The 72,089-nt window shown below is 40.7% G+C and overlaps 4 protein-coding genes across 17 annotated transcripts; all 4 read left to right on the top strand.

Annotated features, from left to right (window-relative positions):
• The first annotated feature begins 32,455 nt into the window (after positions 1–32,455).
• Positions 32,456–33,511, top strand: LOC141587466 (uncharacterized). Its single transcript, XM_074408949.1, has 2 exons — positions 32,456–32,653; positions 32,798–33,511. The coding sequence occupies exons 1-2, from the start codon at positions 32,456–32,458 to the stop codon at positions 33,509–33,511; spliced, it is 912 nt and encodes a 303-aa protein (XP_074265050.1).
• Positions 33,512–37,831: 4,320 nt separating this feature from the next.
• LOC141587465 (uncharacterized) lies at positions 37,832–38,518 on the top strand. The gene is made up of 2 exons (XM_074408948.1): positions 37,832–38,175; positions 38,227–38,518. Exons 1-2 carry the CDS (start codon positions 37,832–37,834, stop codon positions 38,516–38,518), a joined length of 636 nt encoding a protein of 211 aa, XP_074265049.1.
• Positions 38,519–40,691: 2,173 nt separating this feature from the next.
• LOC141587464 (uncharacterized) lies at positions 40,692–41,425 on the top strand. The gene is made up of 2 exons (XM_074408947.1): positions 40,692–41,102; positions 41,213–41,425. The coding sequence occupies exons 1-2, from the start codon at positions 40,692–40,694 to the stop codon at positions 41,423–41,425; spliced, it is 624 nt and encodes a 207-aa protein (XP_074265048.1).
• Positions 41,426–49,747: 8,322 nt separating this feature from the next.
• LOC141586207 (protein SPIRAL1-like 1) lies at positions 49,748–56,337 on the top strand. Of its 14 annotated transcripts, none has more exons than XM_074407358.1 (7): positions 49,756–50,030; positions 51,704–51,982; positions 53,188–53,673; positions 53,759–53,835; positions 54,989–55,108; positions 55,246–55,370; positions 55,973–56,337. In XM_074407358.1, the coding sequence occupies exons 2-3, from the start codon at positions 51,716–51,718 to the stop codon at positions 53,266–53,268; spliced, it is 348 nt and encodes a 115-aa protein (XP_074263459.1). In that variant the 5' UTR covers positions 49,756–50,030; positions 51,704–51,715; the 3' UTR covers positions 53,269–53,673; positions 53,759–53,835; positions 54,989–55,108; positions 55,246–55,370; positions 55,973–56,337. The 14 variants fall into 14 exon arrangements, with proteins under 14 accessions (XP_074263462.1, XP_074263463.1, XP_074263459.1 ...); XM_074407365.1 differs by having other exon boundaries at positions 49,760–50,030; positions 53,626–53,673; XM_074407361.1 differs by adding an exon at positions 50,623–50,672 and having other exon boundaries at positions 49,748–50,030; positions 54,989–56,337.
• The last annotated feature ends 15,752 nt before the right edge of the window (positions 56,338–72,089 follow it).

Here is a 72,089-nt window from a genome sequence, read left to right as displayed (position 1 = left end):
TCAGCCATGACTGGAATTTCTGGAGAAGTGACTGTCTCAGCTGAAGAAGTAGAGGCAGGAGATGTAGGTGGATCTCCTTCGAATAGAGCGTTCTCGTAGTAGCTTGACAGAGTACTCAACTCTTCCTCTGTCGGTAATACCCTTTGTGATCGTCTCAACTCGCGCAAGGATTTCTCGATCTTAGGATTTAATGGTACTAGTTCACCACCCTGTGACCTGCGCATAAGAAGAAACTACAAAAAGAATATAAGAAAAGTTTAAGGAACGGAAGTCCCTTAAACTAAAGAAAGACTAAATAAAAACAACTAAAAATTAGAACAATTGCCTCCCCGGCAACGGCGCCAAAATTTGATACCCGTCGTTGTGAGTACCAAAAATAAGATTTATAATTTCCTATTAAGACTAACCTAGGCTAGTGGTAACAGGGTCGAACCACAAGGAGGCGAATGTAATTAATAGCTGTCTAATTCTAGTCTAAGGTAACGATTGTGGGGGTTGAATTGATTTGGTCTATAGCTAAGAGTAATAAAAACAGTAAACTAAACAAACAGATGAAATCAAGTATAAAAGGGGTACTAGGATGGTCAGTTCGTTATAGCTTCTGCGGGCAAAGATACTAAACAGTCTAAACCAAACACATGAGGCGGGAAATAAAGAGGTCCTCTCGGTCCACTCTTAACAAATAGCATCTTTCGATCTCGCTATAGGTCCCTAATATCACTAATACTAACTTTCGTCCTGAAAAGTGACTAATAATCTAAACTTTACCTATCTTTCGATCTCAGCACAGTTTAGTCATTTTAATTGGTGATCTAACAACTTTCCCTATCTTTCAATCTAATGGGTCAGTCATAAATTAAGCATCTAACTGGTCGCATGCATTCGATTCGTTAAATACAACATTAAAATCAATTAAAACGAAAGGTAACCTCACGTGGTCAGTCGATCGACCAGGTATAGCAGTCGATCGACTGACACGCGATTTCAGTCCAAATTAGTACTACGCCGCCTACGCTATAACTCCCCTACATCCTAGCACAATTAATTTAGCTACTCATGCTGAGGGTGATAACAACAATAAAACTAGGGCATAAAAGTACTGAATTCATAATTAAAGCGGTAAGATAAATAATTAACATGCAACGATAAAATTGGCTTGGAATCTAACTAGCAATTCTATACTAACAACGAAATAAAAGTGAATCGAAATAAGGCAGAAGGATACCGAGATTGCAGAGGAATGATTAAGAATAAGAACGAAATTCCAATGCTAAAACAATATTCAACCCTAAAAACTCAATGTTACTGTGTAAAACTTAGATAAAAATCGGATCCCTCAAACTGGTGTTCTAAGTTACGTTATATAGCAAACATACGTAACACTTATTATCAAAACCTAAACTCAATGGGCTTGCGCTTCCTCGGTCTTTTAATTCTCGTCTGGGATAGCAGCTTGGTCGATCGACTAAGCGTGGCGGTCGATCGATCGCTCTTCGAAGTGTCTGATAGAGCTTCCTAACCCGCAGTTGGTTGGTCGATCGACGATGATATTGGTCGATCGATCGCTGAGCTGCTACTTGACTTCTATAATCTCGTGGATTTGTCTTTTGGGCTTTGGATTGCGCACCAAGCTCGTTCCTTAAGTGAATACTTCACGTCAATTGCAATGCAGGATACTCGGGGACGGATTTAGCTCGATTTCCGCTGGATTCTTCACATTTCTGCAATAATGTACAAAAACACGAAAGTAGACGAAAATAGGGGAAATGGTAGCTTAAACTACACAAATGAGCTCTGAAATGCGTGTAAAATGAGGTGCAAAACATCATATAAAAGACACGCATCAGCTCCCATGACAGAATTGCTTCGCACTCAACCCCTTAAATATCCTCATCGAGCGGAATAATTATCAATTGCTCGTTTGCTATGCGATGGCTAGCCTCTGAATACAGTTTCCACATCCTCACCGTTCTTACTTTTAGCATGAATTCCTTCCCAGAAAAATTAGTGGAGTTTATACTCCTAACATCTTTCAGTGCGGGGAAATAATGCTTCTCTCTTTGGATGCTACTACCACAAGCCTATACATGTAGATAAATCAAATAATAAAAAATCCAAAGGTAACATATCCTAGTTGGAGTAATAAAAATAAAAGAGTACTTAACTAAATACCTCATCAACCTGCTCTTTCAATGATGAGGCAGTAGTAGGTATGACTGGGGACTTAGGCTTATCCGTCTTTTTTGTCCCCTACACAAAATTTCCATGCTTTTTAGAAATACAGAAAAAATATAAATAAAGGGAGGTTTTTAAAAAAATGGAGAAGTTAATTAAATACCTCATCAAATTGTTGTTTCGACGAGGTAGTTGGCATGTCTGGGGACTTAGGCTTATCCGACTTATCCGGCTTTTTTGTTCCCTACACAAAATTTCCATGCTTTTTAGAAATACAGAAAAAATATAAATAAAGGGAGGTTTTTAAAAAAATGGAGAAGTTAATTAAATACCTCATCAAGTTGTTGTTTCGACGAGGTAGTTGGCATGTCTGGGGACTTAGGTTTATCCTTTTTTGTTACAACTTCAGAAGCATTAGGTACCCGATCTTTCTGAATCTCGTTGACCGATACTTCCTTCTCATGTATTTCCAAGGTAGTAGTGTTCTCGGCCTCTTGACCAATCTGTTGTACCTTACCCCCTTTAATGACATCCTCCATCATCTTCAATTCTTCTTCGGAAGGCTTGCCTCCAGAATTCATCTTTAGTATCACAGATGCCAATAATCAACCAAATGTGCCAAGAATGAAATTTTTCAGCAATTTGTTTAAAACAATAACATGTGAACTTAAATGAAAATAATAGATTAAATGGTACCATGCCAGCCTTCTCAGCCTTAGTCTTCCTTTTCTTCTTTTTCGGGGCAGTTGTCCCATAATATTTTGTGACTCCAACCTGTAACGAGATGCCCCTCAATCGACCTGGATGTTCGGGTCGGCCGATCGCTCTAGCAAGAACGTCATCACGACCATTGGGAGTGAATTTCCCTTCTTCTACCTCCTTCAATATCTTCTCCATAATATATTAAATAAACTTCAAATTATATTTGTGACTAAAATAATAAAGTTAGTAATGAACCCGTCTTAATAAAATAATGCTTACTATGTTGGCCAACACTTCCTGATCATATTTGTCAGACGGCCGGGATTCTTTAGGCGTGTGCCCTTCTTTAAAAGTTACATGCCGATCCTAGTCGGTCACTCCCTTTGCCACCTACACATTAACATGGTAACAGTTATATATATAAATGTGTATCAAGTCCAAGTGTGATTAAAAAAATCAAATAAACAGGGGAATAATGCATGCTACTTACGAGGTTGTCTTCTATCAATCTGTAACCGCCTCGAGAACCATACCATTTCCCCTTCTTGCATGAAATGTTAACACGTTTTCTTTTGCTAACGGCCTTCAAATTATATAAAAGCGCAAGTAGATGAGATAATAAAAAGATTACAGAGAACTCATTAATTAAAAAAATGATAGGTAAATCATTAAAAGGCGAGGATATTTAACCTGAAACTTCTCACTAGTTCGAATCGCTTTCAAAAGATCCCATTGTTCCTGACTGATGGTGGGACACTTGTTTTCCGGTGGGCTCTTACGCATCTCCCCCGTTGCCTTGTCCATATACAACCAATATTTAGCAACGTCACACTTCCACTGCTTTAAGACACTCCCTGCCTTCTGTATTAAATACTTATCATAGCATTCGGCAATATCAAAGGCTTCCTTTATACGATCCAAGTATAACTGCGCCAATTTTGGATTCAAATTCCTAATTTCATCTAAATGGATAGGCACAAACTGTCTTGTGCAACCAACATCCAATCCAAGTGGATAAATGCCCCGCATTTGGATCAGTAGGGAAACCCTTCGCGTTCCATTTTATTTTAAGCGGCTCTTTAGCTGCTATAGCTGCAAGGGCTGCATGGCACTTCGTAGCACCCCTCTCACCAGGCTTATTATCCCCAGGCTTATTATTCTTTTGACTTCTTTTCCGTTTTTCACCCATGATAATCCTAAAACCCAAATATGAATGAAATACGAAATGAACAACATAACAACGTCATGCAAAGTATTATCTAAAACCCTAAAGAGGAATGAAAATTTAAAACAACAGTTTCAGCTTCTACAATCCTAAAACCCTAATAAGAGGAATGAAGTATATGATGCGGGATGATAAAGATAACAAAGAAGACGAAAAACAAACAGATGAAAAACAAAAAAGATGATCTTAAAACCCTAATGACGAAACACAAAAGTGAACATACCTGATGATGATGATGATGATAAAGAGAATAAGCAGGACGATAAGGGAAGGCAACAGAACCTGGGCGTCGGAAACTGGGCGATGACCGGCAACGAGAATGTAGAAAGCGGGGGAGAGAGAATAAACTCAGGATACCAACGGTTGAACTGATGTTGTGTGTGTTTGTGTGGTATGTTGTATGTGTTTGTAAATTAGTTTTTTATTAAGACAAATTATTGACAACGAGTCCTTAAAACAAAACCGTTGTGATATGTTAATAACAATGGGTCAATAAAAGTCAACCGTTGTCATAACTTTATTACAACGGTTAAAATATACCCGTTGTAATATATTTTCACCCAATTTGCGCAAAAATGAAATATGTCTGAAAAAGCAATCACAACGGTAGAAGTAATACACCCGTTGTTGAAAATAATAACAACGGGTAGTGTCACTATAACCATTGTTGATAGTAATAACAACGGGTAATGTCAATGACCGTTGTTGAAAGTATTAACAACGGGTAATGTCAATATAACCGTTGTTATTGTTTAACAATTTTTGTTTTTTAAATTACTGTAATTCCATTACAGTCCAAACCTGTAACAATACATACTGTAACAGCAGAAGCACTATATACTGCAACATTAATCAGCAATTTCAACAACATCATCCACATCTAATAATAAGATCAAGAAAATAAGACAACAACACCAGCATGCATGCATACTGCATATCTACAGGATTTACCATGCCATGCAAATTTGGGAATCTTTAATAATGACCATTGCTTCTATTGGCTTTATAAAGCTACCAAAAGCTAAAGACAACATACATACACTCCACCAACACATCTCAAACTTGCTATAAATTCAGAAAAGAGGCATCTCATTTGGGAATCTTTAACAATTAACATTTCACGTGTCACCATTTTTTCAACCGGCCCCTAATACCTTTTAAAGTCATCCAGTCACTATGACGATTCTTAGGAACGCCAATCAACTCCTCAGGGGAGAGATGAGCGTAACAATATGAAAGAGCTTCGTCTAAAATAGCGCGTTCAGCAATACAACCTTCCGGACGATACCGATTAGATGTATAGTCCTTGTAGACTTTCATCAATCTTTCGAAAGGATACTGGTATCTCAAGTACACGGGCCCAAGGTACAAAATCTCCCTAACCATGTGAATGGTCAGATGAATTATGATAGTGAATAAAGAGGGTGGAAAATACATTTCCAACTGACAAAGAGAGGTTACAACGAGGTCCTGTAATGAATCCGCGTCATCGGGATCGATGACTTTCTCGCATATGGACTGGAAGAAGAGACATAATCTAGTTATAGCATATCTTACCTTTTCAGGTAAAATGGAACGAATAGCTGTGGACAGCGGGCCGCCCACGGGGGCGCTTGGTGAGAAACGGGGACAAGCGTTTGCATTTTGTATGGAGTCGCCACCAATTTTTATGGGAAATTGGAACCGTTCGGATACCTCGTGTCATGTCAAGACACAAAGTAGTGACATGAACACTAAGCAATCGTTACCCTTAGCATTCTATGTCTAGAATGACTCTCGTGGATGCCAATGAACACGGGTGCTCACGGAGATCTGGAGTAAGGGGTGAGGGTATGTATTAGGAAGCTCTTTTGATCGAACACCTAATCCCGCCCGCCTCGATAGCGGCCTCTACTAATGATTAGGGAAGTTATTCGTACTTGATATATCGTCGGCTATATGCATGCAATGCAACATCCAAGTTTTAATCCTAACATGTGAGAATTAATACTAAGTCGGTTGACACGTAATTAGCATACAATTGGGTCGAAGTTGGATTTAATGTTCATTTACATGTGAAGACAAGCAATAAAAGAAATACAACAAAAAGAAATACAATAATAAAAATTACAATAATAGAAAATTACATTAATTACAACGGATTAGATGATTTATGTCGAAAACACCCTTAAAACGGATAATTTGAGAAAAAGGAATAAAAGAAATAAAAGAAATAAATAAATGAATTAACGAATAGAAACCAGGTGATATTACGAATATTAGTTAAATAATTACGTAGGCTAAATAAACTAGGTCAAAGCAGAAAGGAGTTCGGGACGAACTCAACTGAACAGCGCGCAAGCAGAGCGCCCTGAAGAGGCGCAGATTCTTTGCGTCATTCTGTTCCCAAGGGGTGAGTTCTCGGGCCGTGAAGCCGAATCGCAAACTGTTAATGTTAATTGTTAATTTTAAGGATTGATTGATGATATTACTCGGATGAAAGTGATTGATAGGATTATTTACATATGAAGGGGTCATAAAAGCAGTAAAACATGGGTGAGACGGAATTAAACGGATTAATTACATGAAGGGACGATGTTAATGAATGAGATCAATAAACAACTAAACAAACTAATTAATTGATTAGTCTAAACATGATGAATATGACGAATATACGACAAACATGTGAAAATGATATCAATGACGAATCCCAGAAACCCAATATGAACAAATTGAATCTCTGAAATTCGGGTTTGAATTTAATGACGAAAACCCGTAAATATGGATTATTTAGGATTTAAGTCGGACTTATGATGATTAAAACAAGTTAATTAATGATGATGAATATAATACATGTGAATTATCAGTGACGATTATATCAAAGAATTAATGGATAAACAAATAACAAAGCGAATTGCAGAGGACGAGGAAGAAGAAAAGAAGCAGGAACTGCGGCAGCCTCACGAAGAGGCGCAGCAGGAACTGCGCTCCTTCGAAGAGGCGCAGCAGTTGCTGCGTCTTTTCTCGACGTCTGTCTACTGGAAATCCGCAAAAACAGGTTTTTAAAGACGGTTTTAGAAATCGGTTTTAATTAGATGTTTTCGACATAAATCTTACAACGATGAATACAAAAAGTAAAATACAATAAATAAAGAGAATTATACACCCTCAGACTTACATGTTGACGGAACGAGATGAACTAAGATATCGACTAGTGAATGCTCGACGCGAATGCAATGAAAGAGTGCCCTCGTAAGAGGAAAACGATTAATTAATTTAAGTTGATTGAGTGTAGTTGGTCAAATTGGTCGGTCATGCAACGGAGAGGCTGGTACCCAGAAAGATCCGAGCTTACGTGGTCGGAAGTCCAAGCACGTAGGCGCCAATTAGTAAGAACGAAGTCTAGAATGCAAAGGGAGAAGAGAAGGGCGGACACTCGCGTGAGAAATATGAGGAACGAAAGCTCCTATTTATACTAATCACACGGAGGAATAGGGTTTCGGAGACTCTTTGGAAGTGAATCTCGGAAAGATATAAAAAAGATACGTAAATCATGCAAAGAAGGGCCTGGGAAGAGGCGCAGCGAGCCATCGCGTCCCTTGGAAGAGGCGCAAAGACTGCTGCGTCTATTCCCGTGAGGTTTCCTCCTCGTGAAGAAAGATTTCCGTGTTTGAGTTATGGTAGGACGGAAATAATTCGATTATCTTTTGAATATTACGGGATATTATTTGCCAAAAGATAAAATTTGTGAAATATGGAATAGAAATATCCGGAACATTCCAACATTCTCGACTCGAGATTTAACACTATCGAAAAATGGAGACGGTTTTTGACCCGGACTCGAATGTACTCTAATTATCGCCAAAACGACCGTATCCGGACGTAGATGACAACTAAGAGGTTGACATTAATATTTGAGCAAACACTTGACGATAATCTTACGAACTGTCACAAATCGTTCCGCGAATCAAACATGCGGCCCAATCATCACCGGGTGGTTTGCGGGAGGTGCAGAAACGACGTGTCTACAGAGCCCCCACTTTGACTGAGGCTTGGACAAGGCGAAAGTCAAAGTATAGCCATCAGGTCAATCGAAGATTACAACCTGACGACTATGGCGACGCGAGGCGGCTCAAGGGGTCTGAGCCAAGGACCTATCGTCGGGAACATTTTAGAGTCTGTCGACTATCGGGGAGGGTCGTTTAAAGTCCATTAGACTACGTAAGGAAGCTCGCCAGCCATAAGAAGAGACCATACCTGAAACTTCTTTCTCGAGATGCTTTCGGAGGTGCGTAGGAGCTAAGGTTGAGCGTGGGAGCTAAGGGTAAGACCTAAAAGATAAGTAAGGATTGTGCTAGGGTGTGGGGCCCTAAAGGAAAGCATCGTCGGGAAGGAGGCCAAATATGAGTTCAACCTAAGGGTAGCTAAGGTTTGGGCATAGGAACTTCTGGAGAACGACACCCTGTCGAACTCCGCGGGGAAACATAAAATATAGTGAAAGCAGCAGGACGTCGGTAGAAACTGCTGGGGAATCCACTTGCGTTGGTCTCAAGCGAACTCTGGCAAAACTTGAGGTTGAATCTGCTTGCGTCGGTCTCAAGCGAACTCTTGTTGGGGAATATATCGACGACTAGGAACATCTTGATCGTCATGGGAAAAACTTCGAGTGAGCAGTACTGCAAAATACTACTGCGCCGGACAAAATAAATTGAGCAATACTGCAAAATACTGCTGCGCCGGATAAAATGAATTTGGACAATACTGCAAAATACTGTCGCGTAGGATAAAACGTGGGCCAGAACGAAAGAAAATCGTCGAAACGGACCAAAAGAATACAATAGCGTTGAAGAAGAGGCGCACCAAAGATGGGCCCACAAATAACGAACCCATAACGAATTTTTGAAAATTCGTATGGAGGGAACGTGAGGAAGAGGCGCAGCAAGAGCTGCGTCCCGTGGAAGAGGCGCAGCACCTGCTGCGTCTTTTCCCCAATTTGGCAATTTCCGCGTAAAAACGCGAAATCAGAAGGTTTATTTTCATTATTTCGAAACACATTTCCTTCAATTTCTCTCTCAAACCTTCACCATTTCCGTCGAGGTTGGATTCAAAAGCTTGCTTGAAATATGACTAATCGAGGTATGTGTCTTAATCTTGCATTAATCATCTACATTTGTCGAATTTTGAGCCGCGAATTCTAGGGTTTTCAACCCATTTGATCGAAAATTTGGGGCTTTTCCCCCAAATGGATTTGTTTTGCCAAATTGATGCTAGAAATGCATAGTAGGTAATGTTAGGAACATAACCATGTATTTGCTTTGAATTTTCATCGAGTTTTGAGCCCTTGAGCGAATTTTGAGACGGTTTTACAGCTGAACCGTAAATTGCTTCGAAAATAGCCTTAGGATTACCCATTGGCGACGAAATTTGATATTTGGGACCCTTGGATGATGGGTAAACTTTCTGCCATCTCGACATTTTGGTTTGTGACAACTTTTTCAGGGCACCTTTCTAGGGCATAACCGCCGTTATAACGAAATGCTGCCGAATTTTCGACTCGAACCCGGAACTAGGCTTTGACTTGGACTTGACTTTGACCCAATTTATCACATGAGCGATTGTATTGGCGGGAATATGGCCAAAGATGGCCAGAAAGGGCGGTTTTCAGGGCTTTGGAGGCTCGAAAACTCCTTAATCAAAGGCTTGTCGTCACGTGACGCGGCCTGAATTCACTTTAACGTTGCAGGTGATGAGGCTTCTACTTCTGGGAGGACTCCCATGGAGATAGACGTTGCTACTGTTGAGGAGGCTTTAGAGCAGGCTTTCACCGACGCGGTGATGGCCACTGGAGACGAGGCACACGAGGAAGCGGAGGAGGAGGAGGCTCCGAGACGGGCCAACGTCCAAAGTAGGAGGTCGTCACCGAGGGGAGCTCTGCGTGGCCGAGACCAGGGAGAGTAGGCACCTTGTGTGGGCTGCAGAGGGTCACCTGTCCTACAGGACGGTGAAGAGCTTGGTAAATAAGAATTTACTACTCATTACCTATTCTCTTTCATTCTTTTTGTCCAAATTTCTTGCAAATTTCCATTCAAAACTAAAGATAGCTTTGTTTCCAATCATAATAGGAGGCCGGAACATCAGGTCGTTCTCGGGTTACACGACAAACGATGGAGCACTACGAGCGGGGTGTCGGCGGAGGAGAGGGCCATGATCGAGCGCGGAGCGTTGGTCCTCCGGTTCGTGTCCGGAGGGATATCGTGAAGAGGAAGTTGCGGGCCAACCTTAGCCTGGTCCGCGCTTTCTTGGATCGATTCTGGGATACGACTTCCATGTTTCACCTACCTTTTGGTGAGGTGGGAGTCACTCCGGAGGATTACGGCATGATTTCCGGTCCGCGGCGGGGACCGAGGAGATGGTGTGGCCGGAGACCGGCATGAGAGCGGATTCGGCCGAGGCGAGGAGGTTGATCGGTCGGAACTTGTCGCCGAAGGCCGTTGCGATCTTCGGCTTGGTACCCGCACCTATGTCCGAGACTACTTTGCGGGGAAGACCCCGGTGTCGGTGACGATCGATGGGAGGGAGACTGCTCCTCCTCCTTGTACAGCTGAGCAGAGGGCTCGTCTGTGGCTTTGGTGGTTCTTGTCTTCGATTTACCTCGGAGACAAGGGCGAGAGGCTATCGACGAAGCTTCTTCCCTTTCTTTCTGACCTGAGCTCCCTAGGGCGTTGGGACCGGGTCATCGCTGGTTTGCGGTCCTCATCCGCTTCATGAGGGCCATGGTTCGTCCGGAGTTGATGGAGAAGGGGACTTCTCCTGGCGCTGTCGGACCTGGACTACTGTTGGAGGTATGAACCTTCCAAAGCAAATTCCTTTCTTTATTGAAATACGAAAGATCGTCATTGATTATTTTGTTTTACAGGCATGGGTGTACTCTTACTTCCCGAGTCTCGCGCCGAAGAGGACAGAGCCGCTGGAGAAGGCCTATCCCGTGGTGAGGGATTGGGTGATGTGTCGGACGAAGAGCAAGCGCTCTTCTCACAATGTCTACCGGCGGGATGTGAACGCCCTTCAGCTGAGTAGCGTGAGTATCCCACTCGTATTTACATCTCTTATACTTTGCTTTCACTTGACCGTAGGAATGATCTTTGCCTTTATATTGTCGCAGTGGGTGCCTAGACCTTGGGCGGAGTATGCTGGAGCGCCTCCTTTTGTTGCTGAGGTCCTTCGACCTAGGAGCCCGAGCCGGCTGCTGTTGTGGACGTCGATGGGTCCTGTGTGGTATCTGGGCGAGCGTTTGGCTCGTCAGTGCTCTCGAGGCGCGTTGACGGTTCCCATTGATCCTCCGAGGACGATGTTCAGGGAGCCTACTGAGGCTGAGAGGGAGGCGGACCTGGCTGGTGCTAGTGGCGACGACCTTCTTCTGCCTGGCGAGGACTACTCAGCGTTCCTTTACGGGAGGTTGGCGTACTGGCCAGTAGTGGTGAGTATCCTTTATTTTTCTTGATTTGATTTCGAGAATTACGATGAAAGATCATCGGTTGATGAGAGCTATTTGTCTTTGCAGGAGGTCGAGGCGGCGGGCGTCGAGCCCCTAGTGTACCCCGAGACTCTTGAGTACACTGACGCGACTGGGAGGACGACGATCTCCGAGTTGCGTGACTTTGACGTAGCTGTGACGGATGCTGGCCTAGACGACTGGCAGCATCTGATTCGGAGGGTGAGCCTCCAGCTTATATACCCTTCGTGTAAGAACACATTTGATTGAATTTGTTCACTTTACTGAGAATTCTTTTGAAATGCAGGTCGCGCCATCTCGGTTTGTGGCACTATGGAGGGTGGCCAACCGGCTACGAGCTACCGCCGTCGAGGCACTCGTCGGTGGTCGAGATCGTCAGGTACGAACCTCGTTTGCTTTCTTTCGATTTTTGATTTTCAGTTTTGTTTGAGTTGATTGACATGAGCCAATTTCTTATTTGCAGGGTGACCGCGAGCTGGAGCGAGAGTTGGCCCAGTCTCGGGAGGAGACGGCTCGCTTGTCGAGGGAGCTCGAGTTTCGGGATGCCGAGATTGCTGCTCTTATGGCGAGGGTTGCTGAGTTGGAGGGTGCCCAGCAGTAGTTCTGCGTAGTTTTGTAGACTTGTACATTTGGACATTTGATTTTGAACATTTTTGGACTCGTTTGGGGCGCAAGCCCCCAGTTTGCTTGGACTTTGGATTTGGTTGGGCAAGCCCCTGGTTGCTTGTACATTTGTATATATGATGGCCTGAGTGCCTTTGCTGCTGGGTTGTGTCGCTTGTACCTGCAGGTTAGTTCTTGAACAGGTTTGGTAGACAACGGTTTACGCCGTCATGCTGCCGAAATTCACATGGAAATCACGCAAAACATACATTTTATACACATAAGGTCTTAATTAGCGCAAAAAGAGACTCAAAGGATACAAAAATGCAAAAAATGCAAAAATTTGCAAAAATTTTGACGGAAATGACCGGACGGTAGGGAGGGTTACCCCTAAAAAAAAGAAAAAGAGAAATCTATAAGTGTAGAAATGAAAATGTTGAAATTTGTTAAAAAAAATGAAAACAAAAGAAAATGAATTCCTAAAAAAATGAAATTAGAATGAAATGAAATTTATTTCCTATGTTGCCACAGTCTCTTATGTTGCCAGGAGGAGAGCCTTTGGCTTCTGTTTGCTGCATGTGTATGTCTTTCATGGACACGTTGATGAAGATTTGCGGGGTGATCCCCGTCTTTTGGGTCTTATTGAGCAAATGGAGTCACGCAGAGCCCACTTGCTTGTGTTTAGGGAGATTATCTTGGGTTTGGATAATAGGAAATCCAACCGCGATCTTCCACTTTCGGGAGTCCCGTCATCCTACGGTAAGACACCTCTTTTTTTTTTTTTTTTTTCGTTTTTTTTTTTTTTTTTTTTTTTTTTTTTTTTTTTTTTTTTTTTTTTTTTTTTTTTTTTTTTTTTGTGTCTAATGCCTGCTTTTGGTAGGTTTGGCTTATGGAACGGCTCCGATCGCCGAGCCCCCAGCTTCATGCACTTTCCTATCACTCCCGTATGATTGCGATGAGGACGCGGTTAATACATGGTGGACTTCACTCGGGTTTGTGACTATTGGAAGAACAAGCTGAAGAATGATGATGGCCCGTTGATTAGGTGGGTCGTAACATGGTGGCACCTCAAGTCTGTTACTGGGGTGTCTTCTTTGGATCCCACTAGGTCCGTGCGTATTCCGGGATTGGAGTTCATGGTATGCATCTTTCCGAAAAGATTGATGAGGCAAGTCGGGCCAAGGCACCATCCCGAGGCTTGATACCGTTCCAGATCGGATCGCCGTAGCGCTTACCACCGAGGGCCGAAGAGAGTGGGCTATCAAATGGGCCCAAAGGAACATGTGGTTCTTGAGCTTCTCCGGCCAATGCTTTGTGGGTGTCGATTCCTATCCGAGGTGGAGAAAGGCCGCAACTTCGGAAGAACGCGAGAGATCGAGGAAACGCGAGCCTGTTGACTACAAGGTGCGCGAGGGAGAGAAAGAGAAGGAGAAGCATCTCGACGAAGGAGAAGAAGAAGCTGGATTTCAGTCATTCATCCTTCAAGAAATCAAAGACTACTCCCCGTTACGGAAGTGGTGGTCGGCAAGAATGGAAGAGTCAGGCCTCGAGAAAGACCGTTGGTGATTAGGTCTGAAGTGGTGCAAGAGCGCCCGGCCCGAGGTCGTGACAAGAAGTATGACAAGAATGACAAGGGCAAAGGGAAGATGGAAGAATAGCCCGAGTCTTTATTTATTATTTGAGTATTATTATTGTTGTTGTAATAAAAAGGAGGGATTTTTAGAATCCTAGCCTATTCTATTTATTATGTATCGTATTATTATTATTAGAAAATGAATGGAATAAAAAAAGGTTAAATGGTTATGAAACCGTTGTGATTTTCTTTTATTTATTCTTGTCGAATTTCAGATGCAATGCAAATGTCCTTCTATTTACATTTTAGGTATAATGGGTTGAATCCCGTGAAGGATTGCCTACGTATTCACTTAGAAAGCGAAATCAAACCCTTGCGCGTAGTTCGAGTAAATGTAAAAGAATAATTGTTCGAAGCAAGAGCTTGTAATGAACATAGAAAATAAGCATGAGCTTTTGCTTGTTCTCAAGGTGCGAATTTAGTTTATCTGACGATATGAGGATGACAATCTTGTCAAAATGCAAGAGCATAGTGACACTTAGCTTATTTCAGCTTGGCCAGGGCCGTTTATTTAGTGCCACAAGAGCGACACATGGGTTTACGCGAGGCGCGTTTTTGTCCTATTCTAGGCATAATATCGTTTCAGTTGGTCAAGGTTTGTGGGGTTCGAAAGCTCATTCCCGTCTAGGTCTGTGATCCTAACCGCACCCCCTGGGAGTATGGATTTGACTAGATATGGTCCTGCCCAATTAGGTTTGAATTTTCCCCTTGGGTCGACAGGTAAAAGAGCTCTAACCGATTTGAGTACTAAGTCTCCTTTTTTGATGTTTCTTGGCCTAACTCTTTTGTTGAAAGCTCGTTTGATACGTGCTTGATATGTTTGGACATTGTGTAAGGCGCGTAGCCTACGTTCATCCAGGAGGATGAGTTCTTCATATCTATCCCTCTTCCAATCGGCTTCAGGGATTTGGCTTTCGAGTAGAATACGCAAGGATGGTATTTCTAGCTCGACTGGTTGTACGGCCTCCATGCCGTAGGTCAAATAGAAAGGAGTAGCCCCAGTGGGTGTCCTAACTGATGTACGATATCCCCATAAAGCAAAGGGTATCTTGCTTGGCCAATCTCTGTAGTTGTCAGTCATTTTCTTGAGAATTGTGACAACGTTCTTGTTTGCCGCCTCTACCGCGCCGTTAGTCTGTGGTCTATAGGGCGAAGAGTGGTGATGCTTAATCTTATATTTGGCTAGCAATTGCTCGGTTTCGGCTTGGAAGTGTGACCCGTTATCACTGATGATCTCATGTGGGCAACCATATCGACAGATGATGTTGTTTTGTATGAATTTTGCCACATTTTTAGCCGTAAGAGCAGTGTAGGAAGCCGCTTCTACCCATTTGGTGAAATAGTCAATCGCTACTAGAATGAAACAAAGTGACCTCCTGTTCCTACCGGGGTTATCTTCCGATTATGTCAATTCCCCATGCGGAAAATGGCCAAGGAGATGTCATCGTGTATAGCAACGAAGGAGGGACGTGTTGTACATTCCCGAAGATTTGACAATTGTGGCAATGTCTCACGTATTTGATGCAATCAGATTCCATGGTGGTCCAATAATACCCTAAACGTGTGATTTTCTTTGCCATCATGGGCCCGCTCATGTGAGGACCGCATTCTCCGTCGTGGACTTCTTCCATCACCTTTCGTGCCTGTGAATGATCAAGGCAACGTAGGACTACACCAAGAGGTGTTCTTTTGTATAATTCTCCTTGCATGAGGATGTATTGGGAAGCTAATAGGCGTATAGCACGTTGTCCCCTTTTGTCCATATCTGGTGGATAGGTACCATTGAGCTTGAAATTCAGGATCGCTTGGAACCAGGGTTCCTGCGCGATTTCTTCTTCATCGGTGATTTGATGGACATAAGTTTTTGCCCGATCGCGTTCAATACACAAAGGCATTTCTACCATGTGGTCCGCATATTTATCAAAGATGCAAGTTTCGCAAGAGCGTCTGCAAATTGATTTTCCTCTCGAGGTAGGTGTAAGTAGGTTACGTGATCGAAGAATTGAGCCACTTGGTCTATTCTAGCTTGATAGGGTGCGAGGCTTTCACTTCGGATTTTCCAAGATCCTGTAACTTGATTGATGATCAGTGATGAATCCCCATGTACTCGGAGGTTTTTGATTCCTAAGCTTACTGCCGCTTGTAATCCGATGAGACAAGCTTCATACTCTGCAGTGTTGTTTGTCACCTCGAAGTCGAGTTTGACAGCAATCGGTGTATGCTCACCTTCAGGAGAAATGAGCAACACTCCTATTCCGAATCCTCTTAAATTTGATGCTCTATCAAAGTATAGATCCCAAGAGTCCACGTCTGTTTGAAGTATGTCCTCGTCGGGAAATGACCAAGTATCTATGGTTTGTGCGTCGTTGATAGGATTCTCTGCGAAGAATTCGGCGACGGCGCGACCTTTTATGACTTTCAAAGGACATATTTGAGGTCGAATTCGAGAGCATCGTAGTCCATCTTGCTAGACGTCCGTTGAGGACGGGTTTCTCGAAGAGGTATTTGACTGGATCCATTTTGGAATATATCTTGACGGAGTAGCTAAGCATGTAGTGACGTAGCTTCTTCGTCGCCCACACAAGAGCGAGGCATGTATTTTCGAGTTGCGAGTATTTGCACTCATATTCCAAGAACTTCTTACTTAGATAGTAAATAGCTCTTTCTTCACTTCCTATAGTTTGAGCCAGCATAGCACCCATGGCAGTTTCAGTTACTGTGAGATATAAACCAAGAGGTTGATCTCGTTATGGTGGCATGAGCACTGGTGGTTTAGCCAATATTTCTTTGATTCGGTCAAACGCCTTTTGACAATCATCATCCCACATGGTGTGGTCTGTTTTCTTGAGTTTCTTGAAGATAGGCTCGCAAATCATGGTAAGTTTCGATATGAATCGACTTATATATTGTACCTTTCCCAGGAATCCTCTGACTTCTTTTTCTGTTTGAGGTTATGGCATTTCGATCAGAGCTTTGATTTTTGAGGGATCTATTTCTATACCGCATTGGCTGACGACATATCCCAGGAGTTTTCCGGATGTTACCCCAAATGTGCATTTCTGAGGATTGAGTCTCATGTTGTACTTTCGTAGCCTTGCGAAGAACTTGCGAAGGTTTGCAATATGTCCTTCTCTTTCTTTGGATTTGACGATCATGTCATCTACATATACCTTAACTTCTTTGTGCATCATGTCATGTAGGAGTGTAGTTGCGGTGCGTTGGTATGTAGCTCCGGCGTTGATCAATCCGAATGGCGTTACTGTATAGCAATATGTTCCCCATTGGGTGACGAAAGCGGTCTTGTGCATATCTTCCATGGCCATCTTGATTTGGTTATATCCCGCATATCCATCCATGAAGGATAGTAATGCGTGGTCTCGCAGATATCCACCAATATGTCAATGTGAGGTAGAGGGAAGTCATCTTTTGGACTTGCTTTGTTTAAGTCCCTGAAGTCAACACAAACACGGATTCTCCCATCCTTTTTGGGCACAGTACTATGTTGGCTACCCAGTCGAGTACTGAAACTTTGATGAACCCGGCTTTGAATTGCTTATCAACTTCTTCCTTAATCTTTAGAGCCCATTCTGTCCTCATTCGTCGAAGCTTCTGTTTCACAGGTTTGAAACCCGGTTTAATAGGAATCCTATGTTCGGCGATATCCCTGTCGATCCCTGGCATGTCTTTGTAGGACCAAGCGAAAACGTCTTTGAATTTATTTAGGAGGTCTATGAAATCGGCCCTTTCGGTAGAGCTCAAGGTAGTCCCTGTCCTAAGTTCTTTGGGTTCTAATTCGGTTCCTACGTTGATTGGTTCGGTGTCCTCTATGACTGGTCCCCCTCCCCCTTTCTGTAATATTTCCTTGGCTACGTAGGGAGGTATTTCGGTCGAGTCTGGGTCTTGGTCATCCTCGGTATCATCATAAACAGAATTGCACTCGAAAGAACACAGAGAGTAAGCAGAACCTGATTTATTCATATTAAGATTTGAGTAAAGTTGAAACAAAGAAGCCAACTGATCCATGGTCAGTGGCGGCAATGGAACAGTAATTGGGGCATTTCCCAAACTACTGTGACTACTCGAGGCTAAGCTAGGAGAAACGAAGGGAGTGGGGATGACAACAGGAGTAGACTCTCTAATGACTTCTCTAGACTCCGACTCTGACTCCGACTCCGACTCCGACTCCGACTCGAACTCGTCGTCTTCTGGTTCTCCTTTGAACATCTCTCCTTCTCCAGTAGTGAGTTTGAAGAGTCTTCCTTGGTTGTTGGTCCATTTGATAGATTTTCTCCATCCTTTCTGCTGCTTTGTGTCGGTTTCTGTGATTAACGCGGTGGGGTTGAAGCGATCGTCTTGAAGTATCATAGTAATGATCTCATCCTGCGCGGCCCTAATGAATCGGTCCTCTCCAAACAAGAGGCTAACAGCTTGTTCGTCGAAGCAAGGTGCTTTACGGGTTTTGACGGTAGGAACCGTTTCGGGAGGAATGAAGTAGCAATCGTGAAAGATCTCGATTCCGGCTAACTTCCTCTCAAGATAATGCCAAGGTTCGGGAAATCCATGGAACAGTTCTGAACTTCCTTCTTGAACGAAGTACCCATTTAGAGTGGGGAGATATGGTCTCATTCGGACTCCCACGTACTTGCGATTTTGGACTTGAGCGAGCATTTCGAGAACTTCTTCAGCTGTGGGTTTGTACCCTAATCCAAGTGGTATCCTTGTCGAGTTGCCTTTCTTGTATGGTGCGAAGGTGTTCTTCCGAATTGGGTTCAAAGGCATTCCAGGGAAGTATCCCTGAGACTTGAGTATGTGGTTGACCACCAAGTTGGAGTAGGGATTATAGTATAAGGGTGCCAACTCACTTTCTATGACGCTCACACTTTGGAAGCCCCCAAGTTCGTATATGGGATCCGCAAGGACTTGGTTGTTTGATTGCTTCTCAATTATCGCCTTGATGGGTGACGAAGTGATCGTCACAACTTTGCCATTTAGTGGGATCTTGATCTTTTGATGGAGGGTGGATGTTACCGCTTTGGAAGCGTGAATCCAAGGCCTTCCCAAAAGTATGTTGAATGAAGCTTCGATGTCCACTATTTGGAAATTAGCCTTTCGCTCGATTGGTCCCGTGGCTATGGTTAGGCTAGCAAGTCCAACCACTTTTCGTCGTGTACCGTCATATGCACGTACACCTTGATTGGTGGGAGTCCAATCCGACTCCTTCATGCCTAGTTTGTATGCCGTTTTGAGGGGTATGACGTTGACCGCCGAGCCATCATCTACCAAAGTCATTGGCACGTTCTTCTTCGAGATGATGATGAGTGATGTATAGAGCAAGGTTGTGACTAGCGCCAAAAGGTGGCAAGTCTTCGTCTGAGAAAGTAATAGGATTACTTAGCCTCGGTGGTTCTTGGAAGACCAAGTTGACTACATCTTCAGGAGTGGAGTTATGTGCTACATTCAATTTGGCCAAAGCTTGCAGTAAAAGCTTGGCGATGCGGAAATGAGCTTGCCACTAGTTGCCGACCGAAAGATCACCTTGGTTTTCTCGTAATTGCTTGAGCAAATGATCAGTGGGGTCGTCTTCGTTATCATTTGGTGTGATGACGTTGGTTGGACCGTTTTGAGTAGTGCTTTGATATGGACGACCCGAACGAGTTAGGTGATCCACGTCTTGGTCTTCGCCATTTTGGACTATTTCCTTGACTAAGGAGTTTTCAATGAGGTATTCGTCTTCATCGTCATCGGCCCAAACCCCATTGACTGTAGCTAGTTCTTTCATTCTCATGATATCACTTTCTAGTTGTATGATTTGATCGACTAGTCCATCGACCACGGCGACTACTTCTTGCATAGTGGCATTCTGAGAGAAGATCAATGGTACACGTTCTTTAGGTGTTGCATTGGGGTCGCGTAAGGTCGTTACCATGTTTTCTAATTCCCACATTTGTCTATCTACACTCCTTGCCCATGCGATGAAGTCGGAAATGGTAGGGGAGATAGTAGAGTAGAGCCTTTCTTTCTCAATTGCATGAATTTCGCTTTCGGTGGGAGAAATGAGATGTGAGCAATCTAAGGTAGATTCGTCACTTGTAATCACTAGAACTCCAAGAGGATTCTGAGTGTTGTTGGGCTTACCTCCTGGTGGAATTGGAAGTCTACCATCTTCGATCATATCTTGAAGCACGTGTTTCAACTTGTAGCATTTTTCTGTGTCGTGCCCTTTGCCCCTATGGTATTCACAGTAGGAGTTTTCATCCCAGAATTTGGACTTCTTTTCAGGTTCGGGAGTAGGTCCAATGGGTTGGAGTTTACCTTGCTTCATTAGCCTTTTTAGAGCGTTGGAGTATGTATCCCCAAGGTTTGTGAATTTCCTTGGTGGGCTAGTTTTCTTGGATGGCTCGAGAAGGTTAACTTCGTCGGTTTTGCTAGTAGAGCCGTATGAACGACTTGTGGACCCTTGATATCCTCGACCTACCGTTTTGGACAAGAGTCCTTTGCGGATGTCATCTTCAATTCGTGTCCCTAGTACGGTTAAGTCCTTGAAAGTCTTGATGTTTTGATATCTCAAATGGTTGGCATATATGGGCTTGAGATTATCCACGAACTTTTCCACAAGAGTGGCCTCATCCGGGCGTTCAACTAGTTGAGTACTAGTCTTCCTCCACCTACTTAGAAAGTCGGCGAATCCTTCTTTGTCATTTTGGGTAAGAACCTCTAGGGTACGCATGTTGACTTGGATCTCGGCATTATCCGCGTATTGTTTCGAGATTTCGATCGCGGCGTCTTCCCAAGTAGCGACCTTTTTGTGATCCAAAGTGTAGAACCATTGCTTCGGAATGGTGTCAAGAGATGAAGGAAAGATCCTTAAGAACATCTCGGGTTTGATGCCTTTGATAGACATGTAGTCCTTGAAGGCGCGGATGTGGTTCAAAGGGTTCTCATGTCCTTTAAACTTAGGGATATCCGTCATGCTAAAGTTAGTAGGCAATTTGGAATTGACGGCTTCATACTTGCGATTGTTTTCCCTATAGATGTCATCCCCCTTAAGGTACATCAATTGTTCCTCTAGGTATTGGAGTCTTTTCTCAGCTGCGGTTGTCCCTAGGGCAGGATTCTCATCTTTAGACTCGTCATCATAAAATTGTAGTACTTCACCTTTAAGGGGAGGCAACCTTCCCTCTACATCAAAGATACGGCCTTCGATAAGTTCAAGGCGGTCATAGGTTTGTTATTGAGTGATTTGCATTTGGGCTATCGCGGCTAGGATTCGATCACTACTTTCTTGAATTTGCTGGAGGTTTGTTTCATCACTTGACCTAGGCATCTTGGAAACTGGATAAGAGATTGGCGACGAATCAAAACACGATCGACCATTCTATCACACTTGCTAAAAGAAGAAAAGTTTTGACTCGTGAAGTGGGTGTGTGCCACTTGTGTTGAGTGAGTTTTGAAGAAAGACAAGGTCTTTGAAAATGTGTGTCCTAGCCAACTGTAGTGTAGTTGCAGGAGTGGACTCGAAGTGAGATTTTGAAATGGGCTTGTGGCTCGAATTTTGACTTGACAAACGGACAGAGTTTTGACCGGATTTTGCGCTAATTGAAGGCCTACTTTTTTTCCAAAATCTTGTTTGAAAATGAGTTTTGATTTTTTTTTTTTTGAAAATTCGTCATGGTTTTGTTTAGAAGTGGTGATCACGTAAGGTTTACACATTTATACAAGCATTATAACGGGATGCTGAGTGCATTTAAAAGGGTTTTGGTTTAAAGGGTGGGTTGCCATACCGAACCATCAAACCCGAAGTCTGTGGAGAGGCTCGTGCCAAACAAGAGTAAGGCCGATTCCTAGTCCATTTCCTCAAGTAGTGAAGGCCCTTGATACAAACAAGAGTAAGCATCATGGTATGGATGACGTCAATCGCTATCCATCTTTAGGCCCAAATAAGAATTAGGACCGTTTAGACGGGACGATTGGTCGAATGGGTTGGGTTGGGCCTAGGAAGGCCGAATAAACGGTCTAGGAAGACCGAGTTATGAAAACCGACAATTGTCTTGTACAAATTATTCCCTAACCTTGTTCAAGTTTCACCCTAGCTACACGTAAGTGTATTTCCCCAGCGGAGTCGCAAAACTGTGGACAGCGGGCCGCCCACGGGGGCGCTTGGTGAGAAACGGGGACAAGCGTTTGCATTTTGTATGGAGTCGCCACCAATTTTTATGGGAAATTGGAACCGTTCGGATACCTCGTGTCATGTCAAGACACAAAGTAGTGACATGAACACTAAGCAATCGTTACCCTTAGCATTCTATGTCTAGAATGACTCTCGTGGATGCCAATGAACACGGGTGCTCACGGAGATCTGGAGTAAGGGGTGAGGGTACGTATTAGGAAGCTCTTTTGATCGAACACCTAATCCCGCCCGCCTCGATAGCGGCCTCTACTAATGATTAGGGAAGTTATTCGTACTTGATATATCGTCGGCTATATGCATGCAATGCAACATCCAAGTTTTAATCCTAACATGTGAGAATTAATACTAAGTCGGTTGACACGTAATTAGCATACAATTGGGTCGAAGTTGGATTTAATGTTCATTTACATGTGAAGACAAGCAATAAAAGAAATACAACAAAAAGAAATACAATAATAAAAATTACAATAATAGAAAATTACATTAATTACAACGGATTAGATGATTTATGTCGAAAACACCCTTAAAACGGATAATTTGAGAAAAAGGAATAAAAGAAATAAAAGAAATAAATAAATGAATTAACGAATAGAAACCAGGTGATATTACGAATATTAGTTAAATAATTACGTAGGCTAAATAAACTAGGTCAAAGCAGAAAGGAGTTCAGGACGAACTCAACTGAACAAAGCAGCAGAGCCGCGCCCTGGAAGAGGCGCAGCGCGGATTCTTTGCGTCTGTTCCAAGGGTGAGTTCTCGGGCGTGAAGCCGAATCGCAAAATCGTTAATGTTAATTGTTAATTTTAAGGATTGATTGATGATATTACTCGGATGAAAGTGATTGATAGGATTATTTACATATGAAGGGGTCATAAAAGCAAGAAAACATGGGTGAGACGGAATTAAACGGATTAATTACATGAAGGGACGATGTTAATGAATGAGATCAATAAACAACTAAACAAACTAATTAATTGATTAGTCTAAACATGATGAATATGACGAATATACGACAAACATGTGAAAATGATATCAATGACGAATCCCGAAACCCAATATGAACAAATTGAATCTCTGAAATCTGGGTTTGAATTTAATGACGAAAACCCGTAAATATGGATTATTTAGGATTTAAGTCGGACTTATGATGATTAAAACAAGTTAATTAATGATGATGAATATAATACATGTGAATTATCAAAGACGATTATATCAAAGAATTAATGGATAAACAAATAACAAAGCGAATTGCAGAGGATTTAGGAAGAAGAAAAGAAGCGAATCTGGCGGCCCTCACGAAGAGGCGCAGCAGAATCTGCGCTCCTTCGAAGAGGCGCAGCAGTTGCTGCGTCTTTTCTCGACGTCTGTCTACTGGAAATCCGCAAAAACAGGTTTTTAAAGACGGTTTTAGAAATCGGTTTTAATTAGATGTTTTCGACATAAATCTTACAACGATGAATACAAAAAGTAAAATACAATAAATAAAGAGAATTATACACCCTCAGACTTACATGTTGACGGAACGAGATGAACTAAGATATCGACTAGTGAATGCTCGACGCGAATGCAATGAAAGAGTGCCCTCGTAAGAGGAAAACGATTAATTAATTTAAGTTGATTGAGTGTAGTTGGTCAAATTGGTCGGTCATGCAACGGAGAGGCTGGTACCCAGAAAGATCCGAGCTTACGTGGTCGGAAGTCCAAGCACGTAGGCGCCAATTAGTAAGAACGAAGTCTAGAATGCAAAGGGAGAAGAGAAGGGCGGACACTCGCGTGAGAAATATGAGGAACGAAAGCTCCTATTTATACTAATCACACGGAGGAATAGGGTTTCGGAGACTCTTTGGAAGTGAATCTCGGAAAGATATAAAAAAGATACGTAAATCATGCAAAGAAGGGCCTGGGAAGAGGCGCAGCAGCCACTGCGTCCCTTGGAAGAGGCGCAGCACCTGCTGCGTCTATTCCCATGAGGTTTCCTCCTGCTGAAGAAAGATTTCCGTGTTTGAGTTATGGTAGGACGGAAATAATTCGATTATCTTTTGAATATTACGGGATATTATTTGCCAAAAGATAAAATTTGTGAAATATGGAATAGAAATATCCGAACATTCCGAACATTCGACTCGAGATTTAACAAATATCGAAAATGGAGACGGTTTTTGACCCGGACTCCGAATGTACTCTAATTACTGCCAAAACGACCGTATCCGGACGTAGATGACAACTAAGAGGTTGACATTAATATTTGAGCAAACACTTGACGATAATCTTACGAACTGTCACAAATCGTTCCGCGAATCAAACATGCGGCCCAATCATCACCGGGTGGATTGCGGGAGGTGCAGAAACGACGTGTCTACAATAGCCACAGGTAGTAATTGTTGCATCAAAGTGTGACAATCATGTGACTTTGACCCGGTGAGTTTTAGGTCTTGCATCGACACTAGGATTTTGATGTTCGACGAATAACCATGTGGCACTTTAATTCCATTCAAGCATGCACAGAACTCTTTTTTCTCATTCCGTGAAAGGGTATAAGCTGTTGGCGGTAAAAATGTACGATTACCTCTTTTCTGTGGTGCCAACTCTAGCCTAATACCCATAATTTTCATATCTTCCCTCACTGCGGCGTTATCCTTTGTTTTACCGGGAACATTCTGAAGGGTATTGATAATATTATCACATACATTTTTCTCAATGTGCATGAAATCGAGGCAATGCCTGACCTCCAGGTCAGGCCAATATAGAAGTTTTTCAAAAAATATGGATGTTTTCTTATACCCACGAGTAGACAATTTAGAGCCACTCTTCTTCCCATAATCTATCTCAATATGCTTTAATTTCTGATAAACTTCATGCCCACTCAAAATTCTAGGAGGTTGACGAAGTTCTTGTCTTCCATTGAATGCTTTCTGCATCTTGCAATAACAATGGTCATGATACAAGAACCTCCTATTTCCCATATACACATACTTACGAGAAGACTTCAAGTATTCAGACTCGATATCCTCCCCACACAATGGACAAGCCTCTTTTCCATGAAATATGTGCCCAGAAAGGTCGCCATAAGCCGGATAGTTAGATATTGTACACAATAACATCGCTCTCAAATTAAAAGTTTTGTTCTTATATGCATCAAATACTTCTATCCCACTATCCCACAACATTCGCAAATCATCTAGAAGAGGTTCCAAATAGACATCTATATCAGTTCCAGGTTGTTTAGGGTCGGAAATTAACAACGACAACATCAAATACTTTCTTTTCATGCACACATATGGAGGTAAGTTATAAATAGCCAACACTACTGGCCAAGTACTATGTTGGCTACTCATGTTTCCGTGTGGGTTCATTCCATCAGTGGACAGCGCTAGACGTAAGTTTCTAGGTTCATTGCCGAACTCGGGATACTTAGCGTCGAACGATTTCCATTGTATACCATCTGCCAGATGTCTTAGCTTTCCATCATTTATTCTTCCTGTTTCATGCCAAGTTAACATTTTTGAATCATCGGGATTCGCATGAATCCTTATGAATCTTGGTATCACTGGAAAATACCATAACACCTTAGCCGGGATCCCTTCCTTATCCTTATAACGCCACTCCAATAGGGATGTCAATGGATCGGGTTCGGGTCGGGTGAAGCCTCATCCGTCATCCATCCGTCCTTTTAAAATCTCATCCAACCCGTCCGTCATCCGTGAAACATATCATCCGTCATCCATCCATCCATCATCCATGGATGAAACGGGTGGATCGGGTGATAAACGGATGTTGAGTATTTATATATTTCAAGTTAAAAAAATGATGATTTTTTTTCTCTACAAAAATAAAGTTAGATAATTATTTTAGTTTAACTTTCTAGTGGGTAGGTTCACAAAATATTTATATCCAGAGTAGAAAAATATGAAAATTTAAATATTTTATATCTTAATAATGTGTTATATGTAAAAAAAATTAAATAAAAAATAATAAAATCGGGTGATGGATGGATGGCGGGTGAATGACGGGTGGAATTTCTTCATCCAACCCATCCGTCATCCATCATCCGTTTCATCCGTCATCCATACATCATCCATTTAAATCGAGTTTTCATCCATCTTTTAGGATCGGGTGGATCGGGTTTTGATGGATGCGGGTGAAATTGACATCTCTACACTCCAAACATTTAGGGCAATTGGTTAAGTTTTGATATAATTTCCGATACAATATGCAATCATTTGGACATGCATGTATTTTCTCATATTTCATACCCACTCCTCTTATTAGTTTTTTCGCCTTATATGTCTTAACAGGTAGAACATTATCATCTGGAAGCAACTCCTTTATCAAGGCTAAAAAACTAGTGAAACACGTGTCACTCACCCTATTTGCCCCCTTGATATTATACAACTTCACCACAAATAGACATTTTTGTGAACTTACAACCAGGATACGAGAGGTGCTTGGACTCACACAACTTCTCATACATGTTGTTAAGGTCATCCCAATTAATAGTGTCATCACCTACATCTTCAAAAGCATTCGACTCATCGTCATTCTCTTCATTATCTATAGACCCAACATTCAACTTCTCTCGCTTCCAACTCTTCCAACTCAAAAACCTCGGCAAACTCGGGATCATCGCTTAGCCTTTCGTATACCTCAACATCATTTTCTTCAAAGCTATTCTCGTCCTCTAATGGTTCCCCATGAAAAATCCAACGTGTATAGGATCGACTAAATCTCCACTTTTCTAGGTGTATTTTAACGTCCGGAAAAGCCATATACCTAATATTACCACATCTTTCACAAGGACATGGAATACTGGAAGAACCTTTCAAATTGTTCGAAACGACTTCATAAAATTCAGCTAAACCATCCTTATAGTTGGGGTCACTCATATTTGCATCAATCATACAAGTCCGAGTCATTTTTCTACATTCGTAATATATAGGCAACTAATTCAGAAAATCCAATAATAGGCAAACAAATAAACGAAATTCAGGAAATCAATTAAGCTAAATTATCAACAAATTAGATAATAACCCAAAAAATTCACAAATTCAAAAATAATCGACATTCATAGGCCAAGAAATTGAACATACAATCCTATATCTATATATAGATTGAAAATCTTAATAAGAAATAGTTAATAAGCTAAGAAATTGATAAACACGATGAGAGAGAGAAGACGGTGACAACAGTGACGGAGATGAAGACAGAGAGAGACGATCATCGAGGAATGAAGGATGATATTTGTGTATAGTAGCAGTATTAGCTTGTGTTTGTGTTTTGTAGCGTATAACAGAATAAAGCAATCTGTTGTTCTTTAGATTTTCATAACTTTAATAACAACTGTTATTGAGTCTACAACCGTTGTTATAACCTAATAACAACGGGTTCTAACATAACCGTTGTAACTACTTTTCACTAATTTTGCGCCAAATTATTAACAACGGTTAAAATGTATTACAGAGTAAACTGTTGTTATTAATTTTTATATTAACAACGGTTGTGAAAGTTTGACCCGTTGTTAAAACCAATAACAACGGTTAACAACACAGAACCGTTGTAATTAAGTTTAGTAAAATTCGCGTCATCCATTCTACAACGTCTTATGGTGATTTTCGTAAATAAGCGTTGTTAAAGGGCCGTTGTAGTTGCCTGTATTTGTAGTAGTGATACCCCACCTACCAACACACAATTAAACACAAAATTACATGGTCCACCTATTTTGTCCCTCTTTACCCTTACTTTTTTCACCTTTTCTTAAATACTCCATTTTTTCCCATGTTACCTTTGGTCTGGATCGGAGGGAGTAGTAATTGTATTGAGTATAAAGTACTAATCCGTATGTTGTTGTTTATAGAAATAGATTTAATTGTGCTATAAACTTTATGGATTCTCTTGTCGTTTGCTGCCTTTCGTTTGAAGTTCATCATGAAATTAGTTTAATTTCAGAGAACCAAATGAAAATCCATCAAATAATTAAAGTGGCTAGCTTGAAAGTAAGAAGCTGATTTTGGAGGTTGAACACTTGAACCTTAATACTACTTGGAAAGTAAGGATAAAATAAGCAAGTTGGACAACGAGAACCTAATATTTTTCTATATATCTTGCTATGATTTTGAAATGGCAAATTTAAATTATTTTTGGGTTCACTTCAGCCATAAAGGCAAAATTAACATGAGTCATTTTCAGACATTTAAACTTAATAAGTAATAACGAATCTAAAATCTCAAATGTTGATTGCGTTGCCACACAACAGTAAGTCATATGTTATAATTAAAATTTAGGATTATCGTTAAATGATAAAAGTCGAATGCAAGTTATACGTGGTCACGTTGGGTATGAAGAATACCCTCCAAATTCATGTTATTACGGAGTACAAGTTTAATTTTCCAACGACAATATTCTTTTAGGGTTAATTGATGGGAATAATCCCAACTATGACCGTCCTGTTCAAAATAATCCCAACTTTGCAATAACTTAGAAAAATCTCAACTATGCCATCATTTAACTCTAACTGCTATCCTCCTCTAACTTACCCGTTACCACCGGTAAGTCTAAATTTTTTTGCAAGTTACCTTTCCTTTGTTATTATAATCTTCATCCCTTACCTTTGTTCTTATAATCTTCTTACACCATAGCCATTTCTATTCCTTCAAATTCTCACCCCATTTCGTTCCTCCAATTTTCACCCCCTTAACTCATCCATTAATCCAATCATCCATCACCAAGTACCAAAACCACCCCCACCAAGCTCCTGCCACCACCACGCCACTACCAACACCAACATCTCACTCTCATCAGCATATTGCTTCCTCGCAAATTTTCAATGAATCATCATATATATTCACTCACAAAGTAATCGATTTGAACAGTAGAACATTGTTGGAGATCTGGGTATGTTGTAAAATTGGGGATGATGAACCCTAATTCTGGAATTTGGGGGAATTGGGGGATTTTGATTGTTAGCAAAATTGGGGATATTTGAACAGTAGAAAATCTTTGTTGAGGTTTTTTAAAGGATAACGAAGAACCCTAATTCTGAGATTTGCTGGAATTGAGGGATTAGATTGGATTATAGGTAAATCGGAACTCATTTGATATAGCTTCTTTGAGAAGCATACTAGTTCTGAAGTATGTAACTGCTGCTGACAATGTTTCTCTCTTAACGGTGAATGAAGCTGTAAATCATCAGTCATATTATCTCTGCCTCTCAAAATACTCTAAAGATATTTCGTGGCTGATTAAGTAGAGCACGGAATTCATATCTGCTCAAAAGATGCAAGAAATCTGCTTAAAGTAGATGATTTATTGACCTGGATGAAAGATATGTCAAAGTAAAGACTCTGGATGTTTGTGAACTCACTCCGACGTAGTGGCTCTAGGCTGGTCATAGCTTTTTCTCACTTTCTTCATCATTCATACGGAAACAAAGAATGATGTAGAAGGAGGTTGATGATGAAAAAATATGAAGGATGATGAAGAAGATGAATCGATCATTAATGGAGGTAATGACCAAGGAAGGAGATGAAGATTGTTATTATTAGGAAATAAAGGGGAATAGGTAAAGGGTTGTAATTTGGTAATGTAAAGGGTTTAGTCTGACTTAAGTTGAAAGAGTGACCTATTGAATAGGTTGCCCTTCACTTAAGGTAATTAGAGTTAAATGATGGTATAGTTGAGATTTTTTTGGGTTATTGTAAAGTCGGGATTATTTTGAGCAGGACAGACATAGTTGGGATTATTACTATCATTAACCCTTCTACCCTAAAATAAATATATAATTAGGTAATTTAATTATTATTACTATCAGATAAGAATTTCTTTCCGTGAAAATTATTGAATTGTAATTTAAGAATTTTCCTGATTTAAAGAGATTTATATAATTAAGTTGGATCTCAATCATTTTCCGCTTTCATTTTTCTCATGCCGTGCATACATTAATAAATCAATATGAATTTTCTTAAGTTGTGTATATTATTTATGTGTGAAGGTAAAAAACCATGGTATGAGTAATGGAGAATTCACACAAGAAGAAGGATAGGTGGTTTGTAGAATATTAAAGAAGAAAAACCACCTCAAAACCCTAGATAATTCCTCCATCAACAACAACAAATCAAACATGACAATTAATCAATCACATTATTCAACTATACTTGATTCATCAAGTGATGACAACGATCAAGGGGCTCTTGAGCAAATATTTCAAACCCTAGGGACCCCTTAAAATAAAAATAATATTATTACAAGGTCCAGTTTTCATAACATTAATAATAAGTTTATAGAACTCTCAAGTCTAAATAGAAAAGAAAACAAAAGTCGAAGAGATAGAGAGAGAAAAATCTCCCAAATAAACCGACCTTTTTCTTTTCTACCTCTTGAAGAAACCTCAACTACCTCCACCCCTTCCTCCCTACAACCCCTGCCTCCCTCTGATACCGCTAGAGATCCGACCATTCCTTGGCCGCTCTGGCGGTTCCTAATGTTTGACCATGCATGGATTGTTTTCTTTATTTGTTTCTGCCACCGACCCTACCTCCTCTCAGTCTGCTATGCTATCTTGAGTTGTGCATAGTTGAGTTTCGTCTCCGACTTATTTGTGTCGTAGTAAGAGTCTTCTTTGTCGGTATGCTCACATCTCTTTCTTTTAGAATCGAATAGTTTTCTCTCTGACTTTCTGGTGTTGTCGCTTGATTTACCGCGTTTGGGCTTAGTTTTGTGGGATTTCTGCTTTAATTTTATTTATTCTTTGAGGAAAGCTTCTCTTTTTTATGGCTTTAATGATCCGTTTTGAAGAATTTGATGCGTCTCTTCATGGTTGTTTCATTTTTTTCATTGGGTTTTGCAAGCTGGTTCTTATCCAATGAAAATTTTCACCCAGGTTTCCTTTTCTATCGGGTTTCTTCTACCTTCTTATGTGTTTAGTTCTTGATGAATGCATGTCGAAGACGACTTTCTAGTTTAGTAGGTTTGTTTTTCCAAGGTTTTTCGCGTTCTTTGGAGGTCTTCGGTTTTCTTTTTGCCGGTGGTGAGTTGCGGTTTTTTTTAAATCCATGGTTAAACCTCTATCGGAAGTGGCGTTTTGGGGTTGGTTGTGGTGGCAATTCGGTTGGTTGTAGTTGGTTTCTTCATCATTTCTTCTCAATTACGATTTCTTATTTTCGTCAATTCTGTTTACCTGTTTTTTAATTCCTCTTTTTATGATCTACTGCCTTCATCCCTCTTGATTCTCAAGTTCCTTTCCTATGAATTATCAATCTTTTATTTGTAATCTGAGCGAGTTGTTAATTTTCGAAGATGACACTGTGAATGACGAGGATTTGATTACCTGGATTATAAGTTTAGGAGAGACATCTTTTTCCTCTATTCAACTGATGAAGGATAGAGGAAATTCTCTTTTTAAGAAGAAAGAAAATATATCTTTTTCTTCTATTCAACTGATAAAATAGAGCTTTGTTAGGAAGCAGTAATTCTGTGGCTGCTGTGTGTGAGTCAGTCATTGCTGCTGGCCCTATTTTGAATACTGCTCATCATGAAATCTTAAATGCTGAGGTTTCTAATGATGAGATTAGAAAGGCTATGTTTGACATTGGTGGTAACAAAGCTCCTGGTCCTGATGGATTTAGTAGCCAATTCTACAAGGACACTTGGGAAATTACTGGGGAGAGTGTCATTAAGGCTGTGAAGGATTTCTTTGCTTCAGGTAAATTACTCAGACAAGTCAATGCTACACTTATTACCTTGATACCTAAGGTTGAGCTTCCTCAAGATGTGACCCAATTCAGACCCATAGCATGTTGCAATTCTATCTACAAATGTATTAGTAAGGTTCTATGCAACAGACTGAGCATGATACTGCCTGACATAATTAGCCCTTCTCAGAGTGCTTTTGTTAAGGGAAGAGACATTGTAGAGAATATACTTATATGTCAAGATCTGGTGAAATTGTATAACAGGACTGTTGTGTCTCCAAGAGTAATTATGAAAATAGATCTCCAAAAGGCATATGACTCCATTGAATGGAGTTTTGTGAGTAATATGCTGAGTTCTCTGAATTTTCCCCCTATTTTTACTGAGTTGATCCTTGAGTGTGTGACTACTCCCTCCTATACTTTGGCACTTAATGGGGAAACTTTTGGGTTTTTTCATGGGAAGAGGGTACTGAGGCAAGGGGACCCCCTCTCTCCTCTCATTTTTGTTATATGCATGGAGTATTTGAGTAGGATTCTTGGCAAAATTCAAGAGTATACTAAGTTTAAGTACCATCCTCTTTGTGGCAGAATCAAGCTCAATCATTTAGTCTTTGCTGATGATTTGCTATTGTTTTGTAGAGGGGATAGAACCTCCATTATTGGGTTGTTAAGGGCCTTCCCATCTTTTTCTAGAGCCTCTGGGTTGTAAATGAACAAAGGCAAGTCTAGCATTTATAGTAATGGGGTTGATAACATGGTATTGACTGATATTATCAAGTACTCAAGCATGAATCATGGGTCACTTCCATTCAAGTATCTTGGGATACCTATTGCCTCTAAGAAGTTGTCTGTGCTGGAGTGTAACTGTCTGATTGAAAGAGTAGTCAGCAGAATTAGAAGTATTGGCAGCAGGAAGTTGAGCTATGCTGGGAGATTAGTGCTCATTAAGTCTGTGTTGGCCACTTTGCATAATTACTAGGCACGCATTTTTATTTTACCCAACTCTATTCTGAAGAAAATAACTCAGATTTGCAGGAACTTCCTATGGACTGGTCTTGATAATGATAAGGGTAGCACCTTGGTATCATGAGATCAGATTTGCTATGATAAGAAACATGGTGGCTTGGGGGTAACTGATATTATACGTTGGAACAAGGCTGCCTTAGGTAAATACATTTGGTGGCTAGCTCAGAAAAAAGATCACCTTTGGGTGAGATGGGTTTACACTATTTATATCAAGAGTGGTGATTGGCATAGCTATCAACCTAAAACCAATGGCAGTTGGGCTTGGAGGAAGCTTTGTAGGATCAGAGATATTATTAAAGCTGGGTATGTGGGAGATTGGTGGCTACAGAATCAGCAGGTTTACACTATTCGAAGTGGCTATGACTGGCTTGGCTCTCCTTGTATGAAGGTACCTTGGGCAAAATTTGTGTGGGATTCAGGTGCCCTCCCTAAGATCAGCTTTATAGGGTGGCTGGTGATGCAGGGTAGATTACTAACCAGAGAGCGGCTGAAAAGAATGGGGATTGTCATGGATGATTCCTGTGTCTTATGTGCTAATGCTCCTGAGACACACACCCATTTGTTTTTTGCTTGTGAATATAGTAAGAGATGCCTTCAAATCTTATCCTCTAGACTGGGATGCCATCTACCTAGTCAGGAATGGTTTGATTGGTGGACTAGACAGAGATTTCCTTCACAGAAGCTCCAATATCAAGCTGCTAGCTCTTATATATTCCATCTGGTGGAGCAGGAATCATTGCAGAACAGAGAATGTCCTTTTACGTCCAGAATTCCTTATTGCTAGATTCGATAAAATTAGTTTTTTTTGTTATGTAATGTGTGTGATTCTCCTTATAGTTTGGGAGTTAAAATTGTTGAGCAGTGAGATAGCTTTGTTAGCTAGTTGAACTATGAACGTTTGTATCTTGGTTATCTTATTAATATAAGCTTACCTTTTTACCAAATAAAAAAGTAGTCTCTACAAACAAGCTTTAAATTTGTTGTGCCTCGTTGGATTTTTACCCTGTTGTGATCAGCAGGCTACCTCTTCCTAAGCTTTATCCCTGGTTCTTAATTTAGCAGCTTGTGAATTGAAACTCTCTCATTATGATATGGCTAGCCGTTACTACAAGTTTGTTTTACATTTTGACCCCTCCTATGTCAAAGCCCTTTATCGGAGAGCCTTAGCTTACAGGCAGTTGAATTAAATCAAAGATGCTTGAGATGACTCAGAGCATGTTTTACATCTTGATCCAAATAATTCCAAAGCTAGTCGTGAGCTCGTTGCTGTAGTTGACAGACTTGCCGTGAACCCTAATGGTAAGAGGGTTGCTTTTCCTTATGACTTGTTGGGCTATGTCAATAAAGATAAGAAACCGCTCCTTTGTGTTAATGTGGCTGATTAGACCGTCACAGCTTTTTGTAGTACCTCTTGTTGCTCTGAACCAATGGTCAGCAGAGAAAATGAAGTAAGTGAAGTAAGTCCCAGGAAGCTCTGACTTCTGGCGGAGGATCCCAGGAAAAAGATCTGTTGCTGGCTTCTAGGAAGGATCTCTGGAAGCAGGTCTGCTGCTGGCTTCCGCGGAGGGTCCCAGGAATTAGATCTGCTGATGGCTTTCGGATGACTTCATGGATAGTGAGGAGCTCTTGCTCGCTAGGGGACATGGCACCGAATACTGACTTTATGACAACTTGACTATAGAGATCGATCACCATGCTCCACGGTGGGCGCCAAACTGTTTTCGTAAATTTCTACCAATTTAGGGTTAAAGTGATCGCCCATTTTAGTCTCGTAACGGGGGGTTAAATTATATGTGATTTATGACGGAATATGTTTGTAATTAATACTGAGTAACGATATAAACGAAGTAAAAGACGAAATAAGGAAATAATGACACAAGAGATTTTGGTGACGCGGAAAACCCAATGTGGGAAACAACCGCGGGGGTGTCGAAATCCCACCAATATTCCACTATGTAATAATCGCAGTGCAAGTACAATATAAAATTGTCCGGATCTGATGAGGAATAATCCGTCTGGTGCGTAAAAGAGACAGACAGAGTATTACCGGATGTTAAAGGGTATTTGTGGGTTTGTTCTGTTTGTACGTAGGTTACTTTGTAGCATGGTATTCATGGAGTAATGACCAGGTGATGAGTACATAATGATGGTGGTGATTATGTGGGTTAATCATTGGGTAATGATGAGGTGATGGTTTAGGATTTATACGTAGCCATGATATTAAGATGCTGCTACTTGGTTGCTTGCTTTCCCTTTGTTATTGGCCGTTGTGTGTGTTCTTGTGTGGATAAATATTGGATCCCTTTTCTTGTTTGTCTTCCTTGTATTTATAGTGAATAAACCCTAGTGGGTTTATTAGGGTTTCCCACTTAATTGTCTTGTTCCTCAAGGTAGAGTTTGGTAACAACTTGGACTTTCCTTATTCAGAATATGACAATAATTAGGATTTCCTTGTCTTACCCGAGATCTTATTAATATCTTAGTCCAAGCTGAACTCTCCTTCACCTGCTGTCCTTCTTCGGATTATCCTGCTTCCAGGCCTGCCTCCCTGGCTCGGTCCATGGGCCCGACTCCCCAAGTATGTCATGGGTTCATTGCTCATTAATGACCCACTTATCTCGTGCCACGTAGCCCAGGCAAAATATGGTAATTTTGGCCCTAACATTTTCTTTTACTCGTAGATGTAATAATAAGGTTGCACATGAACTTGCACATGTGTTTCCTTGGCTTATAGGCAGACGTAGATGGGTGGATTCGGTTCCACATAACATTGTATTTTGGTAGAGGCGAATTTGATTGCTAATTAATGAACGCCATATTGGATTTTATCAACAAAAAAATATAGCCTAGCAAAATTTATTTTGTTTTAATAACAACGTAATTAAATAAGAGGACAAGACAGTTTCGTGCATTGCACGGGTGTAAGAACTAGTTTATTATTATTAATAAAAGATTTATTTCTATACAAATATATTGTCTTACTATATATTTCGGTCTCACATAAAAATACCGATTTATTAATATTTTAGCTTTCTATATCTAATCACCGTAGAGCCATTAGGGCATTAGCAATAGAAGGTTTGTCAAGGGTTTGTAAGATGACTTGTCCTCTATTTTTGAGGTTTGTCTACAAACCTTCTATTGCTAGAGATAGGTGTTGAGGTTTGTTGTTAAAAAGGGTTACTAGATTGTATGCTGGTTTGTAGAAAGAGAGTGTGAGGGGAGGAATAATAATGTGGGCCATGTTATGAACCTTGTAAAAGTTTATCTTTTGTTGGGATGAGGTTTGTAGGTAGATGGGTTTGTATATTAGCTTATGTGTCATGAGAACAAACCTCTTGAAGGTTTGTCTATTGCTAATGCCCTTATATGATAGGGTATAGACTTATAGGTTTAAAAGAAACCCAAAAAATAGTGGTCCCTTTATAATTGGGTAATTAAATAATACTCGTGTAATTTTTTATATGTAAATTCTCTCAAGCAAGGATAAGTGGCAATGTGGTTGTGTGACAATTGTCCTACTAGCAGGTTTAGGGTGTCCTTTATACAAATTTTTCAAATGTTTGTGGTGTCCTGTTAGGCCCAAAATCTGGATATGGGCTGATCTGGGGCAGCAGGTCTGGAAGCAGTGTAGGACGCATGACATCAAGGAGCCAGGGTGACGACATCAGCGTGCAGCGCGGAACGTGGGCTTTTGATCTGCATAGAGGAAGCATATGAGAGTTCAATCACTTACCATATCCGAGGAAGGAAAGTCCTATTCTGCGCCAAATTAGGAATAACTTGGAGGGAAAGCAAGAAACCCTAGCTAGCCAAGCTCCCCTATATAAAGAGCCTCAAACGCAAGGAAGAGGGATCATAAAAAAATACGAGAACTACACCCTAGCATTCGTAGCATAACACACGAACTGTACTTCCACCCGAATTATAGTGAAAATCTTGGTGGGATTCCGTCTCCCCCCGCGGTTGTTTCCCAAATTGGGCTTTCCGCGTCACCAAAATTGCTTGTGTTCTTTATTTACATAGCGCATTCAGGTTAACATACGACAAACAATCAAATCATAATACAGACCTAACGCTAAGACCGCTTTAACCCTAAATTGGTAGAAATTTACTAAAACAGTTTGGCGCCCACCGTGGGGCATAGTGGTCGTCTTCGTTAGCCAGCCTACTCAAAGCAAGCATAACATGTCCGGACACAAATAAACCAACTCAGCAAAGACACCAGTGCCCGGAAAGAACGCGGGTACCGCCCCCCCAAGGCAGAACACATACACCATCTCCCCGGCGGCAGAAGCAGCAGACGTACAACCCGGTTCGGACCACCACCGGCCGCTCCCGGTACCAAAGGTCAAGCAAAGTCAAAGTTCCCAGGTAGCAACAAGCCCATCTTCGGAGAGAATCCAGACTAGAGATCCAGGAGTCGTCTAGGGACGGCAAGGAGTCACGCAGTCTGAAAGAGGAGCACAATCTAGGCAACAGGTTCAGGCTCCTCCGAGTCCCACCAGCATCATGATAAGCGGGTTGGACACATTAGCAAGGACAATCCGAACTATGCAGAACGAAAATAGAAGCATGAGATCCCAGATGGAAGAGGACAACAATCTCCTCCGAGCACAGATCAACTAGTTGAGGAGCCATGCCGCTAATTCAACCCCTTGGATGAAGGAAGACAGATCAAGGAGGCCACCGGTTAAAAGTGGGGACCGGAGGCAAACGCGGGTGTTGCCACGCGAAGTGGCACTTAGGCTGGACATGGATGCAACACCGCAGCCAAGAGGAGGCCTGGTCCCAACAGAGCTGGGGGCGTTAACACCAGATGAGGAGCCAGCCCACCAAGAGCCAACACCCATATCAGATGCTGGAGGACGCTAGCAGATCAGAGCAGCAGCGGCGGTCCCAATGATCAGGGTCCCTGTTACAAATCAAGCGGAGTATACCTGGGAAAGCGGCCCGGCTGCATTAGCATCGCAGATGCGCCACCCAGCGGTCTTGGAACAACAGAACTTCTTACGAGGAGCCGAACATCAGTCATATAGAACAGCAATACCAGGAACTAGGAAGCCTCCTTCTGAGGGTCCCAGGAATACCGCTGTCTATGGAGATGGCCGCACCAGAAAGCTATGCTGACTCGTCGTTTACTCGCGATATAGCTACAGTGGCCTTACCAAAGGGATTCAGCGTCCTAACAATGACCCTCTTCGATGGAACCACAGACCCCTGCGATCACATTAGCCAATTCAAGCAGAAAATGATGGTTACTACAGCCACAGGAGCCTCAAAGGAGGCATGCATGTGTAAAGGATTTGGTTCGACCCTAACCGGAGCAGCACTACAATGGTTCGTCGGCTTGCCTAATGGGACCATATCTTCATTCGCCGATTTGGTCCACGCGTTCAATCAACAGTTCTCCAGCAGCCGGAGAACACCAAAGCAGCCAAGTGATCTGTATAGGATCGTTCAAGAAATAGGTGAATAAATCAAGGATTACGTTACCAGGTTCAATGCAGAGAAAGTCTCACTTCGAGGCTGCGATATGTCCACGGCCATCAACGCCTTCAGGCAGGGCTTGGATAAGGAGTCAAACCTCTACAAAGAATTAACAATGTACCCTTGTGAGAGATTCGAAGAAGTCCAACAGAGAGCTACAGCAGCATTAAGATTGGAAGAAGATATACAAGCTAGAAAGGGAATAACAAACTTCGACAAACCTGGCAGGAGAATCCCAACAGAAAAGAAAGACGAGCAAGCTAAGCCATACAACAGACCTAATATCAGCAGGATAGCATAAAAAACCCAGTAAGTTGACGACTCCCAGCATCCTCCTAAGCTATCTGGATACGGATTCAACACGGGAATGGAAGGGTTGCTGAAAGCGCTGAGAAGCCTAGGTGATCAGGTCAGGTGGCCAAAGCTTCCCACTCAGGATCGACCCAACGACGACAGAGACAGCAGAAAGAGATGCGAATGGCATCAGGATATAGGCCACAGGACAGAAGATTGCTGTAGATTACGAAAAGAAGTAAAGTTCCAGGTACGTAGGGGAAACTTGGACCACCTATTATCACGTGGGGGCAAGCAGGACAGGAGAGAAGCATCAAATCAGGTGCTTCCTTCTGCTCCACCCATATGCACAAAAATTATTAACGTGATAACATGCGGGTCCGAGCTATCAGGCTTAACATATTCCGCCGCTAAGAGGAAAGCCACCGGAAGTAAAGGGGATCATCCAGAAATTTCATACAAAGTAAGCCAGAGCAATTTACCCCCGGTAACTTTCAACGAAAACTGACATAGAAAGCAGTGCAGAGCAACACGACGATGCCCTAACTATAACGTTATCCGTTGGCAATTGCACCGTACGAAAAACATTAGTAGATAAGGGGAGTTCTGTGAACCTCATCATGCTTGAAACCCTCAAAACCATGGGTTTCGATAAAGAGAACCTGATAAAGAAATCTGTACCCCTGGTGGGATTCAGTGGTGAGACTGCGCATTCGGTGGGTGAGATAACCATCCCAACGTACATCGAAGGAGTTAATAAACTGGTAAGGTACTTAGTCATTGAGGGTCCAACCACTTACAACGTGATACTAGGAAGACCATGGCTGCATCAGATGAAGGTGGTACCCTCAACATATCATCAGTGCCTCATGTTCCCAACACCATGGGGTACGGTCACAGTAAAAGGGGATCGAAAGGAATCCAGGAACTGCTACGCTCAAGCCCTCAAAGCTACAACCAGGCTCTCCTCATAGCAATTACAGGACCGGGGCACCTCGAAAGAATACAAGGAGCCTCCCTCAGAGGAACTAGACCAGGTCCACCTGGACGAGAAGCACCCGGATAAGACAGTACTAATCGGAGCAACTTGTAGTGAAGAGCTACGTAGCCGGCTGACTCAATTTCTGAAAACCAACATGGACTGTTTCGCCTGGTCCAACGACGATATGGTAGGTATAGACCCGTCCATTATTTCACATAAGCTAAGTGTGAACCCAGGCTGCACCCCAGTACAGCAGAAGAGAAGGAAATTCGCGGCATAACGAAATGAAGTCATTAACAAGGAAGTAGGCAGTCTCTTGGCAGCAGGTAAAATTAGAGAAGTTAGCTACCCCGAATGGCTTTCTAATGTGGTAGTTGTGCCCAAAAAGAACGGCAAGTGGAGAGTATGCGTAGACTTCACCGATTTAAACAAAGCTTGTCCCAAGGACCCCTTTCCACTACCGCATATCGATGCAATGGTGGACGCTACTGCAAGACACGAGGTACTTACTTTCCTTGACGCCTGGAGCGGCTACAATCAGATCAAGATGCATCCACAAGATCAAGAGAAAACAACATTTATGTCAGAAAGAGGCATATATTGTTACAATGTCATACCCTTTGGCCTAAAAAATGCCGGGTCCACTTATCAGCGATTGGTAAATAAAATGTTCAAGCAGCAAATAGGAAAGACCATGGAAGTATACATAGACGACATGGTAGTGAAGTCCAAAAAAGCGGGAATGCATATGGAACACTTAGCAGACACCTTCCAGACATTAAGGGAGTTTAAAATGAAGCTTAATCCGTCCAAGTGCTCGTTTAGAGTATCCTCGGGAAAATTATTAGGATATATGGTGACCCAGAGAGGAATTGAAACAAGCAAGGAGCAGATAAAAGCAATACTCCAGCTAGAATCACCGCAGGTTTAAAGATGTGCAAAGACTCGGGGAAAGGTGGCGGCCCTAAACAGTTCATATCAAGGGCCTCGGATAGGTGCAAGTCAGTTCTATGATATATTGAGGAAAAGTCAGAAATTTGAATGGACCAAAGAACATGAAAAGGCATTCGCAGAACTCAAAAGCTACCTAAGCACGCCACCGTTACTCGCGAAGCCGGAGCAAGAGGAGCCACTGTTCCTGTACCTGTCGGTCACGAAAGCAGCTGTGAGTGCGGTCTTGGTCAAAGAACATTAAGAAATGCAGCATCCTGTGTATTACATTAGCAAGTCTCTGCTTCTCGCAGAGACCAGGTACACTTCCTTTGAAAAACTAGCATTGGCTCTGGTTACTGCTTCCTATAAACTGCGGCCGTATTTTGAATCTCACACCATCCGCGTGATAACCAACTACCCGCTAAAAACTATTATGAGGAAACCTGAACTTTCGGGTAGGATGACTAAATGGTCATTACATCTTAGTGGGTATGAGTTACAATTCGAACCCAAAACAACAATAAAATCCCAGGCCCTAGCCGATTTCGTCTCTGACTTCTGCCCTGCTACCCGTGGGGAGGCAGAAGAGGGGATGCTGACAATAACGGGGAGTCAAGATAGCGAGATATGGACCTTATACATTGACGAAGCCTCTAATGCAAGGGGGCTGGCGTGGGTTTGGTCCTTCGGTCACCTAAAGGTGATATGATAGTACAAGCTATTAGGTGTGACTTCAAGGTAACCAACAACGAGGTTGAGTATGAACCCCTTATACTTGGGATGCAGATGGCGTCAGGGCTTAAGGTAAGGAACCTGAGGGTATACAGTGACTCCTTACTTGTGGTAAATCATGTAAACAACGAATATGTGGCACGTGATTCAAAGATGATAGCCTACTTGAAGATAGCCACAGAGCAAAAGTCAAAGTTTAGAACGTTCAAGATAACTCAGGTGCCGCGAGATCAGAACGTGGAAGCAGACGCCTTGGCAACGCTATGAGTTACCTTTCAGCCTACAGAACTGTCAAATATACCTATCACCCATGTGTTGACCCCAGCCATCCAGAAGGAGCCAGACCAGAATCCGGTAAAAGTGGCTGTACATGTGCAGTATACGCAGGGAGCCGGGACCCTGGTCTCCTCGATAGGGCAGCAGGATCCAGATTGGAGAGTGTCGTACATAAATTGGCTAAGGGATGGGACACTCCCTGAGGATCAAAAGGAAGCACAAAGTTTCAGAATAAAACCCTCCAGGTATATCTTAATTGATAACATCCTCTTTAGAAAATCGTTGGCCGGACCATGCCTCAGGTGCTTGAACAAAGAGGTAGCAGAGACAGTGCTGCAAGACGTACACGGCGGAGAATGCGGGAACCACAATGGAGGATGAAGCCTGTCTAACAAAATCTTGAGACAAGGGTATTTCTGGCCCACTATGCGCATGGATGCAGTTAATCACGCTAAACGCTGTGAATCATGTCAAAAGGCGGCTCCAGCAATCCACCAGCCAGCAGAACCAATGCACCTGATTATCTCTCCATGGCCATTCATGATGTGGGGCATGGACATAGTAGGCAAGCTGCCCAGGGCTCCAGGAAAAAGAGTATATATGCTAGTTGTGACTGATTACTTCTCAAAGTGGATTGAGGCAGAGGCAATGACAGAGGTAAAAGAACGGCAAGTGATCTCTTTTATCAAGCGCAACATCATATGCAGATTTGGGATACCTTCTGAGATCATATGTGACAATGGATCCCAGTTCATATCGGATAACACCGAGGGCTTCTGTTCACGCTGGAACATAACACTAAGAAAGTCAGCCCCCAGATATCCACAAACCAACGGCCAAGCCGAGTCCAGCAACAAAATCATTGTGGAAAACCTCAGAAATGGTTGGAAGAGTTGGGGGGAAAATGGGCAGATGAACTACCATTAGTATTCTGGTCAGACAGAACGACACCAGAAGTGGCAACAGGCCAAACTCCATTTAGCCTCGTATACGGAGCACAGGCAGTGATACCCTCATAAGTTCTGGTGCCCACGCACAGGTACGGTTGTCAGACGGCAGAGCAGAACAAGGTTGAAATGGCTAGGAGCCTGGACACAGTTGATGAGTTGCGAGAAAGCGCCTACATACGTATGGCATCGTATAAACAATCTGTAGCAAGGACATATAACAAGAATGTCAAGATCAGGACCCTTGAACTATGGGACCTCGTACTCAGAAGGGTATTCAAAAATACCAAGAACCACAAGGTAGGCAAGTTTGCCTACAAATGGGAAGGGCCTTATCAGGTCGAAAGCATTGTCAAGAATGGGGCATACAGCTTGATGACCATGCACGGTCAAATCCTGGATAAACCCTGGAACATTCGCCACTTGAAACGGTACTTTGTCTGACAAAGTGCCAAAACTTTAGTGTACAAAGGACCTTTCAAAAGTCCGTGAAGGAAAAAAAAAAGGTGGGGGCTAGTATATGCTTTAGGTATTGGTGTGTTTCAGAAAATCTTTTTTATTTTGTTTTCCTTAGCTTTTCGTTTTTTAAACCAAGTAGAGTCGTTAAACCAAGTAGTCCAGGCTGTGGCTTCCTGGATCCAGGTGTTGCCCTGGAACACCATGAGATAGCACCAGGTAATTTGCACTACTTTGGAATTTATCATGCTTCTACGAAGAAAGGCTTTGATACTAATGTTGGTTACTTGTCAGATAGGGAACACTTTGAGGGTCCAGCCCCTGCCATGTGAGGCTGCAAAGACGTTAATCTTAAGTCAAGCCACATGGGGAGCATACGCCGAGGTAGCGCGCAGGGTACGGCATACTAAGACCACCCATACCTTAACGTTAATCTCAGTAATTTCATAGCTATGACGTAGAGCAAAAGGTGCACGCACGGAATTTCAAACGTCTGGAACCACAAGGAACGCAACATTCCTTGTTAGTCAGAAACACTCAATGAAGGTATGCTCTAATCAGCTAATCCTAGTGATAAGATATTTTACGTCATGGGTAAAATATGTTATCAGAAACCTGTCACGAGGAACAACAGCTGTGCACCTGGAAACCAGGTCAGCTTCCTGGATATACCTATGTGGAATCACAACTCCAGAACTCAATAGCAAAAAACGCAAGTATAACAAAAGGAGGGCCTCAGAACCTGGGCCCAGAACTACTTTAAGTTATGGCACCTGCTACCTGTAGCAGGCGCTATCAGAGTTTAAAGCCTGCATACCAGCAGGCACAAAACGAGCCAAAATAAAAAAAAAAAACGAAAAAGAGTTTTTTACAAACTTGCACCACACAGGGCCAAGTCCCCAGACAACTTAAAATTTAAGAGAGATCAATCCTCTCGATAACGCATCCCGACTCAAAGACTTTCCCTCGTGCTCCATCTGCCTCTCTGTTGCAGGTACCTGAATACCCTCAGGAGTTGCAGCAGCATCTTCACCAGCCTGCTCCGCCAGGATCTCCTCAACAGTCCCAGAGATAGCCCCAGAAATATCCATGGCGGTGGAATCAGGCTCCGATTAGTAGCCTCGGCCGGGGAACAGGCGCTCGGATCCATGCCATTAGGGAATGCACGGGTGAACTCGGCCGCTCCTCCTCCAGGTTCCGGGACGTGTGCCTCCCCTCAATGTAAGCACGGATGCGGTCAATCCGCTCTTCAAAGGCGATAGGCTCCCACATTCTTGGCTAGCTCACCATCCCATCAAGACGGGCCTCGCTTTTGTCGGCCCCGTGTCATAACGCAGCTTAGCTTTCGGGTCCTCGCCACTGTCTTTAGTCGCCTCCTTCTCCTTTAAGGCCACATGGAGTCTCCCTCGTTTGGCACAGTAGTTGTGAGCTCCTTATTCTTCCCCACGAAGCCAAGCACTCAACTTTGGCCCTCTGCAAAGATCTTGCGAAGGTAGAGGGATGATTGAAGAGCCTTCAATAAAAAGAAACCATCATCGGGGGAAGCACAAAGGCAGAAAGTAAGGGGCCAGTAAAGGAAGGCTTAGAAGGAAGCAATGTTCAAGAACCAGTGTCGTCATCTCCCGGGGGCGATCGAATCAAATGCCCCGAGCAAGCCGGACTCAAGAACCTCTCCAAAGATGCGGCCGATGGCCCGATCGCATCCCCCGGTTAGCGGGGAGGCGCAGCAGCAACTCATCAGCATGGACAGGGGGACCCGGGGCACGAGATATTGGGGTCACTTCGATAGGTTCGAGCGAGCCTTGAGGTGGATCTCTTTCTTGAGGAAGCGGAGAGGTAAAGGAGTCGCCAGCTCTTTTCCGGCATGACGCATCAGGATCTCAGAAGCAGAGGGTCTAGCACTTCCTACGGAGGCACCAGGACGCAAGAGATCAGAATAGAGAACCAATGGGTAAGGAAGCTTCTAAAGATTTAAAAAGGGTGTTTACCAGAAGACATGGTTTCTTTAGTGGCGGAATCGTCTAAACCAGAGAGCAGGAGGGGAAACAGTCTACGGTCTTCAGGGATGGAGAAAAGCTTGGCAACAGAGATTGCTTCGTCTTCAGATTTCTCAGGGTTCTTGAGTTCTGCATCAAATTAAAGAGTAAGAACAGTGAGCGACAGGGGCAATCGAAAATGGACATGCAAATACACTTACTCTTGGCAAAAACCCAATGCTCGAACAAGTAATCGGCGTGGATGGGAAGAGATTCAAGCTTGACATAGAAGAAATCCTCGTACCACCCATCGTCCTTCGCTTTAGCCACCGACTGGAGGAAGTTCTCAGTCTTCTCCACGGCCCTGGTGGTGTATTGGTCATTCCCCAGCGACTGGCACTCAAACCTATGGGCCAGATCTGACAATCCAATCTCGGCACCCATACTGTAGTTCAAAGCAACAGTAGACAAAAGGATCCTCCGTGCATAAGAGGCAATTTGGGCCATGGGAAGTGAGTTCAGGCGGATGAACTCTTGGATCATCGGGGGAAAGGGAAATTTAAGACCAAGGATGAAAGGGTAGGTGTACAAGCAGATCCACCCCGCACGAAAGGCATCTGCTTTCTGACCGGGTTTGGGGATGAGGATCACCACATTGTCACCTAGGCCAAGCAAAGCTTTGATCCTAGGGATGTCCTCTTGGGTTAGGTGAGAATCACCGGAGTGTGGTCTTTTGAGGACTCCCTGCGAAGGGAAGTCGTCGTCCTCTATAAGGTCAATGGTGGCGGACGAAGAAGACGTGTGACGGGTTTTGGCCATGACGAGTGAGGAGAGAGAAGCAAAAGTACTTGAACAGACGGAAGAAGGCGACGCTGACAGCGAAAGGACGTTGAAGAAGGGTTTGGGGAGACGGAAATTTGAAGGTTTTGAGGAAATGAAATGATGATGAAAGAGAAAGAAGGGGCGAGTGAGATTAAATAGGAAGAGGTAGTTGGGGTTTTGAAAAATGTGAATTGAAGTGGAGTATGTGAGAAGCACTCAACGATACACTGCAATTTCCCGCTCAAATAATTAGGGTTGTGCATTCGCGGATAATTGGGGGCAAACTGTTAGGCCCAAAATCTGGATATGGGTTGATCTGGGGCAGTAGGTCTGGAAGCAGTGTAGGACGCAGGACATCAAGGAGCCAGGATGACAGCATCAGCGTGCAGCGCGGAACGTGGGCTTTTGATCTGCATAGAGGAAGCATATGAGAGTTCAATCACTTGCCATATCCGAGGAAGGAAAGTCCTATTCTGCGCCATATTAGGAATACCTTGGAGGGAAAACAAGAAACCCTAGCTAGCCAAGCTCCCCTATATAAAGAGCCTCAAACGCAAGGAAGAGGGATCATCAAAAAATACGAGAACTACACCCTAGCATTCGTAGCATAACACACGAACTGTACTTCCTCCCGAATTATAGTGAAAATCTTGGTGGGATTCCGTCTCCCCCCGCGGTTGTTTCCCAAATTGGGTTTTCCGCGTCACCAAAATTGCTTGTGTTCTTTATTTACATAGCGCATTCAGGTTAACATACGACAAACAATCAAATCATAATACGGACCTAACGCTAAGACCGCTTTAACCCTAAATTGGTAGAAATTTGCCAAAAACATGTCCTTGGCAGTTGGACACCCCATAACAATACGTAGATCCGTCCTATTTTTATGTCTTATTTATTGTTTCATTACCTTAAAATCTTGACACATCACACTTCAAAGGATAAAAATGCCAATAATAAATAACAAAGTGTTTATATGTCATTATCAGAAGTAATGAAACACAAGATGAGACGGATGATCTCCTTTGAAACATAAGTACGACTGTAAATTTTGTAGAGGCTAATAATGAGAGTAAAAGAAGTAAATGAAAGAGTTTTAGTATAACCGTCTATGTGAAAATGTTGTGTTGTGAACAAAATTATTGTCCTAAATTAAAGTTGTTAATACTGGTACACACGAACTCAACGGCATTCACCTTCAGGATCACACGACGTCCATGTCTTCGGTGTATTGCAGACTTGCAAAATGAGAAGCACACGGACACCGGATAGGAGGAACAACACACGAATAATTGTACTTTCTCCATTCAATTCTACTCTACCACTTTACTTTTTCACGTTTGTCAATGCATGTTTTACCCGCTAAATATCATTAGCTACGTTTTTGCAAAAATTATAAAAGTTAGATATTTTAATGTCCTCGTAAAAACGACTCAAACAAGATCCCACATGAATATATTTTCGCTTATATATTGAGAAAAAAATCGGAAGTGAATGTTTATTTATGAATAGTGTAGAAAATGGAAAGGGGTAGAGTGAAACTAAAATCCTTTATTTCCTAAAAGAATAAGTGAAACTAAAATGTTTTCCGTTCAAATCACGTACTTTAATTACAAAATGGGACCTAACATGTTTAATCATTCTCAAATACTAGTTTTAAACCCGTGCAAAATTGCACGGGTATGTATTTGGACCGTTAATGTTTTTGGATGTATATTTTTTTTTTTTTTTTTTGCATTTCTATTGTAATTATCTAGTTGGTCTAAATCAGCGATCTACATAATTAATGTTTAAACTTGTTACAAATATGTGTTTACATGCAATAGTTTAAGAGGAAATAACAAAGGATATTTTTTTAAAAAAAATATATCGTACTATCTAGTTTTTAAAAATTATGCATGTAATTTATTCGCATTATGTAATTCAATCCGTAATTAAATGTAATTCCTTCTCGTAATTATGTAATTTTATCATTATTTAATTTTTTTAAAATTATGTAATTCATTTATTTGTAATTAATTTCATTTATTCCGATTTGTAATTCATTTCGCTTATATGTCATTAATTTATTTATTCGGAATGTATAAAATTATTTTATAGTATTATTTCATAGTATTTGTTCTAAGACTTTAATTCTCAAGAAAAAATAAATCATTCTTGTAACTTGGTCCCACCATAACATGTATTTCCAAAAAAAAGTTGAATTAATGACGTGACACGTCCCTGATTGAGATTTGCCTTCTAAATTAATAAAGATAAGATTAGACTTACAACTTTTAGTTATTCTATACAAATATGGACTACTTATAATTCGTATTTGAAATGTAGAGAATATATTCTACCAAAAAATGTAAATTTTCCATTTTCTATCTCTTAATACTACACGTTAGTAATTGTAGACTCTTACATTAATATAAAGATTAATTACTAAAGGTTATTTTTATATATATCACAATCTAAATAATAGTAAATTCGCACGAGATCTACGCTAGTATATAATTGACAATAGGTCTTGGTATAGACGGGTGGGGCGAACAGACGGGTAAAGACCTCTAATAAAATGGGAAGGGGGGGGGGGGACAAGGTGGGGCACCCCCCATGTGCTTCCCACTTTATGGCAAATGGGTATTTTGTGAGGGAAAATAGTATCCGTTTATACATATAGACGGATAGTGTCCGTCTATAATGAGAATTTGTGATAATTGAAGACTAAAACGTAAAAGAAGGAAATCAAATAAATTAAAAACGGTAGTCAAATTAAAACAAGTGTATTGAATGATGATTGCAAGTATGACTGTTATTGGAGCGGGTAAAAGTGGATAGCGCCCCGCACCATCTCACTTCGGGCGGGTATGGGTAGAGCTTTGGCGGGTCATTAGGCGGATGCAGATACGAAAATTGTGTCTACTATGGGTAGAGGGTAGACCTGGCAAACAGATCGGGTCGTGTCGGGTTCGTGTTCGTGTCACATGCAAACGGGTCACAAACCTTCCAACCCAAACCCGACCCAATTAAATCTCGTGTCGTGTTCGTGTCGACCCACTTACATAAATGGGTCATCAAGCCTCAACCCTAACCCGTTAATTTCGTGTCGGGTTCGTGTCGTGTTTTCGTGTCATGCCCATATTTGGAAAGTTTAAGTATATTTATGTGATGGAGAATCAAGAAAAATTAGGATTAATTTAGTAAACAGGTCATTCGTGTCGGGTTCGTGTTTAAAGAGCTCAACCCAAACCCAACCCAATTAATTATCGTGTCGTGTTCGTGTCGACCCACTTACATAAATGGGTCATTAAGCCTCAACCCAAACCCGTTAATTTCGTGTCGGGTTCGTGTCGTGTTTTCGTGTCGTGTTATTATTTGCCAGCTCTAGTAGAGGGTCAGGGATGGATTTTGCATCTTACCCACTTAATACCCGCTAACCATTAAAAAATTTAGTAGTATTATAATGATTTTATAAATCTTATTTTGTTGTAATTAAGATAAAATGTTAATAATAGCTATTTTATAAAAAAAATTACTAATTTCTTTGGTCAAAAACTAGAATTACAAAAATAAATTCAAAAGAAATGGAAATTAATAATGAGTAAACCAACTTTTACGAAAAAAAATATCGATAAAAATTATGGTATAACAAGTTAACGGGTAAGTGGAATGAGTATGGTTTTATATTTTCATCTGTTGGTGCGGGTACGGTTTTGAAAACTTGAAGGTGGTGAAACGGGGTATAAGTTCGAGTTTTTCTTGGTGGGTACGGGTACGAAAAAGCCTATATCCACCACCTCCATACCCCCAATGATATCCCTAATTGCAAGACTTGAGGAAATTGGGCGGCAAAATCTTCTATAACATCTCAAAAGGTCACAAGCAAATTGGGCCTAACCCACAAATATATATAGTCATCTAAAAGGAATGCACTAGCCCACTAGTGATAATGGGCCGTGCATAACCAAAGGCAACGAAAGCCTAATGAGTATGCCAATAAGTAACTAAGAATGCATTTGTAAATGCGTTTGACCTTTAGCAAAAAAAGACACATGAGGATGTATCTAAAACCCTCTAAATGTACGAAGTTTGGTAAATACCCTCTAAATGTATTAAGTTTGGTAAATATGCACAGTAGAGCAGTGCTATCCGTGCGGCGCATGTGATGAATAGTTGTTTCCTCTTACCTACTGTACTCACTTTGCTATTTCTATCTTCATTTTTGTCCACTCCTTTTCACAGCTCTTCCCTCTTTCTTTGTCCCCTACTTTTCCAATTTCCTTTTCCAATCCGATTTCAATTTATCACATTTTCTTTCCTCATCATCCCACTTATTTATTTTAAACACGTTTGGTTCGAGGTCAGCCTGGTTCGAAGCCGATCTTCTATTGGTGATTATGTTTTATTCAGGTTAGCCTTCTTCATTTGATTCTATTTAAGGTTTGAGATTTAACTATCATTACGTTGTTTTGTTTTGCATTTGATTTTTGGGTTTATGTTTCCTCTTTTTGCTTATTTGATTCTTATCATAAGCTTATTTTGATTTGGGTTGTTGTGTATTATATGGAAAATGCATTCGATATTTTAGGTTATGTGGTTATGTTATGTGATTATTTAGTTGGGTATGATTGTATGAATTAAAATACGAGTTGATGAGAAGATGAGAAATCAATTGATTGTTGGTATTATTTCATGTCGGATGGATTGACTCAAGCTCTGAGTACAGTCATTGCAGGGTAGAATTTCGGTATATATTTATTGTTCGTAGGCTTGCTGGTGGTAACTAGGTGTCGTAGGTGGGGATTGGTCACGACAAAATCAGTAGTCGCAAGTACTGCACTGAGTGTGTGTGTGTGTGTGAGTGGTTTTCTTGGTTGATTTTTTGGTCACGATAAATTTCGACTTTGATAGCAAATTCTATTTTAGCTCTAAAATGTAAGCGGTGACCTGCAATGCAATGATTTTGCCTTCTTTGATCTTTAACATGTACTTCATAAACAAGCTGGAATTACTCTCACTTTACTTTCATTCTACTTTTACCCATAATCAGATGTAAGATTCGTTCTCTCTCTCTCTCTCTTTTTACAAAAGACAGGACTGTATGGTGTTCAAAGAGACCTTGATTATGAGTTTTTGCATCAGCGGTTGATTATTTTTGGGTTGTACATGGATGGGTAGTTCAGTCAGTTTATTGTTTTTTTTCTTTTCTTGTGTAGTTGAGTATTATACTTATCAATAATTCAGTAGGGCCGAAGTTGTGAAACCAGGCGAACAAGCGAGGACTAAGATAAGGCACTTAATACAAGTGATGTGATGATTGGTGTACATGGTGCAGCTATGACACATTTTCTTTTTGTCAAACGGGGGCGTGTGTTCATCCAAGTACACTATAAGGATATACTTGGACAACCAAAATGTTACATTAGATCTCAGGGGATACGATTGGGCTGCTGAAACTAATTATAGGGAACCGGCTGTGAAATCAACCCAGATATACTTCGTATAATCATTACTTATATAATTATATGGTTAATGAATTAATGTGTTAGTCTTACATGCAAAATCATCTTTTAAGTTTTCGTGTTATATTTCGTATGGAGCTTTAATTTTTTGCTTGCCTTATAATTGGATTGGAATTGCAGGACCATCTTTTAAATTAGCTAATGATGTATTATTCAAAGCTTTGTGATTGGCTTTCAAATTAGCATGAAAGTGAAGGATTTGATACCGTGACTCCAAAATTACTTGCACACTGAAGAATGAAAGATAAAAAAAAACAGCTGTTAGTGATTTATCTTTAGTGGCTTCGTTATTGGTGCATCTGTGTTTTTAGGTCTTTGTAGAGGTTCAGGAGTACTTGCTAATTTGTTGTGTTTTGGTATTTTACTCTGATTTGTGGATCTTTTTATCTTATTTTGCCTGCGTTTTCTCTTTACTGATCGTCAGCAAGCTAAGCATCTTGCCTTTTGCTTCCACCTGACCTTTACCTTCTTTGCCCACAATTAAAACCTTTTAAAAAACTTGCTTGTGAAATCATTATACTTTTCATTTCAGAGATTGATATACATATGGCCTTTTCTTAGGGTTCATTACACATGGGATGTGGTCTGAGCAGTGGAGGTGGTAAGCGTTCCTTAGACTACCTGTTTGGAAGTGGTGAAGCTCCAAAGGCCGCCACTTCAAAGCCTACGGCTAACAATGCTCCTGTAACGGCTGTGAGAGATGTGCCTTCCGTCTCAACCGAAAAGCCTGCCAGCCAATTAGTTGAAGCCAGACAGACTCCTGCTATTCCTGTCGGTGTTAATAGACCCTTAAACAACTATAATCGTGCTGATGGTCAGAAACCTGGCAATTTCATCACAGTATGACCGCAACTTAAATAATTACGGTTTTTTTTCATACTTTTGAGATAATATAGTATAGTACTAATAGTTTTGACTGCTTAACATGCTGAAAGGTTATGTATTAGGATGTGTAGTTGACAGGTTTGAAGTAATCGAACATGGGTTACTAACACTTATACCCTCTCCCATCTGAATGATTTCTATCTATATATCAAAATACGTAATCGTTTGGATTTGAGGGAGTATGAGATTGTCTTACACCTAAGAACACCGGTCATTAACCATATGATTAAAAGATAAAAAAATGCACAAGTATTTTGGGTGGTCTCACATTTGCGACCATCTCATTTATGGCTCACTCAATAGAGAATTATTTTACCCTTAAATGATTTCTTTTGTCTTTTACTCATCCATATTTGCTAAACTTTTAAATTGTTCTACGGAAAACTGGTTGCTTGATGGTTCTATTACATTTTCAAATATCATGAAGTTATTATTTCACCTGTCATATTTAAAATTTCACCATTTGCCTTGTATTCCGATGACGCAATGAAGGAGCTTTTTCATCTTGGACGTCACGGTTTGCTTTCCGTGCAGTTATAGTCTCCCTCGATTCACAACCCCTAGAATAGTTTCTTTTCCCTAATTCCTTTCACCCGCACTGCTACACCTAAGGTCCATAATCCTTGGCCTAGAGGTAGAGCCAACCTAGCCTTAGACAGTAGATTGTCGGTTCAAATCCCCCTCTCCTTGTAATTGTAATGTTCCACCAGCTTCTTCACGCAAAAAAATCCTTGGGCTATGTATACTTGTTTACACATAATTCATGATCATGTAATAGTAATGTTCCAGCAGCTCCTTCATGCAAAATAACCCTTGGGGCCATGTACTGATGCAGGGGGAAGGGAGGGAGACATGGGGTGGGAGAGAGAGAGAATGAGAGATAGGGGAATTAATGCAGGAGGAGGAAGGGAGGTGCAGAGAGTTTGCGCTTGGTATTAGTCATATTAAGATTGGGAGATGGAGAGGGAGTAAGAGAGGCGGGGATGGATGTGGAGAATAAGGTATAGGGAGTTTGTGCTTGGTCAAGTTCAGATTGAGGGGGGGAGGAGGATGGGGGTGGTTGTGTTTGGCTTTGTTGAGATTATCTTCGTATTTAGTTTTGAAGATAAATGTTTACTTAATACGTTGTTCTAACTGTACGTGTTGATTCTTGGTATCAGGAGAAATGTATGCATTTGAAACTCACGGCCAAATATGAAAAGAAAATAGACGGGTTGGGCCAGCCAGCGCAAGACGGATGAATGCTATCAAACTTGGATGTCTTAAAAGAGTGGTCTATATTTAGACGGGTTTAGCGTAAAATGAGGAAACTTTACACAGTTAAATTGTTTTTACCTAAAATTTAGAGGCGGTGACTTAAAAGAGTGGACTATATATTTCATCCTGAAGATGATGTCAGAAATGATGACATTAGATCTTATAAGATAGATAACTGTTTTGCCTACTCTTAAGTGAATTAAGATAAAACCAAATCGCTTTGCTGAACTGAAATAAGATAAACCAAAATGAATTAAGATAGACAGAATGAATCGCAGTAAACAACAAATAAACAAAATATGTATTCTTATTCTAATCAACATAAACATTCTTGTCTGTAGATTTCAGAAGCTGAATTGCTCTAAGCTAAGAAGTGAATCACTTTGGAGGTACTTGATTGTTGACTCTAAACCTCACATCTGAACATGATCCAAAGCTTGTTATCACAAACTAATCAGTTCATTTATTGTCCAGTATTTGGTTAGGGCAGCATGAATTCGAGCTCCAAGGAATAGATGGTTAAAAGATTGCAATGTCACTTTGCTTCACAGGTGTGCCGCCTCTTTCCATTTCCCATATTTTTGAACTGACTCACAAAACGACCTGAAGTTCATCTAATTATGAAGTAACTTGATCGAAAATGAACACTCTGACTCTAATACCTGTCTTACGTTTATAAAAATTGCGTATGTGTATCAAGTTTCTATGTCAAAGATGCAAGCATGCTGGTTATAAGTTTGTCAAGGCTGAGTTGGTGTTTGGTATTGTTAACGGTAAAACCATGCAATACCAGCCACCGTGTGGATATTTACAAGACACACTTTAGCGTGAAAAAAACTCAATTACTGCTATTTAATTTGTATAGTGATATTTAAATTGTATATATGTTTCTTGACATGAATACAGAAATATTGTGAGGCAAAGGGTCAAGACGATGATCTTGCGAATCTTAAACCACAGGTCCACAATATAAGGGCAGTAAGTCGGATAATTAAGTGAATACTATTATTGAAGCATATAACTATATAAGTCTTTAGAGGATAAAGTTCTTATCTTATAGAGCAGGTCATAGAAGGTGTCTAGGGAATTCATCCTATATGATTTTGGTCAATGATGTCCTTCTTTGCTGCCGTGAGTAACAGTTTCTAAACCGAATTGTTGTTTTCATGATATTGTACCTTGATAAGTGGTGATGGTTTGTTAGTTTTAACGATTCATGATATAATAGTGGTCCGGTAGTGATAAAATATATCCGCTTTTACTCTCAATCCTTGCTATATAGCAGAAAGAAAAGAGATACTGATTGCTTATCTGATGTAACATGCATGATTAAGGTCATTACTTGAGCGCCACTGCACAAATGTGGTCTAGCACTCACAATGAGACACTCAGGGCAAAGAGCCAAAGATGACCATATTAGTATCTGCTCTAAAGCAGTGTCACGATGCAATGGTAACGGGATACCTTTCGGTGTTTCCGCATAAGCTATTTGATAGATTTGAAGCTGTGCAACCTGTGTGGGCACCCGATTACACTATCCACAAGCTATACATTATTCTGGATTTTTGAAATTTGCAAATTATTTGGCTTCACCATTTCTTAAGTTAGCGGTTACTTTGCGTTTGCGGGTGCCTTCGAGGCACTGTAATAATGCTGTTTTTCTTCCCATTTTATGGAGGTCTAACTGTTTGTCTCAATTGATAGATAATGGCAGGACTTTTAGGCCAGTATAACCGTGCTGGAAGCGCTGAACCTCTAAAGATGGTGACACTGATGGCTGATTACTTTTACAAGCGTGTACAGAATGTGGTTATGACTTATGAGGTACACCCTCGAACAACATTGGTTGTCTTTAAATGAAGAAACCGGTGGGATGAATGATCTCCTATATCACTTGTTTCGTATCTGCTCAGTCAATTGCCTAACTAAATATCTTTAAACGCGAAACATGAGACATTCAGGGCTAAATATCTTTAAGTTGCTGTATTGAACTGCTACTGTTGATTGTATACAAAATGATCAAAAGCACCTGCTGATGGCTCATCTCTTCGACAAACCATGTTTTTGAGGATTACTTGCATTGAAGGTACTCAACATCCTTCCTACACAACTTTTCTTCGGTATTTTGTATAAGATTGAGAAAAACTGTTGTTGGGCCTCACATTCCGATGGTAAAAGCTTTCATGTAAACACACCTTCCGATGGTCAATGGTGCTCAAATGCGATATGGCGTAACCGGGAATGAGCTGTATAAGGTCAATGGTATATTGCTGTTGGCACATCTTGCCTGTGTTAAAAGAGTATAATGATCTGCTTCCAACAAGGGGGAGTAAGATATGTTCATTTACTTGGACGAGTTCTTTAATTAATTGAGCAGGAAATTGGGACATTTTTCTTGGATGCTGTAAACTCAACACATAGCTTTGCAACTGGTGGGAGTTCAGTGTCTGAATTCTGGTACTCCCTCGATAACTAAAAATAGTTACTACTACCCAAATGTTTTGCACTTATATCGTGTTAAATAGGCGGTGACAAGTAGGTTAATTTGGTCCTGTTAAGAGTCAGGTCATTTTAGTGTATTATTTAATCAATAAGGGTTGGTCAGATCAAGTCCGTCATTTGTCGGCGAGTTTTAGAATGGCCTGGTCAGAATCAATAATTTTAAGAATCAATGTGGTTCCTCAACAGGGCTGATCCGAAGAGGTTAGGTGACAGGCTACACACTGAGATTGAAGAAATCGACTGGTGGCTATGGCATCTAAGGGGAGCACAGAAATCGACTTTAGATTGGATTACCTCAACTCCAGCCGTCTACAATGTCTCATTACGTGGCCTTAGCCTTAGTAAATGCTCTGTCTGGTGTCACCCATGATGGCATGTCTTCCGTTATTAGGAGGCATATGGAGCTTGAGAAACTTGATATAACTGAGTTTCAGTTTAGTTTGCAACGAAGTCATTATTCTAGCAAATTTTGACATTTTTCAGTTTTTTATGTATATGATGATGAGTATCTTAAATTTTTTGTTAGTTCGAAATTACAATCAGAAGTCACATACTCGCAGCCAATGAGAGGTCTATATCTCTCAATGCACATCTCACCATAGAGTCCTCTTAAATGGCTTAGTTATCTTTCTGAATTATATGCAAGCTTGATATTTGAAAAGAAACGGAGATGGGCCTTGGGACTCCGAATTCTCATTTTTTACCTTAGAGTTTGTACCCAAGGCAATCGTTACATAAGCAAATATTATCAAAAAAATCATTTTGAGTTATATGCAAGCTTAATATTTTCAATCTAGACGGAGATTGTCCTTGGAACTCCGCTGTTGCGCGCGGAGGAACAACTAGTAAATTATAAATAGGCTTGTTTAATCAATAATGTAAAATGAGTAATGTGTGATACTCCCACCGTCTTAGTTATTTGTTATTTATTTATTTTAGCACAAAAATCTAGGAAATAACAAAAAAGAGAAAAATAATGACAAATTAAAGACTTCTTCCACATATTCACTTGCCCATTTCTAACGTCAATTTGTCAACTTATACAAGCTTACCAAAAATAGAAATAGATAATAATTGCGTAATACACCTCCCAAAAAGAAATACTCCCTCTGTCTCGGTCATTTGTTATCCTTTTCCATTTTGAGGTGTCTCAGTCATTTGTTGTCCTTTCTATTTTGAGAATGAACTTGATGAGTAATTTGATCATTGTCATTCAATTTGTTTCACATGTCATTTAGTTATTGGTCTATTTCTCTTTCCTTGGTCTTTGTGCCAAAACGAAATGACAACAATTGACCGGGACGGAGGGAGTAGATAACAATAATTTAGTGGGATGGAAGGAGTAGAAATTTGAACAAGATGTTTTTCTTTTGTAAAAGAATTGATGTGGGATAAATTTTAAAGACTTCTTTCGAAGCACTACTCCAACAATCATTTCTCATATTTTTCGAGTGGCGTCATAACAAACGTGACAAAGAAGAAAATGTAGGTCAGGATTAGTGGCCAAGGTGAGAAGAATCGCGGTGCTTGGCAGGACTAGTGGCTAGAATGAGAAAAACCGCGGTGCTTTGCTGTTGTTGCACCTTAGCTTCCATAAGCGATTGGATGGATTTGTGCTTGTGAGTTGTGATGGAGTAGAGTTGGCAAAGTCGATTCATCACATGGTTAGTGTTGTTGGCATGTTACTTTTTAGACCATGTGAATTTGTTATGGTTAAGAGGGTTAACAATCAGTTTTGGAGTTAATATGATTTAATTTATTGTAGTTACGGAGGCAAAATATTTCGGTGGGTGTTACCAAGTAATGCTATAAATTAAATTCGGAAATTCGGTGTCGATGATTTGGGCCATTAGACGTTGGTTTAAACCCACCGCTTATTGAGTTATCGTTTATAATACACCTATCTTAATTAGATCGATTGAGACCTCTTATCTACAATATACATATTCCTAGAAGACTGGCTGTTTCCTATATCATTACTTATAATTATCGATACCAAAGTTGGTTTGTGTGACTGCTAAGGGACTTCATCTTTTAAACAAGTGGTCAGGGTTTGATTCCTGACTCTTGCGAATAAAAAAACAAACTTGGAAGGGGTCTACCCATTAAATTGTCTTCAGTGCCTCGAAAGAAATTGCCTTAATAGCGGTGGGTGATAATGATGATGATGTGAAGATTGATGCCGTGGTGTCTATAGTAGTGTGACCATTTAGGTGAGTTGCAACAAGTCTATCAAGGTAGCCCAATCACTACCAAGCACAGTTTTTGAGTTTTTCACGTCCGAAACGTTGTTTTGGAGGTGCATGGGTCGGTAGAACTGTAGAAGCTTGGTGATAGTTGGGTGGTGCTGATATTAAAATAAAGAAAGTCACATACAATTTATAGTACAAACCCCGGAATACCGGAGTCCCTTACATTATTAGAAAACCAAGAAACCGAAGCAGAACTAAAAGTAACTGAAAATGAAGCAGAAACAGTTAGACGACCTTTTTGGTAGGGAGGATGGTAAAAGTCTTCGAAGTGAAATAAGTCTACCTCCTTTCTTTTAGCTCGCATAGCTACAACAGCTTTCGTGGTGTACCTGCAAAGAAAATGAGGAAATTCGACAGAAACTGAAGATCGTTTCTTCAAACGAACACTAACTTCTGTCACACGACCTCCGCATTGGGGAAAAACCACGTCGACAACTTTTAGTTTTGATTTCTTTAACCGCAATAAATTGGAATTGAACCGAAGATATCCTACTGACCTGAGCGGAGTCCGATGATATCCGCTTCTTTTTATCAATTTGGAAAACAGCTTCCTCCTGGGCCATCTTAGCATTCTCGAGAATGAATGTTGAATGCACAACTTGCTCCTTATGTAAAGGAGAAGAAGGGGGAACTTATGCTACCCGTGAAATATCTTCACGTGGAGTTCCCGTCTCGATAGAGTTTTCAGGGATGAGCGCCCAAACCTTCATGAATGAAAATGAACCTCCGTGAAAAAAGGATAGATCCTTTCCTCCTAACAAATTCTCATAATCCTCCGACGAAATATGCAGTTGCTTTTTATCTTGCTTCTTATTGGAAAAGGAGTACTTTGCCGGCTTTTTCGTAAAGGAATTAGCAGAAGGGACAGTACCCCGAGCTACTCGAGGCGGAGACGGGTCTGACTCATAGATGGTATCACAAACCATAGGATCTTGAATAGAACTAACTTTACTTACTTCACTTACTTCATTTTCTCTACTGACCATTGGTTCAGAACAACAAGAGGTACTACAAAAAACTGTGACGGTCTAATCAGCCACATTAACACAAAGGAGCGGTTTCTTATCTTTATTGACATAGCTCAACAGGTCATACGGAAAAGCAACCCGCTTACCATTAGGGTTCACGTCAAGTCTATCAACTACAGCAACGAGCTCATGACTAGCTTTGGAATTATTTGGATCAAGATGTAAAACATGCTCAAAGTCATCTCGAGCATCTTTGATTTAATTCAACTGCCTGTAAGCTAAGGCTCTCCGATAAAGGGCTTTGACATGGGAGGGGTCAAAATGTAAAACAAATTTGTAGTAACGGCTAGCCATATAATAATGAGAGAGTTTCAATTCGCAAGCTGCTAAATTAAGAACCAGGGATAGAGCTTAGGAAGAGGTAGCCTGCTGATCACAATAGGGTAAAAATCCAACGAGGCACAACAAATTTAAAGCTTGTTTGTTGAGACTACTTGAAAGGGATATATTTTCCTTTTTTTAAAAAGAGAATTTCCTCTATCCTTCATCAGTTGAATAGAGGAAAAATATGCCTCTCCTAAACTCATAATCCAGGTAATCAAATCCTCGTCATTCACAGTGTCGTCTTCGAAAATTAACAACTCGCTCAGATTACAAATAAAAGATTGATAATTCATAGGAAAGGAACTTGAGAATCAAGAGGGATGAAGGCAGTAAATCATAAAAAGAGGAATTAAAAAACAGGTAAACAGAATTGACGAAAATAAGAAATCGTAATTGAGAAGAAACGATGAAGAAACCAACTACAACCAACCGAATTGCCACCACAACCAACCCCAAAATGCCACTTCCGATAGAGGTTTAACCATGGATTAAAAAAAACCGCAACTCACCACCGGCAAAAACAAAACCGAAGACCTCCAAAGAACGTGAAAAACCTTGGAAAAACAAACCTACTAAACTAGAAAGTCGTCTTCGACATGCATTCATCAAGAACTAAACACATAAGAAGATAGAATAAACCCGATAGAAAAGGAAACCTGGGTGAAAATTTTCATTGGATAAGAACCAGCTTGCAAAACCCAATGAAAGAAATGAAACAACCATGAAGAGACGCATCAAATTCTTCAAAACGGATCATTAAAGCCATAAAAAAGAGAAGGTTTACTCAAAGAATAAATAAAATTAAAGCAGAAATCCCACAAAACTAAGCCCAAACGCGGTAAATCAAGCGACAACACCAGAAAGTCAGAGAGAAAACAATTCGATTCTAAAAGAAAGAGATGTGAGCATACCGACAAAGGAGACTCTTACAACGACACAAATAAGTCGGAGACGAAACTCAACTATGCACAACTCAAGATAGCATAGCAGACTGAGAGGAGGTAGGGTCGGTGACAGAAACAAATAAAGAAAACAATCCATGCATGGTCAAACATTAGGAACCGCCAGAGCGGCCAAGGAACGGTCGCATCTCTAGCGGTATCGGAGGGAGGCAGGGGTTGTAGGGAGGAAGGGGTGGAGGTAGTTGAAGGTTTCTTCAAGAGGTAGGAAAGAAAAAGGTCGGTTTATTTGGGAGATTTTTTCTCTCTCTCTATCTCTTCGTCTTTTGTTTCCTTTTCTATTTAGACTTAAGAGTTTTATAAACTTATTATTAATGTTATGAAAACTGGACCTTGTAATAATATTATTTTTATTTTAAGGGGTTCTTAGGGTTTGAAATATTTGCTCAAGAGCCCCTTGATCATTGTCATCACTTGATGAATCAAGTATAGTTGAATAATGTGATTGATTAATTGTCATGTTTGAGTTGTTGTTGTTGATGGAGGAATTATCTAGGGTTTTGATGTGGTTTTTCTTCTTGAATAATCTACAAACCACCTATCCTCTTCTTGTGTGAATTCTCCATTACTCATACCATGGTTTTTTACCTTCACACATAAATAATATACACAACTTAAGAAAATTCATATTGATTTATTAATGTATGCACGACATGAGAAAAATGAAAGCGGAAAATGATTGAGATCCAACTTAATTATATAAATCTCTTTAAACCAGGAAAATTCTTAAATCACAATTTAATAATTTTCACGGAAAGAAATTCTTATCTAATAGTAATAATAATTAAATTACCTAATTATATATTTATTTTACTGCCGTTGGAAAATTAAACTTTTACTCCGTAATAACATGAATTTGGAGGGTATTCTTCATACCTAACGTGACCATGTATAACTTACATTCGGATCTTTTATCATTTAACGATAATCCTAAATTTTAATTATAACATATGACTTAATGTTGTGTGGCAACGTGTAGATACCTCATTTCTGCACCTCCCGCAAACCACCCGGTGATGATTGAGCCGCATGTTTGGTATACGGAATGATTTGTGACAGTTCGTAAGTTTATCGTCAAGTGATCGCTCAAATACTTGTCTCCACCTCTTAATTGTCATCTACGTGCCGATACGGTCGTTATGGCAGTAATTAGAGTACATTTGGAGTCCGGATCAAAAATCGTCTTCATTTTCTAATAACCGAGTCAGAATGTTCTGGAATGTTCCGGATATTTCTATTCCATATTTTCCAATCTTTTGATCTTTGGTAAAATATCTCCCGTAATATTCACACAAAATATTAAGGAAACGAGATTAATCCGCTATTCCATAATAGAAATGCGGAAATCTTTCTTCCGCAGAGAGAAACCATCGAGGAAAGGACGCAGCAGTGTCGCGCCTCTTCCAAGGGACGCAGTGATGCTTCGCTGCGCCTCTTCCTCGATCCTTTTCTCGTATTTTTCTTATCTTTTCGAGATTCACTTCCAAAGTTTCTCCGAAAACCCTAATTTCCTCCGTGTGATTAGTATAAATAGAGACCTTCGGTCTCTCATATTTCTCACGCGAGTAACCGCCCTTCTCTTCTCCTTTTGCATTCTAGACCACGTTCTTACCTTTTGGCGTCTACGTGCTTGAACTTTCGACCACGTAAGCTCGGATCTTTCTGAGTACCAGCCTCGTTTTGCATGACCGACCAATTTGACCAACTCCACATCAATCAACATTAATCAATCTTATTCGTTTTCCTCTTAGAGGGCACTTTCGTCGTACATTTGAGTCGAGCATCACTAAACGTTAACTTAGTCAATCTCGTTTCGTCAAACATGTAAGTCTGAGGGTGTAAATCCTTCTCTTTTAATTATTGTTCTTTATTTTTGTAATTAATATGGTAAGATTTATGTCGAAAGTATTCTTAAAACCGATTTGTAAAACCTTGTTTAAAAACCCTTTTTACGGATTATCAGAAGACAATCGTCGAGAAAGGACGCAACAACTGCTGTGCCTCTTCGAAGGGACACCGTACCTGTTGCGCCTCTTCGTGAGGCTGCCGTAGTTCCTGCTTCCTTTCTTCTTCCTTCGTCTTCTGTTCGTCCTATTGTTTTGTTTCGTTTTCAATTGTTCATATTTCTTTTAACCCAATAATTCTAATATGATAATTTTAACATGTTAATAATTCTTCGTAATTAATTCATCTTTCAAAATCCCGACTTAAATCCCTTATAATTCATATTTGCGGGTTTTCGTCATTAAATCAATTCGGGTTTTAGAGGTTCGATTTACCCATATTGAATCTCTGAAATTCATCTTTGATATACTTGTATCTGTTATTATCATTGTCATCATTAATTCATCATTAATAACTTGTTTAACTTAACTAATTTGTTTAGTTTGTTAATTTGTAAATAATCTTATAAATCTTGTGAATATTCGTTCTAATCAGTTTCATTCATGTTTTATCGTTTTTATGACCTCATTCACATGTAAATAATATGTTAATCACTTTCATCTGAGTCAATTATCCATTAATCAAGCATTAAATTCACCAATGAACATTAACGAGTTGCGGTTCCGGCTTCACAGCCAGAACTCAACCCAGGAACAGACGCAGTGTCTGTTGCGCCTCTTCCAAAGGACGCAGCTCTGCTGCGCCTGTTTCCGGTTGATGGATAGCGATTGGCATCATCCATACCATGGTACTTACTCTTGTTTGTATCAAGGACTTTCACTACTTGAGGAAATGGACTAAAAATCGGCCTAACTCTTGTTTGGTACGAGCCTCTCCACAGACCTCAGGTTTGATTGTTCGGTATGGCAACCCACCCTTTAAAGCCAAAACCCTTCTAAATGCACTCAGCATCCCGTTATAATGCTGGTATAATGTTTGTACCATATGTGATCACCATTTCTAAACAAAACCATGACGATTTTTTGTAAAATCAAATTCCCTTTTAAAATGTAATTTTTTTCAAAACATAGGCCTAATATTAGCGCAAAACCAAATAAACTCATTCAATTGTCGAGTCAAAATTCGGGCCTCAAAACCCATTTCAAAACCTCACTTCGAGTCCAGTCCTACAACTACACTAAAGTTGACTAGGACCAACATTTTAAAACCTTGCCATTTCCTCAAAACTCACTTGACACAAGTGGCACACTCCCACTTCACGAGTCAAAACATTTCTTTTCGAGTAAGTGTGCTAGAATGGTCGATCGTGTTTTGATTCGTCGTCGATCTCTTATCCAGTTTCCAAGATGCCTGAAACAAACGACGTGAACTACAACCAACTCCAGGAAGGTAATGATCAAATCCTAGCCGCACTAGCTCGTCTCCAAGTCACTCAAGACCAAGTGTATGATCGCCTTGACACAATCGAGGGCTGAATATATGCCGTGGAAACGAGGATGCCTCCTCGAGAATAAATTGAAGTGTCTGATGAATTTGTGAATAACTTCGGGGACGAAAACCCTCCCATAGGTATGACTACAGCTGAGAAACAACTCCAATACTTGGAGGAACAATTGATGTATCTCAAAGGGGAGACATTTATAGGGAAAATAATCGCAAATATGAAGCCGTGAGTTCCAAGTTACCAACCAACTTCAACATGACGGATATCCCTAAATTCAAGGGGCATGAAAACCCTTTGAACCATATCGTGCTTTCAAGGATTACATGTCTATCAAAGGCATTAAACTCGACATGTTCTTAAGGATCTTTCCTTCATCTCTTGACACCATCCCAAAACAATGGTTTTATTCTATAGAGTATAAGAAGATCGCTACCTAGGACAATGCCTCATTTGAGTTCGCCAAGCAATATGCGGATAATGCTGAAATCCAAGTCAACATGCGCACTTTAGAGGTTCTTACCCAAAATGACAAAGAAGGTTTCACCGACTTCCTAAGTAGATGGAGGAAGACTAGTACTCAACTTGTTGAACGTCCAGATGAAGCTACCCTCGAGGAGAAATTCGTGGACAACCTAAAACCCATCTAAGCAAGTCATTTGAGGTACCAAAACATTAAGACCTTCAAAGACTTAACCATACTAGAAACAAGGATCGAAGATGACATCCGTAAAGGGCTCTTGTCCAAAACGGTAGGTCATGGATATCAAGTCTCAACAAGTCGTTCTTACGGCTCTACTAGCAAAACTGATGAAGTTAACCTTCTCGAGCCATCTAAGAAGAGTACCCCACCAAGAAAATTCACAAATCTTGGGGACACATATTCCAATGCTCTAAAAAGGTTGATGAAACTGGGTAAACTTCAACCCATAGGCCCTACACCCGAACCAGAAAAGAAATCCAAGTTCTGGGATGAGAATTCGTATTGTGAATACCATAGAGGTAAGGGACATGATACAGAGAAATGATACAAACTGAAAAATGTACTTCAAGACATGATTGAAGACGGTCGCCTACCAATACCCCCTGGAGGTAAGCCTAACATCACTCAGAATCCTCTTGGAATTCTAATGATTACAAGTGACGAATCTACCTTAAATTTCTCACATGTTATCTCCCCAAAAGAAGAGGTGATCAATGGGATATGGACGGATAGCGAGGAAGATGTCTAACTCCAGGATCTTCCCTTAATCAAGAGTGTCGAAAGCATCATAGATAAGATCATTGCCACACTGGGCACAGAAACCAACACCAATCAGCAGAAAGGATGGAGAAAGTCGATCAAATGGACAAACAATCAAGGAAGACTCTTCAAGCTCACCACTGGAGAAGGAGAGATGTTCAAAGGAGAACCAGAAGACGATGAATTCGAGTCAGAGTCAGAGTCGGAGTCAGAGTCGGAGTCTAGAGAAGTTCCTAGAGAGTCTCCTCCTATCGTCATTCCCACTCCCCTTGTTTCTCCTAGATTAGCATCAAGTAGTAACAGTAGTTCGGGAAATGTCCCAACGGCTGTCCCTTTACCGCCACTGACTACATATCAGATGGCTTCTTTGTTTCAACTTTTCTCAAACTTTAATATGAATAAATCAGGTTCTGCTTACTTTTCGTGTTATTTTGAATGCAATTTTGTTTACGATGATATTAAGGATGACCCAAACCCAGACTCGATCGAGATAACTTCCTACATAGCCAAAGAAATACTACAAGAGGGGGAAGGGGGACCAGTAATAGGAAACACTGAACCCATCAACGTAGGAACCGAACTATAACCCCAAGAACTTAGGATAGGGACGACCTTGAGCCCTACCAGAAGGGCCAGTTTCATAGACCTCCTACACGAGTTCAAAGACGTTTTTGCTTGGCCCTACAAAGACATGCCAGGGATCGACAGGGACATCGTAGAGCATAGAATCCCAATCAAACCGGGCTTCAAACCCGTAAAACAGAAGCTTCCTCGAATGAGGACAGAATGGGCTATCAAGATCAAAGAAGAAGTCGATAAACAGTTCAAAGCCGGGTTCATCAAAGTTTCCGAGTACTCAGACTGGGTAGCTAACATAGTACCCGTACCCAAAAAGGATGGGAGAATCCGTGTTTGTGTTGATTGTAGAGACTTAAACAAAGCGAGTCCTAAGGATGACTTTCCTCTACCACATATCGACATATTGGTGGACACTACAACAGATCACGCGTTACTATCCTTCATGGATGGATACACAGGGTATAACCAAATCAAGATGGCCATAGAAGATATGCATAAGACCGCCTTCGTCACTCAATGGGGAACCTATTGCTACACGGTTATGCCATTTGGGTTAATTAACGCCAGAGCTACATACCAACGCACCACAACTACGCTCTTACATGACATGATGCATAAAGTGTTAGTAATAAAATTTTAAATATCACATATTTTGATTTAAAATTTTAGTCATAAAAACTTAAGGATCTTATACATGCAAAACAAATACAAGAGTAAGGAGAAAAACGGTTCCTTACATTTGATATTTCGGACATTTGGGCACAAGTAAGGTCTCCTACCTTCACTTGTTCTTGAGCTATGATGAGTATTAGGATAATCCTCCAAAGTCTCTAAGTATAGAAGCCACTCCTCTTGATTGCACCCAAGACTATCCCTTATCTCTACTAAATAATATGTGCTAGATATTTGTTTAGTAGTTTACCTTAAAATTGATTACTGATACTCATATATTACACTAATAATATTAGTAATCTCATTGAACAAATTAGATCATCATTTCTCAAGTTTTTAAGGAAAAATGAATTATGGAAGAGAGATGTGAATGAATGATAAGATGAGATAATAAAATGAATACTACACTAGTAAACATAGAGGACACCCACTCCATATGTAAAGGAGGGTCACGGTTTTTGGAGTGTGGGAGGACCAATATGTGATCTTTCGATTTTCCTTTTGTTCTTATCAAAACTTAGGCATGTAAGGCTAGGTAAGTAGTGTCATGACGATGTTATTTTAGCTTATTAAAATAAATCACCACCATCCACTAAACCCTCTACATTTTGGTCCACTTATATAAAATGGACTACCATTTTGATTTTGTCAATTTGTCAACTATCACACAATATGTCACATGTAGTATGTTACATGTTATTAATTAATTTAATGCATATTTATCACATAAATATCATTTTATAAATTAATTAAATTATATACAAAAAATTAACTAGTGATACTTGATCACATAAATAAAATGGGTCATATAATTATAATTCACAACATCTTGTAATTATAATTAACCATTCATTCTCATCTTTATTGTTTCACAAACAATAAACAATTTTAGTAATAAAGTATTTTAATTACTAAAATAAATCTTATTTAATCCCATTACAATAAGATATCATTATTCTCTCTCGCAAATTAAATTGTTCAATTTTAAGGAATTGATTAACTTGTATCGTCATACAATTAATCAACTTTACAGATTAGGGCATCATCCTTTAGGTGTGACCTTAAGGGATCAACTGACCACCACCGTCCCGCGACAGTAACGTCAAACTCTAGCAAGCCAATCGTTACCGATTAATGTTGATCAGTTGACTATAAAATGAATCATCCCTTACGTATTATAATACTAGATTTAAACATGTGATCTCAATATGATCAACAATGTGATCGCATTATTGTCGGGAACACTCCAACAATCTCCCACTTGTCCTCGACAAGTGTGCGTCACCAATTCTCTTGTCCTATTACTATCTCCCACTCAATGCAAGGTGTCTTTCGGGTCGTAATTACAAGTGATCATATCGAGAGTGGTTTCCTCGATCTGGAGAATAACTGATTTGACCGGAATTATCTACCATAGATGCCTTCCGAGCGTGGCCACGCATATCTAGTTCATTACTCCTCGAGTGGCCCTGAGATATTGTTTTAACCCTGACAAGGGGGTGGACAATTCCTATCGCACTATTCCCTTCGACTAGCCACAACTATCATAACCCAAAATATGCCCATTTGACCCCATTTACGAAGGTCGTAGTAACCTAAATCAAAGTTAATCTGAAACCGTGCGACCTTAGGCGAACAGTCTTTAGTCAAAAGAATCGACTCATTAGAATACTATAGTAGTTCTCACCACGACCAGGCTTTATAAATTTGCCAGAACTCTGTAAGCGGTCACTGCCCGACAGAGTGTTCCTAACAGTCTGCCTATGTGATCGACTAGTCATCTCACATAACTCTATGACACTTGAACTTGACATCAATCGCATCACACTCTAGTCACTTCGAGACGTCACCTCATACAAGTGATTATGGGCGAATACTATGTTAATCCGGGTTCACTTTAACGGGGTTCAACATTGTCATACAACCCGTTTGGATGTAACAAAGTACAAGAAAATAGTTTTTAAAGTAAAAACTCGAACGACAAATGCGATTATCACATATGAATAGTCAATGCCTGATTACTATTTCATATTATATAATCTAATATGATCTTGTATGTAGTTGTTCATTTCAATCCAATTGAAATGACATGACTCATCATGTTTAGCCTATGATTAGGCCTTGCTAAGTAGGTTTTAGTAACTCCTTGTTCAACCTTGCTACATACTCGTTTTCCTTTCGTAATGCATACCTTGTATTAAAAAACTTTCTGAGTACGTGTCTGGATCCAATCTAGACAAAGGCTCTCTTGCCATAGAATAGCTCCTACTGTTTTCACAGTGTGCGGGACTCATCCTTCTTGCACATCTCATGATTGCAAGTGTACTCAATATCCGTTGTAAATATCTCTCATTGTTCTTTATTGCCTAGAACGGTTCTAGCAAGTCTATTTCTTGAATAACATAGCCATAATGGTTTCTTAACCATCTTTATGTGTTTTGAATGTGGTTTTGTCGGAAACCATGCTCAATCTCAATTGTTAATTGTCATTTGTGTAACACCCTTACACAAATTAGTGAATTGCATCAAAAACACTTTGCTTTACACCCTTACTGCTTCTTCAAGCACTTAAGGGTAATCCTTATCACTTAGTTGGTAACTATTACCTAAAATCGATTTGAAACAATTCATCATACTCAAAGTATATGAAGTGTTATACATCATTTCCTATTTAATTGATTTGGCAACGGAAGCAAATGGAATCAATCAAATATGTTAAACTTGATTGAACTAGTCAAGAATCTTATCAACATAAGGTTTTATATTTGACGCTAATATCATGTAGATTTGTTTCCATAAATTCGGATATTAAAGATGTATTAAGTTTCTCCAAAGTCTCAAATCATTCCCAATGATCAATATGTCATCCACATAAAAGACTAATTAAAATTTCCGTAACTCCCACTAAACTTCATGTATAAACACAACTTCTCAACCTATTGAGAAAAGTTTTATCACATGATCAAAATGTTGATTCCAACTCATTGATGTCCTACTTAAGACAATCTCTTAAGTTGCACATTATTTTAGGATTGCAAGAATCTACAAAACTCATGACATGTATTGAATACATTCCTTCTAATTGAAGAAGTGAGTTTTAGATTCACTCGCTATATATCATCATAATGAAATACAATCCCTAAGAAGATCTGAATAGTGCAAAACACTTTGCAACTAATCAAGGTTTGATATCTCTCTTTGATATCCAACAATTGATGAGTTCAACTAACCTCCTAGGTTTCGAAGAAACAACATCATGTAGCCAAAAAAATACAGTTTCTTGCGACATACAAATTTCATACAATTTTTGATACAATTCTTTTGTGGCTCTTGAATATTTTCTCCCACTCTGTCTTCTAGAAATAAACTTGTATTCTATAAAGACAGCTTTACGAGCCACAAACTTGTTGTACTCGTGATTATTGAAAGAAAAATGAGCATTTGTTCCTTGTGAAAACTTACAAGAATGGTACCCTACTTTTTCATATCTCATATGAATCGTTTTAGATTTTAGTGGAAAAATAATTTAGACAAATGATAAAATCCCCAAAAGGATCAAGTAACTCAAAGTAACTTGATTGAAGTCCAAACCATATCGAATAGGGTTTGATTTTTTTATCCAACCACACATTATCCCATAATGCGTGCAAAGAGAGATTAACTTGTGATACTATATCACATTTCCTTTGGCTTATATCAAGGTCTTCACTTTGATAATCCCATCACGACTAAATCGTAATTCCTGGAACTCTTTGAACTTCTTCAAAGATTTCTCTATTTACCTTATTAAGTGAACACAATAGTGTCAACTTAAAACGTTGGTAAAAGAAAATGATCAACCTATTTTGTATCAATGATTTACATTCTCGATCTCGTTTTCAACCAAAAGCACGAGACATCTTGCTTTGAATACAAGATGTTTTGGTAAAAATTTACTGAGTTATTAATTAATTAGGTGAGTGATAGTGATTGATCTATGGCCGATTAATATTTGATTGTGACGAATATAATGAGTGAATGAGCAACGAAATAAGAATATGACACAAGGAACTTTTTGGTGACGCGGAAAACCCGATGTGGGAACAACCGCGGGGGGAGTCGGAATCCCACCAATTTACACTATAATCGAGACGGAATTATGCAAGTAAGGAAATACAAGGACTAATTTTCTATTGGAGTATTGTTGGACGGTAGACGGAATTGAGTGAGTATGAGCGTTGAAGTGTGTGGAATGAGTTGTATTTTTCTCTTGATGTACGTTGTGTAGATGTCCCTTGATCGAGTCTCTCTTCCCTCTTATATAGCCGTAGGATCAAACAAATATTCCCCAACAAACTCCATGTATTTCTCTTAGTCAACCTCCAAAGGTGCTAGTTTGTTTCCTAGGTTGTAGCTTTGACCATTGACTTGCCCAACTTATTCTTATGGTCAATCCTCTATTTACGTACCAACTCCTCCCATTTCTCCAACTAATTGACTTATTCTTACCACTTTAGCAATACATGTCTTTTCCATTCAATCAATAATAAGATGTCATGTCACTAGTAGTAAATGTGTGAATTTTACCCATAACAATTGCCCCCAATTTTCCTTCTCAGCATCAAGATGAGGAGGGAAATTAGTCTTTCTGGTTCTGGATGCTATGTCGTCTGATATGTAGCTCTACTTCTGCTTTATTTGCAGTACTGCTGCTGCTGTTTGACTTGTTGTACTGTTGCTGATGTTTCTTGACTTCTCACCTTCTTCCAAGATCTGTTAAGCCTAAGGCTACACTTGCTGCGGTTCTGGCTCTGAGGGAGAAGAAACGTGCTGAAGATGCCTCCAAGCCAGCCGAGAAGAGAAAAGCTGGCCCTGCCTCTGCTTTTGGTATATGTGCAAAAAAGAGATCTGCCTCTGGTTCAACCAAGGAGCAAGTTCCCATTGAGGTCACTCCTCTTGCTACGAAGCCTCTTATTCTTGAATATGTTCCACCTCGTGGCTTCACCTCTGCTTCTACGCAGCCCCTGCTTCTGAATCCTACCCTGCTTCTGAGTCTCCTGTCTCTGGATCCCCTGCTCCTGGGGGTCCCTTCAAAGTAGGACTTAGATTCCCAGGAGATTTTGGCTGGTCGAGATCTACACGAGACCTGAGTCTGCTTGGTCGGATGCTGCTTCCTGCTCCTAGGTCTGGTGAGAAGAGAAAGGCAGATCCTGGTTCTGCATATTGATCCAGCGCCAGAAAGAGGGCCTACTTCTGATTTGGCCACAGAGTCTGTTCTCATTGAGATTACTCCATTTGCAGCCATGCCCCCAATCCATGGGTCTGCTCCACCATTTGACTTTGCTCCTGCTTCTGGGACTGTTCCTGCTACTGAATCTGCAGCTGTTTCAGTCCCTGCTTCTAGAGCTACCTGCATCTGGAGCTGCTTCTACTTCTGGAGCTACTCCTGCGTCTGGGGCTATTCCTACTTCCAAATCTGCTCCTGCTATTGGGGTTGTTGCCTTTACATTTCCAGACGACTTTGGCAAGGCCAAATCTGCGCGTAACCTGGGCTTAATGAACCAGCTGTTGTTTCCTGCCCCCAGGTCTGCGTTGGGGAGCAGAGCTTTGCATGATTTGGTGGATCGTGCAGCTGAGCATTCCTTTGAGGTGAATAGATACTAACTGCTTCAAGCTTTTTTTTTTTTTTTAACACTCTACTTTGGTTTGTCAATCCTTCCAGATGGCTCTATTCTTACGGGAGAAGGTACCTCTCCTGGAAGCAGAGAATGCTGATTTTCAGAAGCAGCTAAAAGCAGCTGAGGAGGGCAGACTTAAAATCCAGGCTGATTTAGACAAATCCCAGAGCCTGCTGCTGGAGGAGGCTTCTCAGAAGCAGAAGTTACAGAGTAATCTTTCTGATGCTGAAGGACGGATATCTG

This window comes from Silene latifolia, chromosome 6 (genome assembly GCF_048544455.1).
Source record: "Silene latifolia isolate original U9 population chromosome 6, ASM4854445v1, whole genome shotgun sequence".
NCBI classification, from domain to species: domain Eukaryota; kingdom Viridiplantae; phylum Streptophyta; class Magnoliopsida; order Caryophyllales; family Caryophyllaceae; genus Silene; species Silene latifolia.
This window is presented reverse-complemented; position numbering and strand designations above follow the sequence as displayed.

Excerpts from the sequence above, each read along its gene's own strand:
- LOC141587464 (XM_074408947.1), top strand. The coding sequence starts at position 40,692 with ATGCAGCATCCTGTGTATTACATTAGCAAGTCTCTGCTTCTCGCAGAG. Across the intron at positions 41,103-41,212 it reads ATGCAAGGGGGCTGGCGTGG|ATGGCGTCAGGGCTTAAGGT; the intron begins GTTTGGTCCTTC and ends CTTGGGATGCAG.
- LOC141586207 (XM_074407362.1), top strand. The coding sequence starts at position 51,716 with ATGGGATGTGGTCTGAGCAGTGGAGGTGGTAAGCGTTCCTTAGACTAC. Across the intron at positions 51,983-53,187 it reads AACCTGGCAATTTCATCACA|GAGAAATGTATGCATTTGAA; the intron begins GTATGACCGCAA and ends TCTTGGTATCAG.
- LOC141587465 (XM_074408948.1), top strand. The coding sequence starts at position 37,832 with ATGGCCGCACCAGAAAGCTATGCTGACTCGTCGTTTACTCGCGATATA. Across the intron at positions 38,176-38,226 it reads CCAAAGCAGCCAAGTGATCT|GTTCAATGCAGAGAAAGTCT; the intron begins GTATAGGATCGT and ends TTACGTTACCAG.
- LOC141587466 (XM_074408949.1), top strand. The coding sequence starts at position 32,456 with ATGGTATTGACTGATATTATCAAGTACTCAAGCATGAATCATGGGTCA. Across the intron at positions 32,654-32,797 it reads GATTAGTGCTCATTAAGTCT|ATTTGCTATGATAAGAAACA; the intron begins GTGTTGGCCACT and ends TCATGAGATCAG.